We start from the raw sequence: 70679 nt of genomic DNA, 5'->3' as shown, positions 1-70679 counted from the left end.
AACAGCTGTTTTCAGTACTTGAATTTTTTTTCTAAGTCTGGAATTCATCGCCGTTGACATTGGCATCTCACGTTTTCGTGATTTTGTTAAGCAACATGATCGGGTCCCAAAATAAAAGTTGGAGTGTACAAGATGGAGAAGAGCATGAAAAAAGATGGCACTCGTTTGACTTCGTTTGGACCATCAATTTGGATTTTTGTTTGTCGCTGTCAATACGTTGACACTATCACTTTGGAGCTTAATTACCTACTAATCCATGGCTCTAATGGTATTTATCCCTTAATACAAGTCGAAGAGCATTTAGAGTAGAGCAACTTTGGTAAAGGCACCCAGGTTTGAATCCAACTGGAATATGCCAATAACAGGACCTGAAGTCGGGCTCATTCTCGCACGCTGTGTGTTCGGCAGAATGTCTTCATGGCGATCATGCACCGAGCGCGCCCCCACCATGGCCGATGCGCATCCCACCTTTGTGCCACGTGCCGCCTCGCGCCCTACTCCTCCAAAACTGAGCGCCCGAGCGTCTCCACGCCTTCCTCCCTCGCTTTCACCCTCCCTGGCGCTCTCCCTCTATGCACGCGCACGCCAGAGCGCAGCCGCCATGGTCGCCCTGAGCTGCTACGCTGCTCCTCCTCCATAGTGCACCTCCTCTAGCTCCTCCAACCTCTCCCTCTCCCAATCATGTGGTGGCCACACTGCTCTTACGCCGTCGTCTCTTCTCCAACCGAACTCGCCACCATGCTTGCCGTCGCCAAAGCTACCGCTGCCGGTAGTGCCGTCCTGGCGCTGCTTAGCTGCTACGCTGCTGCTGCCTATAGCTTGGCCGGCCAGGGCTAGGTGCGGCCATGGCTAGCCATGGCCAAGCCCTAGCGCGGTCCCTCCTTGCCGCCGCTGGCCGCTTCCCCGCTGGCCCGAGCTGGCTCTGTTGCATTCCCGTGGTGTATAGAAGACGAACGACTTCGCGCTGAAATAAGGAAAAAGGAAGGGGTTGAAGTGAAGAATCCATGGCTCAGATGAATAGTGCCATAAAGGATATGTTTGTTCGATTTTAATTTCTAGAAACTGCAGGGTCCCCGATGCAAGATTTATATTCCTTTTCTTTGATTTATGCAGATTTGAATGATCAACTTTGAAAATTCATAGTAATTAATAGAAAAATCGTAAAATAGTAAATGAGGACTTTTTGGAATCTTTGTGAAACTATATATTTAGTAGATCTATAATATGGCATGTTTTAGTCTAAATATTTTGCTATAAAAATAGATTTATGCAGTTAGGTTTTTAATACTAGTTATGTCTTGTCTTTTCCATAACTGTAGTTTTTGCTCAAATAAATGTGAACTTTTTATGGTAGGCTACTGATGCCATGGGTATGCTGTGGTAAAAATTTCAGGAGTTTAGTCTTGATATTTTAAGATCTATAAAAATAACAAATGCCCTGTGTTGCTTTTCTCCTATTCTGAATAGGCCTGCATGTTTGAATTAATTGGCTCAGTTAAGTTATGAATCATAACTTTATGACAATACATGGGTTGTAGTACTTTTCTTAAGCTTTTTAAAAATATAAATAGCATAATTTTTGGTTAAGTAGATTTTTAGTTATTGTTGCTCAAATTTCTATGGTTGTTTCTGCCCAAACCCAGACAGGGTGGTCTTGTTGGTACTGTGGGGCCTTTTTAGTGGCATAATTAGCTCTATATGTTTATAACAAAGTTGTTTAGAATTTGCTAAGATTTCTAAAAAGTCTAGAAGCACATTTATTGTACATGTATAACTCTAGTTATAGCTGTTTAAAGTGGCATGTCATATTCTATCCATATTTTGGATAGAGAGGCATTCATGGGATTAATTGACCTTGTTAACTATAGAATCATCTTAGGATGATAATAATAAAGTTGTAGGTAACTTTATAATATTTTTAAAAAGTTATGATTCATGTTTGTTGGAGGTCTAGAACTCTAGTTATGCTTCTCTGAAATTCCTATCAGTTTTCTGTACCACTTCTGTGTGGGCTGCATGTGCAGTTTTGCTTATGCAATTATTTTGGTGGTATAACTGATGTTTGCTGTGATTGTAGTGAATACCAAAGTTGTAGCTAATTTCATATTCTAGCTTGTGATAAATTTTCATGACCATAGGCCTAATAATTTAGGAGCTATAGATTTTACAATTTAATTATCAGGTTTTCATGCTCTCTGTATAGATCTGAATGATTGTGTTGTTTGACCCAACTAAACTTTGAATCATGTCTTGGAGATAATAGAAGAAGTATAGTTCTTTTCATGAGCTTTCTAAATTGTTAAAGATCACTCCTTTTAGTGGTCTAAATCTCCAGTTGTAAGCTTAAGAAGTTGCATGGCAGAATCTATCCAAGTCTGGACAGAGGTGCTCAATTGTGCTTGATTGACCTTGTTAATTGAGAAATCACCTTGTGATGATAATAAACATGTTTTATATAATTTAATAAGATTTCTATAAAGTTAAGGTTCATGCTTGTTTGATGTCCATAACTCCAGTTATGCATTGTTGAAATTACTACTACTTTTCTGTCCTAGTTCTTTGTAGATTTGAAACATTGGCATGTTGGACCTTGTTATCTTTGGAATAAGCTTTTGGTGATAATAACAATGTTGTAGGCAATTTCATTAGCTTTCTAGAAAGTCTAGGGTCACCCTTTTTAGATGATTATGTCTCTAGTTATGGTTAAAACAAGTGACTGCTGTGCTGCTATCCAAATTTCTATACATTTGCTAGGTGATTGCTTTAGCTTGCTCTTGTTTTGACTAAACATGTTGGTTAGCACATGATCAATGCATGGGTGCCATATCTGAACTTAAGTTCACTTGTGTGCCATGCCTAGTATGCTTGCTATCCCTCTATAATAGGTTGTGTGATGTTTAGTTAAATAACTCTAGGTACCTATGTCTTGCATGATCTTATATTTGTCTTGAATGCTATTATGTGATGCATCTCATATTACCATTCTTTATATTCATGCACTTGCATCTTGCATCTCATCTAGGTATGCTAGATGCACCACATGAAGGACATGATGTTGGAGCCGAACCTAAAGACGGTGTATGGTGGACCTATCCCGAAGGTGGAAGGACTGGACAAGTACTAGGATGGAAGATGCTCGCCAAGCGAGTGTCGTCTAACAAACACTAACCTAGTGTTGGATCCTAGACAATCCCCGGAGCATTCTAAGCCTCCTATATTTTTACAAATATCACTTGAGTTCTTTATGTTTGATGCATTAGGTTATAAGAGTTGATTGGAACCACTTCATGCATGGAACTACCTTATCCAGATACATATACCTTTAACCCTGTGTAGGTCCAGGATCGAATATATGCTTAGCCATGCTTAGACTGGTAGAAGTCATGTAATTTCTTGTCACCTATGAGATATAGGTAGATACCGAAGCACGGCTGGCTATATTTGCTATCGTGGAAAAGAACCATGGGGTAATGTAAATAGAGACCGGGCGGGATGTTGATAGAGAGACAATAAGACATGGAGGTCTTTGGTGTGGATCTATCCCCGTCTGTGTCGATTATGGACCATACCATTGTTGGAACTTTTGACGAGATTGAACGCATACCTATCACTTAGCTAGTCCGATAACTCATTCCGACCGCAAAGCCGAGTAGCTCAACTCAGGCTGGGCCCCGCTCTATAAGAGTGCGCACTCTAGATGGTAGTAAGGATGTGCGGAGAGCCAGACGTGAGCCCAAGGGTAGGGTAGTCCTGATCGTCCTGACAGCTGGTCGTCCCTGATTGTGCGGTGCTGGGCGAACCCACGAAGTGTGTACCTGAGTTGTACCAAAGGTGACCTATGACTACCTTGGCGCATGTTTGTCTAGATTTGTGTTAGGAATTAATTCCTACCTGGTTGAAATCGATTTTAATCACCGTCTCTCTCGGATAGTGAGAAGCTTGGCTAGCTCCAACATCGTAGTAATTGTATTATGGAATGTGATGGTTCGGATAAACATGAAATTACTACACCGGCTATGGTTACTATTGTACGCAATTAAATGATATACCACATGTTTGGCATAGGTTAGTTGCTAATCTAGAGATGAATAGCTATAATTAACTTGATGACCAAAGTATAATTATATAACTGAGTTAATTGCTTTTTATGCAAAATGTTGTCAAGCTAGCTCCACCTATAAAGTATTGCATACTCTTTGGTGTCACTTTATTTTTGTATTATGACGGGTAAGTCTAGCTGAGTATATTCGAGTACTCAGGGTTTATTCCACCATGTTGCAGGTGAAGTTCTTGGCCTGCTGAAGATGGTGGCTAACCGCCGGTGGGCTCGGTGACTCTATATTTATTTCTCATCTATATGCTTTTATCAAAGGATGTCACTTATGCTAGTAATGTATTTGGAACTCATATTAATGTAATCATTGAAAGCTATGTTGTTTTCACTAATTGGTTTTGAAACCCAAACTTGTAATATTATTTGTGAACTCAATTGTAATATTATTTCTGCTGCAACTCTGCGTATGTGATGTGTATTTGTTTAATCATACGATCTTGGTTGTGATGTTGATTTACCGAGGTCCTTTGTGACACTCGGCGGACTGCCGGGTTTATATAAGTGAAAGTATGCGCGTGTCAACGTGTTAGCGGGGACAGCCGTACTTGATCTTGTATAAATTGGGTGGTTCTGTCACACTGTTGCCCTGCCTCGCGCTGCCGCCATTGGTGCCACCACGGGCGCGCTACGCTGTTGTCGCCTCGCCATCGCATCTGCACCCCCCTGCGGCTTTGCACCGCTGTCCGCCCTGCCGATGGCCCTGGCGCTGCTACGTGCACGTGCTTGGCATATCCGCGGCATCAGCACATGGCCATACCTGCTATCGCCTCACCCAAAAAGGCGTAGCAGTCGCTCGTGCCATGTCGGTCGTAGATGCATGCACGCCTTGTCCATAGCGCCTGCGCATGTGCATCCAGATTGCGCCGCTCACGTCCTGCCAAGGCGAGGATGAGCTGAGCTCTAACCTACCCCCTCCCCTCTCTCTTCACTGCTGCCATGGTGGACTGAGCTACGCCATTAAAACAAGCAGGGAGAAGTCACCATCGCTGGCTCCGTCACCTAGCTGCCTAGCTACCCACCCCCACCCTGCCTTGAATGGCGCCTGGTCGAGCTTCAATTTTGGAGCTTTTCCCCACCACCGTGCCGATAAGGCTGAGTCCGCCCATCACCGAGGGCAGCTTCCATCTGACCACCTTGGGCCCAATTGGCTGCACTGCTAGACTCGTCTCGAACCCCTCCTCGCTAAGCGCACCTGACTCATACCCCTACCGCTGTTCCAACGCTGCTGACGCGGTTGTGTCCGCCGTGGTACGTCGCCGAGCTCGCCGCGCATACGCGGCCAGCCTTGCTCAGGGCGTCTCCGACCGAACCATCGCCTTGGGCTGACCTCGCGTGGGCCGCGGAAGCGGGCCGCTGCGTGCGCATGTGCCGTGTCGCGTGGGACGTGCGTGTGGGCCGTGCGGGAGATTGGTTTTTCTTTTTCTAGGAATATGTGAATGGTTTTCTAATTTAATTTTTGAACTGATCTTTGGTAATTAATATAAAATCATGTAAGTGTCCAAAAATTGTGAAACAAATTTTATTAAGTTTCTAAAATTGTGATCTATCTGTTAGTGTATTTAGTTCATATATATACATGTTGATACTAGGAGCTATTAAATCGTTTGAAAGTGCTTCATATTATTAAAGTGAATCATTGTTGGAATTTTCATGGTAAATTGGTGATAGCTTTAGTCCTGAAATTTTTATGGTAGCTTCATTGTATTATTATGTGCTCACTGTAATTTTTGTAGCTTTAGAATAGACTAAGCATTAGGGTAGTTAAATGCTCTTTGTTTCAATATACATTAAATCATTAGTAGAAATAAAGATATATCCTTCATTTGTAAAGCTAGGTGTTTGTTAGTTGAACCCAACACTTTGCTTGGTAAAGATGATAGTTAGCTTAGTACCTTAGTCATTAGAGCTAGCTTAGTAGCTTAGTATGTGTATTCTTAGTTTAAGAGTTGCTGTTGCCTAAATGCTAAGTGTTGCATCATCATCGCATGCATGTAGAGAACGAGTTGGCGGAGATCGTGACCACCGGTGATCATGAGTTTGAGGAGATCATCAAGGAGTACGAGGAGGAGATTCTCATGCAGGAGGAGGTCTCGGAGCCACCACTGGCTGACTCAGCTGACATCGCGTCTGCCCAAGGCAAGCCCCGGTGCATAACCTCTATTTTATAATTCACCGTATATATGTGTGTTGTGCATTTACGTTATAGAGATTTTATGAAAACCACATGCATAGATATACTTGTCCTAAGAGTCTTACTAGTGCAGGTTCAAGTAGATGCTATGCTTAGGTCATCGGTAGCGTGAGTAACCTGTCGTTGCTCACAACAGGGGATTATTATTACTCTCATAATAAAATGATGAAAGGAAAAATAGAGACAGGGCAGGGATATGGTATGGGTATTGGTGGGTATAACAGGTTGTGTCCCGTGGCCAACGGGGCTTAGCTTGGTTACACTGTTTTTCCTGTTTGTGTCGATTAAGGACCATCCATTGCTGTGGATGGTAGTCAGGTCACAGACTTATTATCCTAAGCACATACTTGCTTATGAGAGCGGGAAGGCTCGTTACGCTCTTGTCGTGGGTTCCAGCTCTTTCCGGGCCGATTGATTGGAGGTGGGGAAAGATGGAGGTCTAAGCACCATATTGAGACCGGGTCTCAAGTGTGGGGGCTTGGAGTCCAAGTTTGGACGGGGACCTAGACCCCGTGACAGGAGTGGAATGGGTCGGTCTTGTTTGTACCTGGGTACAAATGGGGCGTGTGTTTCGGGGTACCCAGCTGGGATACATTGGTTCACGAATCACCATTTCTATGAGACGGTACAACTTGGCTATGGTCTAGCACCGTAGTAAGAATAGAAAGATGAAAAATGGTGAAATAGTTCTGATTGTTTAACCCTTGCTTGAAAGTAAAACAGGTGCTTACCTAGAATGGTTAGCTAATGAAGTAATCATGACTGCTAATTAAACTTGATCTTAAGGACGTACTTCTAGTAATGCTTTTCACAAACAAAAAGAAAACAACAAACTCATATTGCCTATCATATCCTTGAGAGTCGGGAAACTATTCCCACTAGTTAGGTAAGTCTTACGAGTACATTGTATGCTCAGGGTTTATTTTACCTATGTTGCAGGTGCAACTTGAGGAGTAGCTCTTGTGTGGAGGATTATTCTGGTGGGCATAGATGGATCCTTGTATCGTTTCCGCTAGATGTTTATTTCCATTCCACAGTTTAATTATCGTGCTCTAAACTCTGGTATTGTAATAAATAATTTCTAAGAACTCTTGTTGTATGAAATAGATTAACTATTGTAAGCTTGTACTCATTATTAGATTCTGGATGTAAAAATGTGGATTTTCGAGTTCTCCCTTGGGGTGTGCTCGACGAAACTGCTGATGTAGCCTATTTTCGAGGTGCTTAGTGTCTAGTGGAAGATGAGCGCCTCCAAAAGCGTGTTATTTTGGGTGGTTCTGCCACACTAGAGGGCCACCACCTAGGGGCATGGCACTAGGTAGAGAGCTGGCGGCGACGTGGGTCTGGAGCCAGGCGGCGGCGCGGCACTGGGGCCAGGCACCGGCTACGGCGTGCAAGGAAGACACGTCCATCTCCTTTTACTACTTAAGGTGTGAAAGGATCAAGATGCCCAAGAGGGGGGTGAATTGGGCTAATTCTAAATTTCTTTGCAATAATTAAATCCTATGGTTAGCCCAATTAACCCCTTGTGCCTAGAAAGTGTTTCTAATTGTTCTACCGCACAAAAGACTTGCAACCTAAGTTCCAATCCTATTCTAGCATGGCAATTCTATGAATGTAAAGACAAGAATTGAATTGCTCAAAGTAAATGCTCAAAGTAAATAGAGAGGGAGGAACGCGGCGATGTTTTGCCGAGGTATTGGAGAGTCACCACTCCCCACTAGTCCTCGTTGGAGCACCCGGGCAAGGGTGTAGCTCCCCCTTGATCCGTGCAAGGATCAAGTGCTCTCTACGGGTTGATTCTTCGACACTCCGTCGCGGTGAATCACCCACAACCGCTCACAACTTGAGTTGGGTCATCCATGTGGTAGAACCGCCTAATTTAATGCCTCACAGGAGTGCTTGTCTTCCATTAGACACTAAGCACTCAGGGGAGAACACTAGATTACTTGGTTCCGTCGGACACACCCCAGGGGAGAACCCGAAAATCCACATTTTTGCCACCAGAATCACAAATGAGAGAATAAAGCTTACATCATTCGTAACCATTTCTTACATCACTTTTATTACAACATCAGAGTATAATATTTATTAATGTAACAGCGGAATGAAATCATGTTATCAGAGTTATAAATAATTTAATTGAACAGCGGAATAGAAACATGTGAACAGAGTTACAGCGGAAATAAACATCTATTAATGACATGGTGAAGTATTGATATATATAGACTACGGCAACAGATTATGAAACTTTCATTTATAAAAGTATTTGGTGAGAGTTATAAATAACAACTACGATCGCAGCGTAAAGGAAATCCTCTCTGAGCCCACCAGGAGGAATCCACACACAAAGGTCAGCTCTAGCATCCACCTGTCACCTGCAACAGGGGGAATAAAACCCTGAGTACTCAATTGTACTCAGCAAGACTTATCCGACAGGAGAAAAGAAAAGACTCTAAGGATATGCAAGGCTATCTGGTTTGTGGGTTGCATTTGCAGAAAGCATTACTAAGCGTGCATCCTTATCTTTGATTTTTAATAATAGCCGCATTGGTTCATTAACTAACCATTCTATGTAAGCACCTGTGCTACTTTCAAGCAAGTGGTAAGCAATCAGACTTCCTTTGTCCATTTTCCATCTTTCATCTTTCAGTTCTTACTATGATGCTAAACCATAGACAAGCCGTACCGGATAGACCGGCGATTCGCGAATCAATGCCCCCAGCTGGGTACCCCGAAAACACACGCCCCGTTTGTACCCCGGGCACAAGCAGGACCAACCCATCACTCTCCTATCCCGGGTGTCCAGGTCCCCGTCCAAACTGGGACTCCAAGCCCCCGCCCCTGAGTCCTAGACTCAGCGCGGTGCAAGGACCTCCTCCACCAAAAACAAACCCTAATAGTCGGTCCGGAAAGAGCCAGATCCGCGACAAGAGAGCAACAAGTCTTCCAAGCGCCCATACACAAGTATGTGCTCGGGATAATAAGTCTGTGACCTGCCTAGAGTCATATGCACGATCGGTCCTTAATCGACCAGACAGGGAGAAACGGTGTAACCAAGCTATGACCCGCCTCCGCGGCGACACAACTTCTTACACCCACCAATACCCAAACCATATCCCTGCCCGGTCACCATTTTCATATTTTCCAAGTGATAGTAATCCAATAATATATTTCCTATCTCTCGCGAGTGACAGGCAATCACTCGACTTCTACCGGAGTCCTGTAGCATAGCAATCTACACGATCCTGTCATACTAGTAAGACTCATAGGATAAAGATATATATGCGAGTGGGTTTCATTCAACTCCTTAAAACTTAATGCACATATATAATTTAAACTGCAGAAAAGTAGGGGTTATGCACCGGGGCTTGCCTGGGTAAATATAATCAGAAGTTAGCTTTCCATCATGGCGACATAATCTCCAAAAGCACCATTCCTCCAGCAATTCCCGACAACCCCGTGGTCCATCATCGTACCTATATGAGATGCAATGCGATGCAAATGCAAAGACATAATTAATCAACTGCAATCGTGACTTGTAAAATACGATTTATGCCTCTCGAGTTAACGGCTAGTTCTAACGACGACCGTACTTAGGCTACATATACACGTTGTCCGATAAGGCGTTATTGCCCAACAACTATTTTAGTTAGACAATCCCAAGTTGTTTCTTTATTTCATTCTATCAATTTAACCGTTATTCGAAATAGAGCATCATTATCTACCTAGCAACTAATTATTATATAGCTACAAACATTAGTAGTTTACTGTCAAGTTTTTAGAGTCAACACTATTACCGATTCATCCCGAAAATTCCTACAAGTTTATATTTTATAATATTAAGTACCTTAAATCAATTATATAGCCTCCAAGAATATTATCAAACTATGTGAACAAATTATACTAACAGGTAGAGCATGATTTTAGAAGACTAACAAAATTGGTTTGGCATTTTAATGATTTTTCTGCTATTTATTTTCAAATTTGGAAGAGCACTGACTTAACAAAAACTAACACAAAAAGAGTAAGGGCCCGAGCGGCCGGCTCGGCCCGCAGACAAAACGCGCGGCCTACTGGCCGGACATGGCTCAGCGGCGCAGCCAGGCCAGCAGCGCGGCAGCAGGCCGGCCAAGCAGGCGGCCCATAGGCGCGGTGGCCCAAGGCAGATGGCGCGCGACAGTGGCAAAGGCGCAGGCGACGCGGGCAGCGGCCCAGGTGGGCGATCGGCCCAAGCGGTCTGTCCACAGACCGGCCTGGCGATTTATGTGAAAACGACCCTGCTCTATTCGCTAATCAACCCGAGGTCCAAACCACTATTTATATGAGTCTCGTAATTTACACCTAGACCCTCGGACAATCTCGTATTTGCATTCCTAGGTCCTCACCTTCTCACCTTCACAAGAACAGAGCACTGCCGGAGATCCGGTCGGTGACCAAATCCGCCGTGAGACCATCGACGGCGATGAGGAGGAGGCATCACGGCATGGCCGCTGCCGGGCGTATCCACAGGCGGGCACAGCATGGCCGGAGGCAGAGCGTGGAGCTCCAGCCACGTGCGTCGGCGCCCGTGACCGGCGGTGCTGACTAAGGGCGTGCGCACGCGCGGGAAACCGGAAGAGAACGCCTCAGACTGCGGTGCAGGAGCAGGGAAAGGAGGCACGGCGCGGCGGTGGTGTGGCCTGCCCACGCAGAGGACGACAGGCGCGGTCGAGGAGCAGCGCTCGCAGCGCGACTGACGGCGATGGGCGCAGCAGCGGGACGGCGCGGGTCCCGGTGGGGCAGCAAGTGCCGCGGCAGCTCCACGGCACCGGCAGCGGAGCACGGGTGCGCAGTGGGGCAGCCTTGGCGGGAGCTTGCGCGAGGCAAGCAGAGGAGGGGACGCCGGTGCTAGCAACGGCCGGCCATGCGCACGGCGTGCAGAGACCGCGACCGTGGCGGCGGGGAAAACGCTTGGAGGCAGCGCCGTGGAGCAGCTGGTGTAGGGAGGGACTGTGGGGCTCACGCGCGTGAGGGAGAACCGGTACCGGTGGTGCGGGGCAACGCGGTCAACAGCAGGAGACCTAGCCGGGGAAGATGTCTAGCCAAGGCAGGGCGCCCACGCGAGGCAGCAGCAGCGAGAGGATTGGCGAGGCGGCCAGGTGACGCGGGTGGCCGGATGCGGCACGGCAGCTGCGGGACCGAGGGGCGCCCGGGGGGGTGAGCGGGCGAAGGCGGGTGGGGATGGCCTCGTGGGCGCGACAGCCGAGGAGCAGAGCGGCAGTTCCAGCGCGGGGAAAGCCGGCACCTGTGCGGAGAGCTCGGGCGTGGACGCTGTAGGGAGGAAGAAGGAGAGGCGCCGATGCCTCACGGGCCCAGGCGCGCAAGGAAAAGGTGCCGTGGTGCTGCGGTGACCGCGAGCGGGGAAAAGGAAGAGGAGCGTGGGAGAAACCGACGACGGCGGACTCGGCCAAAGCCGGTGCTGTGGGCACGCGCGTGCGCCTAGGCGGCGGAGAGCGAACCGGCGCACGGGGAGGAGGAGCAACGCCCAAGAGCAGCAGACATATTCACGAAGCCGAGGGAAAGAAATAAAAGCAGCAGCGTCGGTAGCAGCGCGAAAGAAAACAAGGGGCAAGGCCTGAGCGAGTGCAGACGAACACGTTGTCCCATCGGCGTGGAAAAACAATTGAAGACAGACAAGACAAGCGAAGCAGAGAGTGAGAGCAGCAACGTTGATTGCTTGACGTGCCAGGCAGCAGCAAGGATGGTCGGCATGCATAACGTGGCCGGAAACGCGCAGACGTGGAGGGACAGGAAAAATTTATATAATTGCTGAAGCTAGAGGTCTACGCTACCAGGACGTGGTGCATGAATTCAAATATCTGTACGCACATGGCTACCTCTGCCAAGCACATCTCGATTTTCTAAAACAATGGAAAGCTGCAAGGATAAAACAAATCTCGCAATTTGTTTGTTCCTGTCGACCGGCTTCTCAAAGTGCGAGGAGCCAAGGAGGATTAGAAAAATATAATACGTGCTGTTGCGTGAAATGTCTGGCCGCATATGCTTTTGATCCAAGCTCTCCGATACCACTCCAATAGCACGCACTATATATATATATATATATATATATATATATATATGTATATATATATATATATATATGTGTATATATATATATATATATATGTATATATATATATATATGTATATATATATATATATATGTATATATATATCGTTCTATTTATTAATAGATTTTATTTTATTTATAAAAATTGTTTTTCATGCTTAAGCTAACAGGGCAAATCGTCCGCTAGCATCGTCGTTCGACATTCCTAAATATTTTTACGCACTGAAATTTAACCTAGACGTTTATTTGAATCCGCAAAACTACGTCACACAGGATTCGCGTATCGCGTCGAATACGTTTTAAATCAAAAATCCGAGAAACTCGTTTCGAAAACTTTACTGAGGCCTAAATCACGGCGCTAAAAAGAATCGTAACACCGGGGTGTTACAATCCACAAGCTCTCCGGATGATCACCAAGCTCCCAATCACCACCAAGCCGTCTAGGTGATGGCGATCACCAAGAGTAACAAGCACGAACTCTCACTTGACCATGACAAGCCTAATGAGAAGGTGGATGCACACTTTGCTACTTTTGATCTTCACTAATGAGGGCTCCTTTGGGATTCTTAAATCTCAATCACCTCAGTAGGACCTTGCTCTTCTTGGCACTCTCTAAGGTGTTTTTCAGCTATTGGAATGAGCAAAAGTACCCCCACACACGAGCGGAGGTTGTATTTATAACACCGGCTGAAAAATAAATCATTATGTGCCTCTGCGGGGTGACCGGACGCTCCGGTCAAGTTGACCAGACGCACCGGTCCCCGAACTCCAGTGGTTAAGAGTTGACCGGACGTGTCCAATCACGTTTTCCCCTCACTAGAACCTTACTGATGTCGATCGGACTCTGGACCACCAGCGTCCGGTTACTTGCTGAGCAGCGTCCGGTCAGTAGCCGGAACCTGATTAGCGTCCGGTCAGCATTGACCGGACACGTCCGATCAGGTTTCTCCCTCTTTGGGACCTTACTGGAGTCGACCGAACGCTGGCCTACAGATCCGGTGACTTGACCTAGCAGCGTCCGGTCACTTCCAGACACTTTCACCTTGGTCAAATGAACTGACCGAACCCTGAGCCAACGTCCGGTCACACCGGAGCCAGCGTCCGGTCAGTATTTGACCCTCCATTCACTTCCAACTCTCGAACATGTGTGAATGAAGTTTGCTCTATTGGATCAAAGGGCTGTTGTGGAGCTACCTAGTGCTAGTTTTAACAAGTGTGCACCACACCTAACTCACTAGTCTCACCTAGGTCAAGCTACCCATTCATACCCCCCTTAATAGTACGACCAAAGGAACAACAAAGTCCTAAACTACTCTAAGTGTCTCTCAAACTCCAATCGACACTTAGAACTAGTCCATCCTTAACATTGTCATCCATCCTTTGAAAACCGAAACGATTTCCATCGTAGGGGCATGACAACCTTGATTGCCCAATCGATCTCCATTACCGTGACCTAACTCAATTGTTTCTGCAAAACACATGTTAGTCACAGTAATCACGTATTGTCATTAATCACCGAAACCCAACTAGGGGCCTAGATGCTTTCAAGGTGGTCTATAGTAGTGGAGTGTCCTCTCTCTTCTACTAATCAACAACTAGAAAGTCAAATCTATCCTAGTCAAATTAGAATGTAGGGAATTTAAAATATATTAAGCCCCCATTCACACACAACCCCCCCCCTCTAGATAGGTGTCTAAACGCTCCCATTCGCCCTCCTCCTCTGATCGGCTTCTCGATCCTTCAAAAATATATTAAGCCAAATCAAACAAAAAAATTCTTTTGGAGCTCAAGATTTGCTGCCCAGACCTGTCCAATAAGGGCTACAGCTCGATGTAAGCCTAAAATGCTCTAGTCTACTCACATGAGAATCTCCGAAATAGCCGTCAGATCCCAAGATTGATGAAGTTATCATAGTTGTCTTGCTGGTGACGGGTACATCGGCTGCCAATAAAAAAGAATAACATCGAACTCTAGCTCGGTTGGTCAGGTTACTTATCGTGGACCTTCTCGTCCGAGTTCAAGTCATTGACTTAACAATCTGTGGTGACTTTGTCAATTTCAACATTTATCGGTGCATGTGTGTAAACGTCTATGCTTATAATGGGGTTCAAAAAAATATCGTTAAATTCTAGAATAATTTCGAAAAAATAAGAGCACCCGTGTTGAATCTATGCACAACAAGTTGACTCGTGGTGATTGTTGTCCAACAAATAGAATGATCTCGAAAGAGAAAAAAAAATCCTTGCTAAGATAATTTTTTTATGATTATTGGAAAACAATGTTGTCCTAAATAAAGACAGCTTGATTAAGAGGAAATGGATTTTGGTAGTCCAAAGTATTACTCCTGTGATTTCCTGTTGCAAAAGTGGTGTGGTTAGTGGTTGATAATTTCCTATTGCAGAAGTGGTGTGGTTAGTGGTTGATAAGGGCAAGGCTATTGGAGTTACTGATATCCCAGTGAACCTTGCACAATGTTGGTCTTGGAGAAGAAAATGACTACCAAATGGTCAGAAAATGCCATATTTTTAAAATTGCTACAGATGTTGTGTTATTTGGAAAATCAAGAGCAAGGCATGCTTCGAAAACATAAGAACACAGCGAAAATTATTTGTATGCCTGCGCATTGATGAATACTGTACATTGTCTCTACTCTGTGGATAATTTGTACCCAAATACAGATAGTATAAGCATTAAAGTTATGATATATTTATGAATAAATATTTCTCTGCTTGTAACGGGAGAAACAATCTCTCATCAGAGTTATATTTTAATTTGACTATGTTTAATAAGACATTTTCATGTTATTGCCAACACTAAATTTCATCATGAACATTTGATAGCTTTTCTTTCGTTACACATACAAGCATGCTTGCTAGTATAAATAATCAAAATAGAGTTATTTTTGTTAAAAAATAAATTTTGCAACGTTTATATAGTAAAAAAAATGAAAAAAAAACATCGCATCCGACCAAATTCGGCGAAGCTGCACGTGTGAAAACAAAATCTGTGAAACCCTAGTTGCTGACCGAAACTCATCCCGTTCTCGTGCCCTTAAATCCGGCTTGATCCGCTTCTTTTTTCATCCTAAACAGTGTTTTCCTCTCACAAATTCTTTCAGATTCATCCAGATTCCTCTAAAATTCCTCAAAGCGAACGGCCTGACTCATGTGGGCCAAATTCTTTCTTGCCAAAGAAGCATAGTCCAGGCGGGCAGGGAAGTCCGAGAAGGCGCAGGAATCCCCCACTCCACACCAACCTCTTCCAAAGCCAAGCCGAGCGCGCCGTCCCGGAACCCACGATCCCTCTCCTCCGTGTCATCTTTTACCGCAACCTCATCCTATCCGTTTCACGCTCATCCCCTTCTTCTTCTTCTTATAACTCCATTCCCCGTTCCGCCGTTCGTCCCCTCCCCATCCCCATTCCCCAGCCCACGACCTCCGCCACCGGCCACCGCCTGCCTCAGATTCCCCGCCCCGCCCCGCCCGTCCGTTACCCCCCAGCGCGACTCGGCCGCGGCCATGACTCCCTCCTCCGCTCTCGCCCTCGCGCACCACGCCACGGCGTCCCCTGCTGCCGGCCTCCACGCCGCGGCCCTCTTCCAGGTCCAGCTCGCTGAGCCTGGTGGGCCCGGGGGCCGCCGGGCTCGGCCCGCGCCGGCTCGTCGCGGCGGCGCCCCCGCGGGCGTTCTTCTCCTCGTCCCCGTACCAGCCGCCGCCCCAGCAGCCGGAAGGGTTCTCGCCGCACCGGGAGTACGGCCTGGTCCCCATGGTCATCGAGACCACCTCCCGGGGGGAGCGCGCCTACGACATCTTCTCGCGCCTGCTCAAGGAGCGCATCGTCTGCATCCACGGGCCCATCGCCGACGACACGGCCTCGCTCGTCGTCGCGCAGCTGCTCTTCCTCGAGTCCGAGAACCCGCTCAAGCCCGTCCACCTCTACATCAACTCCCCCGGGGGCGTCGTCACCGCGGGGCTCGCCATCTACGACACCATGCAGTACATCCGCTGCCCCGTCACCACGCTCTGCATCGGCCAGGCCGCCTCCATGGGCTCGCTCCTCCTCGCGGCGGGGGCGCCCGGTGAGAGGCGCGCGCTGCCCAACGCCAGGGTCATGATCCACCAGCCCTCGGGCGGCGCGCAGGGCCAGGCCACCGACATCGCCATCCAGGCCAAGGAGATCCTCAAGATGCGCGACCGCCTCAACAAGATCTACCAGAAGCACACGCGCCAGCACATCGATAAGATCGAACAGTGCATGGAGAGGGACCTCTTCATGGACCCCGAGGAGGCGCGCGACTGGGGCCTCATCGACGAGGTCATCGAGAACCGACCTGCCTCGTTCATGCCCGACGGAATCGGTGGAGGCCTCGATGTGCCCAGCCTCGGTGGCCTTGGCGGCGGGCGAGGAAGGGACGTCGAGGAGCCTTCGGCGGTGTGAGGATTGGCCTCAAAGGTGAAATCCCTTTCGCATCTGGTGGCCGTGTTGTTTGTTGTTAGATCTAAAGGTTCAATCCTTACTATACAAGGTTAACCTTGTTATTATGGTTACGGAGGCATCCGGCTCCCCATTCTCCATGTTGCTTCAATTGCCTGAATTGAGCTATTGGCGATATAATTATTGCATCTCCAAGGAAATTCTGTTCTGTTTATACTGATAAATTGACAAAGTATTGTGTATGTTGTACTATATTAGTATCAATTCCATGCCAGGGCATTGAAACTTTTCTCTCTTTTGTTTCTTTCTCACAGTAATTGCTATTGCCTTTTTGTTTCTATCAGGGATTAGTTCTTAATATGTTTTTAGTTTCATGTCGGTGTTCTTCGAATAGCCTTGTTGCTGACCTAAGTATCATCTATATGTTAAATATGCAAGGACATTATTTTGATCCGCCATATAATGCATTTCAAGTTCATAGAGTTATCTGAGACACAGGCCTTAGAACAAGTGTACTTTTGCGCAATTGATTGCTTGCTTGGATTTTTATTTACAATTCTGTGGGTTGGTTAAATTCCAAGACATTGTTTAGCATTTCTGAAAGTTCTTTAAGCGCTCTAGTCCAGATTACCCAAAAGAGCATCTTGTAAGGTAGTTAAGTGTGAGATGCCATGTGTTCTAGCATAGGAATCGTTCATATCAAGAATTTATTGGAACCTCGTTAATTCGTTACTCAAACTTGATGCAAATTGTACTCAATATAGCAATGTTTTAAAAAACACTAGACGCTAGGCATGCGCTAGCCTAAAGTTTAGAGTTTTGGAAGTTTAAACGAGATTAAACGTTTTTGGTTTTTTTTATTTTTGTGATTCTGAGAGCAAAATCAGTACTAATAACACAACTTGAAGTAATAACAGTGATCACAGATTAGCCCCCACTCCTAGCCTATATCAGATGATTTCCTCTTTAGGTGGTTGGCAACATCGGCGGCTTCTGGAGCCGGTGCTGCAGTACCAGCAGCAGCTGCAGCTTCGGAAGTCGACATCCTAATCCCAATCCAAGAACAAAAGTAGCATAGTAAGGACCAATAGATCAACGCATCCTAAGGACTAAGGAGCAGTACACATTCAATCTTAACCCTAAAATAAATCCCCAATCCAATTCATCAGTTCAGTGATTGACATGCGTTTAATTGAGGTCAAAGTTTAATTGAGCGTTTACCCCCTAAACGCAACGCTGGGCCAAAGTTTAGCGTTTAAACGGGATTAAACGAAGTTTAATAACGTTTTTTAAAACATTGCAATATAGTCTATAGCTCAACAGAGTCTTAATAGCTTCAAACCTGTTTGATTTTGTGATGAAATTTGTGTCAAATTAGATTTGTGTGTCAGCTATTGTTGGTCACATGTTTCCGCTTCAAGCTTTACTAGTTCCGATCACGTTAATGATGGCAATATTACACTGTTGGAGTTCTCCACCTAATGAATTGTATGTAATCTAGCACTTTGTGCAACAGGGTGGATAAAAATGGTGTACTCCCTTCATCCCTAAAAAAGAGTTATTCTCGCTTCCCAAAAAGTCAACAATTTTTAACTTTGACCAAATATATTTAACAAAATATTAATATTTATGGTACTTAATTAATATCATTAGGTAGATCGTTGAATATACTTTCATAATAAACTTATTTGGAGATATAAATGTTGCACGCATTTTCTACAAATCTAGCGACTCTTTTTTAGGGACGGAGGGAGTATGCTATAATTTCAAGAAATATTTACCATCTGTTCTCAGAAGCTGCCACAGTTGCAGTTTAACATATTTCTTTAGATTTTCATAAAGCCTGCTTGGTACGTGCCAAAAAAAAAGTAGTTTATAAGTTGAACGGATAATGAATGAAGCAGGTTTAATAATTTGGGCAAGATTCTTGGTCCTGCCAGGCTGCATTCTGGACAATTGTGATAAAATCAATTTGTAGTAGCCTGTATTGCGGTTGGATGACACCAGTGTTCAGTAGAACTGTTGAATTTTGAATTTTTTTGTGGTCTATCTAGCAAACACCAGTTGGTCAATTTTTTTTTTTTTTTATACCAGCAACCAGCTTGAGTCTGGTATTGTTGGTTTTTTAGTTTATAATAAGGAGTTTTAAGTGAGAGGTGTGCTTGTCTCAGGTTTCAGTACTAAAATCATGAATGTACCACTATAGTTCTAGTTTAGGAAAGACTTGAAATCATATTTGGTTGTTTAATGCCATCTCCCATGCTTCAAATGAATTTGGCTTGTTGAGTTTTCCCCTAATAGTGGAATCTGTTGGTGTGAAGAATATATTTGAATTGTTTGTGTCAAGAATATAGTTGGTGTAGCTCTAAATTTGTGGCACCTTGTTAGTGCTGAAGTTTTTTTTTTGGGAAAGTTCACTTGTCTTGGTTGAAGTAGATGCTCCGGTGCTTGAGAATTAGGTTCAGTGTGTCATTAACCTAATACATCATTTGTTATTGACCAGACGAAATTAAGCTGTGGTGTTTTGACATAGTAGCTGTCTTGTTGAGCTGATTAGTCAAATTGTTGTATGATCAGATGAGTACATTCGACATTTTCTTTTGTTTTAATTTGAAGCAATTATAGTCTAGTAATCCGGTGGCAAGAAACACCAATGCATTAGATTGGAGTTCTACGCCTAGTGGAAACAGCATGTAATCTAGCACTGCAACACAGTTGCCATATTGTTGGACTTATAATTTGAAGAACTATTGACTTGTCTGATTCAAAGTAGTTGCACTTGTATGCGTTGCTGAAGCTATGCATGAAGTATAAACCATACCAGTTTGATGCTCGTAAATCTATGACACCTGGTTGAAGGTCTACTCTTTGTCAGGCATTGCACTAGAAGTTTCAGTTTGGGGAAAAGCCTTGAAATCATATTTATGCAGATGTTTAGATGTACTGTATGCACAATGTTTCAAATGAATCTAGCTTTGGACTGGGCCTCGTCGGGGCTGTTTCAAATGGATTGGTAGACACTCTTCCACCGCCGGCCATTCCTCTCGTCTAAGCATGCCGGCCATTCCTCTCGTCTTAGCATTTCACCAGCATCCTGCTTATCCCTTATTAAGGCTGTCTCCGTTAGGAGACCCATTTAGGGGACCCAAACAAAAAATGAGTCTCCAACAGAATACATATAGCCTACAACAGAGTACCTATATTAAAGATCTATTTTAGGTTTTAAGAGAGGTATAACCTAAATCTGAGTATCCTATCTTCTGGAGACCTATTTGCAGAAAGAATTCTCTTTTGGGTTTTATTGTTGGAGAGACTAAAAATGAGTATTGAATCTTTGGCCCTGTTCGCTTCTCTTATAATCTGTTTTTTTCAGCTTGTTTTCAGTCGGAACAATGTTTTTCTCTCACAACAAATCAGCCGAAACAGTGTTTCGGCTTGTTTTTTCAGCAAAGCGAACGGGGCATTTGCTTGTAGTGCTACCCAAACGTGGAATGGGTCTTGTATTTTGGGTAACGGTTGTTGGAGATAGTCTCAGGGCTTGTCCGGTTGTCTCTCCATTACTGTTCAAATGCGTTTTGCGGAAACACTGCCATGCCGTCTAGCTCAGCGTCAACAAACGTTAGGAACATCTCCATTACTGTTCAATTACGTTTTGCGGAGACATTTGCCTTGTTCGCTTAAACTGTTTATCAGTCATGGTATAGTGTTTTCTCTCACAACAAAATAGTATCAGTCGTAGAAATCATCAGCCGAAAAGGGGGACTGTCATGCTGCCTAGTTCAGTGTAAAAAAAAAAACACGGTAGGAACGTGAACATGGTACGAACACGAACAAAAAAAAAATTGACAAGCGGAAACTCGATTTCCTGCTCCCATGGATATCTTTGCGCGAGAGGTTTGCTGGTATTTTTTTAAAAAAAAATATTGTATAAACGTCAGCTACATCTTTCGGGGTGCGTTTATTTCAGATTAAAATCACATTATCGGTGAAAATAATCAATAATCTTACCGAACACTTTAGCGGCGGTTGAAGGAAACGGCTTTTACACTTTGATCGCATAACCTGGACCGTGAGCGTGCTCATGCGTTTCTTCCACCACAAGCCTCTTTTCCATGCGTTGCCCTCCACTCGGCCCAGGGTACTGTAGTCGGTGCTGCACAGTATCCACTCGCTCCATTCGCCTCCCGCGCAGCCACGCTCGCCTGTAGGTTGCCACAGCCGCCGGTGCCCCGATCAGCGATCACCAACATAGATGGTGTTTGGTTCGGCTGGTTATCGGCGTGATGGGATCACACTGTCAACAAATCGCGTTAGTCTCTGTTTGTTTATTGTGCCACCTAAACTGGTGCAGGGGCAACGGGTCCGCGCCTTCGGAATGGGGCGTGGCTAGCGCCAGACGTCTGGATAAGGCGCGTGTCTGGACGCTTGCACAGCCCGTCCCGGTCTACTTTTGCCCTGCCCTATGAGTGCGCTCCGTCCCGTCTCTACGCCCGCCGGTCCTTCTCCTGATCTCCTCCTCTCTCTCTCCGACTCTCCGCGCGGGTGACACACGGGAGCCGAGATGAGGGCTGAGGAGTGAGGACGAGCATGCCCCAGCACGCCCCGATCTGCAGCACCCCCGTCCACCGGCCCTCGGCTCGCCCCACCTAACAACATAAAACACTTGCAACATGAATGCAACATAAGACTGAAAACAGATTAAACATTTAGAACATGCTCCTGTAACATGTGTGTGAAACACATTAAACATCCAAAAATAAAACACTTACAACTTGCACACATGAATCCATTGTCTGCAACATAAGATTGAAACATCTGAAACATTTGAAACATATTGTTGCAACATATGCAACATCTAGATAAAAATAATTGTAACATACGTCTGGAATTTGAACAAACGCTTCCGGCTTATCAGCTAGAATCTACAGTATTTTCTCGAAAAAAAAAAAACAGTTTCAGCCCACTCTCCCACTGTATAGAAAATCATACAAAACTTCTAAAAAGTTAGCAAGCCGCCAAAGGGGCCCAACGTTGCCGAGTGCTCAAGTTGTGGGCCGCGCTGTATGGCCTAGGAAGACGAAGGATAGATGCGGCCCTAAACTTCCGGCTAAACCCCTCCTCCTCCCACGACGCTGATCCCCGTCGCCGCCGCCTCATTTCCTTTCCATGTCCGAATCCTTCTTCCGTCCTGCTCGGTCGTTCCGACTAGCGTTGCTCGCTTCTCGTCACTCCCGCCGGCCGCCGGCTGCTGCTCTTGGCCCGCGCCACGGTAGAATGGCTTCCCTCTTCAACAAGTTCCAAGAGGTACACGTCCCTGTCTGTTTCCCTTCACACCGCCCAACCACCAGCGGGATCTCGATCTGCCTGAGTCCTCCTCGTCGCGGGAGTCCAAGTCAATCATGGCGCTCGTCATGGATTTCTTGACACGAGGAAAATTCTGTCACGCTTTGCCCCGATAGAATTTGGCAGATGCTCGACACGCAGTGAGCATTTTGTGCCTTCAATATCTGGGGATTGATTCAGTGTTTCTCATCCTTCTTACCTTTGCTCTTAGCTTCGAAGCTGACTGCATCCTCGTTCAGATGACTATTTGCTTTCTCTGTAATTTATGTAGTGCAACTATTACATACAACACTAGCCCACGAAGATTGATTTGATTTTATGTAAGTATGTAATCGCAGTAAATCTTATCACCATTTTAATTGATTTTATTGCTGAATGTTCAGGCGATCAGAACAATTGCTAAGAGCCCCATGTTTGCTCGTGATCCAAGGCACCTTCAATTTGAAGCTGATGTAAATCGTTTGTTTCTCTATACAAGGTTGGCTAATATCCTAAGGAAAAGCTGCTCTGGTTTTCTCCTTTTTTTTCACTGTGTAATTTTCATTATGGGCAGAAACATATTTAGCACTTGCAATTTTGTGTACTTGGATTCTTTCAAGCTTTCGGCTGCCAATTTGTGTCTTTTATAGTTGTTATTTCATTCTGGTTGTTCATAAGTGAAAGTCATTTATGTGAATGTCTGGTTAGATGAGTTACAGTCTTCTCAGCTCTTCTGTTAGGCTGGTACCCCTAATCAAACTTCAGGGATTAATCCACTAAACGTGTAGTACTGGGATCTCTGTGTTCATGGAGATTTTGTTATACCTAGTTCTCTTGCAAACCCATTTGTGAAGATACTGCTTTCCTGAGTTTCTTCTGCTGTGCACTTAGCTATTCCCGGCTGGGGGAGAATGCTGAAGAGAAGGACGCAGAGGAGATTATTGACTTGGCTAGCAAAGCTTCTGTTGCTGATCAGCAGAAACAAGTGCAGGAAAATGTTCATTATCAACTTAAGCATATGTGCCAATCAATGGATAACATTTTATGTCCTGATACAACAAATGATCCGTCAAAGGAACCTTCAGAAGCACATAATCATTCTCGGCGTAGTGGATTGAGTTTTGCCAGTTGGTGGTGCTGCATCTTCAAACAAGCAAAGGTAGTTTGTTCTGACTAAGTACATCACATTGGTGCTTTCCTGTTCAAGGGTATTTCATCCTAAAATAGGCTAGTATGTCGATCACTTTCATGTGGATGATACTGTTGCATACTCGGAAAAAAAAGGATGATACTGTTGCATAACATGTACCACTGAAAAGTCAGTCTCTACATTTTTCTGTTACTTGTCTACTTAACTAAATGAAGATAAGTTCATAAGTATGGTAACTGAGGTAATTTACCTCCTTTTTTGTAACTGTTCCATTTCTGCAGCATTATTTTTTTAACTTCCTTTTATTTGTGTCTTGTATTAGCCATGCTAGCTTGACTTGCATATCACTGTTATGTCTTGTCAGCACAGTTTGTTTGAACTTCCATGCTAGATTACTTACAAATGCATTGTTCTGTTGATTATGACATTATATGCATCATTGAATAAATATGTTGCTGCATGAAGCGATGCTAAATCCTGAAGAGGTTACATGTGTTTACATCTGCACTTGTTTATGTCCAACAAATTCTAAGAAGCTAAGTGCTCATCATTTGCTCTGCAGTGCAGTTATCCCTGCTACACGACCTTTAACTCGAGCAGAATTGTCAAAGAAATTCAGGGATCATTTTGGGTACACCCTTGACATCGGACCATCTGGAATTCCTCACAAAGATGCAGGCCAAGGTCTGTTCTTATCTGGACAAGCAAATGTCGGTGCTGTCCTAGCCATCTATCCTGGTGTTATATATTCACCTGCTTACTATCGATATATACCTGGATACCCAAGAATTGATGTTTGCAACAACTACCTGATCACAAGATATGATGGAACAATAATTGACGCAAAACCATGGTGTTTTGGTGGTGACACAAGAGAATTATGGGATGGTTCAGATTTGGTGGATTACAATGCTATGCCACCTAAAGGCTCAGAGAACAACTCTGATCGAGTGTGGAGAATGCTTAGCAAGCCCCTAGAGAAAAGTGTAAGGGAAAATTTTGGTGAAGTGCTTGAACGCCGAAATCCCCTTGCTTTTGGTCATTTTGCAAATCATCCACCTAAAGGTTCAAGTCCTAATGTCATGATCTGCCCATACGATTTTCCTTTGACAGAGAAGAACATGAGAGTATACATCCCTAACATTACGTTTGGTGGTGAAGAGACCATTAAGATGAAGAGGTTTGGCTCCTTCTATTTCAAGTCTGGACGTTCTGATAATCAGGCTGGTGATTCTTTAGTGCTGAAGACGCTAGTGCTGGTGAGTACAAGGTCCATCTGTGATGAAGAGCTCTTCCTTAATTACCGTTACAGTAACTCAAAGCGGCGACCAGAGTGGTACAGCCCTGTCGATGAAGAAGAGGATAAGAGGAGATGGAGCTAGTTTAGCACTTCTGTACCATTCTGGTTGTGCATTTTTTTTTGGCTAACTTTCTTAGTTCTGTTTTTCTTTTTTCCGGAAATTGCAACTGAGCGCTGGTAAGCTCCTGAGATCAGATTGAGATGACAGTTTTGCCTTTTTTCTCATTTGCTATGACGATAGTTTGGTGTCGCATTTATCCTCATGATAAAAGTCGAGCTACTCATGTAAGCTCTACTCTCAGGTCCTTTGTGGTGGATCAAGGATTACATTTGTTACTCCTTTTATGTGTGCCTATCCCAATGGTCTATGGAAGATAAATAATTTATGCATCTATTGCCTGATGATGAAGGGCGGGCCTGGTGCAAGCGGTAGAGTCTTACCGCCTGTGACCGGAAGGTTCTGGGTTCGAGTCGCGGTCTCCTCGCATTGCATAGGCGAGGGTAAGGCTTGCCACTGACACCCTTCCCCAGACCCCACACAGAGCGGGAGCTCTCTGCACTGGGTACGCCCTTTATTACCTGATGATGAAATTATGTTGGAGATTCCCATGCAATTGTCCTTATAAGCATGCTTTCCAGTTTGTTACCCATCTGCCATCTAAATTATGCACTAGGAGTCTACAAAATACTGAGATAGGAAATCCAATTAAACTGGTTTCAGAAGTTTGTGCTCGCATCACTTGATAGGGCATACTTGTGCAAAAGGAAAAATAAAAGGGGAACTTAGTATTTCTTCCTTCTTACTGATACTTTTTGTCTACATCTAAATAACTCAAGGGTAGCAAAAACAGCTTATAGTATCCATTTCCTCGTTGACCAGATTTTCAAACAGAATTTTGGTGTAGGGTTGCTTCTTTTTAATCAACCCTGTATTGGATATGCTCATGTGGCATAGTGGCCTTCCTTCTTGCCGCATTATCTGTTCTTCCTTGCAAACCCAGCTTCACTGAAAGTCATGCAGTGTTGTTGACTATATTCCATCTCTTGAACCGTGCCGTATGTGGTATGTTTGCTCTTCCTTGTGATGTGCATGCATGGTGTCATCATGGCAATTTTGCTAGTAGCACCGAAAGAGTGCGTTGTTCGGTAAAATCACAAGAAATATATTTCGGTCAAATAGCTCCTCTGCCTATGTTGTCTCAACATAGTAGGTCCCAAGCCCTGGTAAAGGAGGAGGATTGTGATAGGCGTGGCGAGCCAACGTTAAATCTAGCCATTCTAATGGAGATGAAACCCGAAAGAAAACCGTTGGGGCGTAACCCTCTTAGCGACGCGCCATATCGGAACCCGAGTATGGTGTTAAATGGGCAAGGGCCGGGTCGGCACCCCCTTGGTGACGCGTCGTGTCGCGATCTGGGCATGGTGTCAAGTGAGCAAGGATCGGGTCGTCGCTTCCTTAGTGGCGCGCTACATCGATGCCCGGGTGTAGTGAAAAATGAGTAAGGGTCTTCACATCTGAGTCGACGAGTGCGAAGGGTAAAGAAGCTAGTCGAACCAACTAGGATCCGTTTAGGTAGGTGGAATATAGGGTCGTTTATAGGTAAGTTAAGAGAATTAGTTGATACCGCGACTAGGAGGCGTGTAAATATATTATGCGTTCAAGAGACTAAATGGAAGGGTCAGAAGGCGAAGGAGGTGGACAATATAGGTTTTCAAGCTTTGGTACATATGGACAGTCGCGAATAGAAATAGAGTAGGAGTTTTGATTGATAAGAGCCTCAAGAATGGTGTGGTGGGAGTGAGAATGCAAGGAGATAGGATTATCTTAGTCAAGCTTATCTTTGGTGATATGGTCTTGAACGTAATTAGTGCGTATGCCCCCCAAGTAGGCCTCGACGAGAGTGCTAAGAGACAGTTCTAGGAAGACTTAGATGGCCTGATTAGAGCTGTACCTAGTAGTGAGAAGCTTTTTATAGGAGGAGATCTTAATGGGCATGTAGGTACTACAAGCGCAGGTTTCGAGGCAATTCATGGAGGTTTTTGGGTATGGTAGTAGGAATCAGGAGGGGGGGAAGTTCTGGACTTCGCGGTAGCTTTTGACCTGATGATAGCCAACACTTTCTTTAGAAAGAGATAATCTCATCTAGTGACCTTCAGTAGCGGACAACACTCTAGCCAGATTGACTTTGTCCTCGCAAGAAGAAAGGACAAACGAGCATGCTTGGGTTGCAAGGTGATACCAGGGGAGTGTGTTGTTTCTCAACATAAGCTTTTGGTGGCAGACTTTCATTTTTAGGTGCGTGCTCGTAGGGATAAACAAGCTAGGATTGAAAGAACAAAGTGGTGGAAACTGAAAGGGAAGACGTCAGAGGTATTTAGGGAAATGGTTATCAAAGAGGGCTCTTGAAAGGAAGAAGATGACATAAACAACATGCGGGAGAAGATGGCAACCAACATTCTGAAGGTGGTCTCAGAGGTGTGTGGAGTAACCAAAGGAAGTGGAGGCGAGGCTAAAGATACTTGGTGGTGGAACGAGGAAGTCCAAAGGGCTATTAAGGAGAAGAAAGAATGCTATAAATGCTTGTACCATGGCAGGAGTGTGGACAACATAGAGAAGTACAAGGTGGCAAAAAAGACTGCAAAGCGAGCTGTAAGTGTGGCAAAGGGTAGAGCGTATGAGGATCTTTACCAACATTTAACTATGAAGGAATGAGAGAAGGACATTTATAGGATGGCTAGGGTTCATGAGAGAAAGACAAGGGACTTCAACTTAGTTAAATGCATTAAGGATGAAAGTGAGCATCTCTTGGTGAAGGAGGATGAGATCCGACATCGATTACAAGAGTATTTTGACAAATTGTTCAATGGTGAGAATACAGACACAACTTTTCAGTTGGATGACTCTTTTGATGACACCAATAGGCGCTTTGTGCGGAGAATCCAAGAATTTGAGGTCAGAGAGGCGTTGAAAAGGATGAAAGGAGGTAAGGCCATGGGACCGGATGGTATCTCAATCGAGGTGTGGAGATGCCTCGGGGACATAGCTATAGTATGGCTAACCAAGCTGTTCAACCATATTTTTCGATCGAACAAGATGCCTGACGAGTGGAGGAGAAGTATATTGGTACCGATCTACAAGAATAAAAGGGATATTCAAAGTTGTACTAATTACCGGGGAATTAAGTTGATGAGTCATACTATGAATCTATGGGAGAGAGTTATCGAGCATCGCTTGAGAGCAATAACGTGGGTCTCTATGAACCAATTTGGTTTCATGCCCGGAAGGTCAACCATGGAAGGCATTTTCTTAATAAGACAAGTTATGAAGCGGTATATGGAGAAGAAGAAGGACCTACACATGGTTTTTATTGATTTAGAGAAGGCTTATGATAAAATACCAAGGAATGTTATGTGGTGGGCTTTGGACAAACATAAAGTCCCAATGAAGTACGTCGGGCTCATTAAGGACATGTACAACAATGTTGTGACTAGTGTTCGAACAAGTGATGGAGACACGGATGACTTCCCGATTAGGATAGGACTACATCAAGGGTCAGCTTTGAGCCCTTATCTGTTTGCCTTAGTAATGGATGAGGTCATAAGGGACATACAAGGGAATATCCCTTGGTGTATGCTTTTCGTGGACGATGTAGTGCTAGTTGATAAAAGCTGGATAGGAGTGAATCAGAAACTGGAGTTATGGCGGAAGACTTTAGAGTCCAAAGGTTTTAGACTCACTAGAACTAAAACTGAGTATATGAGATGTGACTTCGGCACTACTACTCGGGAGGAGGAAGATATTAGTTTGGAAGGTCAAGTAGTGCCTAGAAAGGATACCTTTCGATATTTAGGATCAATGCTACAGAGAGATGGGGATATTGATGAAGATGTTAGACATAGAATCAAAGCAGGGTGGATGGAGTGTTGCCAAGTGATGCCACATTAAAAAGAACAAACAAAAAAAGAACAAACCAAGTGATGCCACATTAATGCATAATTGCAGGCACAAGAGACCATCGTGTTAGCTTGAGATACAGTGTTTTTTCTCATAATAAAACAGCATCAGCCGGCTTATAAGCCACAGAAACAATCAGCCGGCTTATGAGAAGGAAGAAATCCTAAAATACAAAAGTTAACTAACCTGTCAAGCCATACAATCCAAGCAAAATTATTGGAGCAAAGGATTGAATAGTTGCACTGTAAGAGATAGTTTGTTGCTATAGAGTTAACTCTCTTCTCCGGATCCTTTGCTGGAAGACCCAGGATTGAATAGTTGCACTGTAAGAGATAGTTTGTTGCTATAGAAACTGTTACTAGTTTCTGCATTGAGTCCTAATCAACAAAACCAACGAAATCAGTGTACGTTTCTCTTGATTAATGAGGTTGCTTCTGGAACCTTACCCTTCTGCATAGATAGTTGTGAGAATTTCTTTGTCAGACGTTAATTCCGTGAATATGATGTTTTAGTGCTAAAATACAACCTCCTCGTTTATTGGGATACAGAATAAATGCATTCTGAAGACCAGATTGGAATTTGGTTTCTGTCCCATGCACAGACGTATGTTTCTAGTGAAGATAAGTTCTCGAGTCTATTTTAGCCTTCTAAGGATGGCACATTTCTCAATGGCAATTTTTTCTCTTTTGTTACCCCTGATCGGTAAAATCTCTAATCGTAATCCATATATTACCCATGAGCCGATAAACCATCGGCATCAAAGTCTTGAATACACATTGACAATTTTTAGCAATTCGTTTTTTGGTTATGACAACAATATACTCTCTTCGGTCCAGTTTATAAGACGTTACATAACACGATCTCCTAAATTATATATTGGTTATTTATTTATTTTATTTTGTTATTATAAGAGATAAGTTTGCAGTTATTGGATATAGTTTATTTGGTTATGAATTTAACATTATCAAGTTTGTGTATCAAAAAATTATTGGCTAAATTATATTTATCAAAAACTATAAAATTTGACTCTTGACTTACGTGAAATGCCTTATAAACTGAAATGGAGGGAGAGCTGTTGGGGATCAAATCTTATCGGTTGTCATTATATAAACTTACATCACCCATTCATGTCGGCCATGTGCCGGTCCGATACAATCATGCACTAGCTGGATTTTTTTATATAAAAAAGGCAGCAAAAGCTTTGCCGATTTTTTACAGAGTTCTATGTGGAAAAAGGAAAACTCCCAACTACCAAAACTAGAGGACCAGCAAGCTAGTATGGCGCACAGGCCGGCAAACGTACCCAGAACAACTTAAGCAAGAAAACAAAAGAGAGCGCTAACTCCCTAAGAACCGAAAACAATCCGGAAGAAAGACTGCTCCCCGCTAACGATGGGTCTTGTTGCCGACTGGAACTGTTGAATATCATCTTTGCAGAGTAGGGCGACTTGTCTTGGTTGTAAAGATTTTTGTTGGAATGTTCTTCTATTCCGTTCCTTCCAAACGTTCCACCAGAAGTAGATCATAATTCCACCTATCCTTTTCCTTTGCCTTCTTTCAAATTTTGCGCGACATTTACGCCAGTAGCTATGCAGCGATCCATTCATTCCCACTGAATCAGGTACTGCCAGATCGAGCCATTGTTTTAGATAGGACCGTACTTTCTTCAAGAAGGTGCAGTCTTTGCACAGGTGAGTCGGTGTTTCTGGGTCCACCCCGTATAGTTTGCAAATGGGATCGTGTGTCCAGTTGCGTTTCGCTAAATTGTTAGCAGTAAATATCTTCTTATATGGAGTAGTGTCCAAGCAAAAAAACATCATCTAGGTTCTGCTCCTGCCCTCCGAATCGGCATTAGTCTTAATTTGCTGAACGAGCCTTCAAATTGGATTTGATATGCACTCTTCATTGTTTGTCCAACGCCATCCTATGGAGTGTTCCATGTTTTCCTGCAGACTGACGCCGTGTAAAAACAACGTATTCATGTATCTCTTGTGCCGTCTGAAGGGGCAATATGTGTGAGATCCACCGATTGTCACGTATAGCCTTTTGGACCGAGATCTTTTTCCTCTTTGCCTTTTGGAATAATGTTGGCGTAAGATTCTTTGCTGTAGTTCCCTCGATCCAGGATGATGTCCAAAACTGTGCGGTTTTCCCATCTCCTAATGTCACTACCGTTGAAGCAACAAAAAGTTCGCGGTCTCGACTATCGCACGACAGCTCTAGTTTGTTCCAAGCGCGCTCCTTGTGTTTTCATTGAAACCAAAGCCATCGTAATCTTAGCGTCCTTGCAAAACATTCAAGTTTCAGGATTCCCAGTCCACTTTTTCCTTCAGGCCGACAAGTCGTTGTCCAATTCACCAAAGAGTGCCCGCCATAAACCTTATATGGGGTTTCTCCTCTCCATAGGAAACCCCATCTCAAGCGACCGGTTCTTTGGATTAGCCATTTGTGTTCAGGGAAGGCAGTCATGTGATAAATGGGTTGAGCTGACAAAACCGTCCTAACTAAAGTTTCCCTGCCCGACGTGGATAGAAGTCTCCCTTTCCAACCCGGTAGTCTTGTCCCTATCTTGTCAATCAAGGGTTGAACTTCGATTTTTCGCAGCTTACGAATGTGAAGGGGAAGTCCTAGATACTTTCTAGGGAAATTACATATCTTCCCTAGGAAATTGCGAAACAGGTGACCGACCGCGTTGTTGTCCAAGCGGATGGGGAAGATTTTTATTTTTGAGATGTTTATTTTGAGCCCCGAACATTCTCCGAAGAAGGATAGAATTCTGTGTAGGGGATCTAACTCCAAGGCCAATGGGTCTGCAAAAATGGCCGCATCGTCGGCGTATAGAGAGCAGCGCAAATTTGCCGCCTTTGGGAGGATTGGCTTGAGAATTCCTTTCTGGGCTGCAGTCTCAATGATACGTTGCAGCGGGTCTATAGCCAATATGAACAACAGTGGGGAGAGAGGATCTCCTTGTCTTAATCCCCGAGCATGTCTAATCCCTTGAGTTGGCTGACCGTTAACTAGGATTTTTGAAGATGCAGTTCCTAGTAAAGATGCTATCCAATCTCTCCATTTTTGGCTGAAGCCCAACGCCTCCCATGACTTCAAGCAGGAAGTTCCATCCTATGGAGTCAAAAGCCTTTGAGATATCTAGCTTGATGAACAATGCTGGTTTCTTTCTTTTGTGAAGCAATTGTATTACTCTTTGTGCATAAATGAAATTGTCATGTATGCATCTTTTCTTTATGAAGGTGTTCTGCGCATTGGACACTAGAGCGTTCATGTGAGGGGCAAGACGGTTCGCTAGTATTTTTGTGATAATTTTGACAACACTATTGATTAGGCTAATCAGCCTAAAGTCCGACACTTGTGAGGCCACTTGTGTCTTTGGCAATAATACGATATTTGCCTATTGATGAGATTGAGCTTTGCTGTTCGGTGACAATAGAAACTCAAGATGGCCTGGACGATATCTTCTTTTACCACCGCCCAGCACTTCTTGTAGAACAGACCAATAAACCCATCCGGTCCCCGTGCTTTCTCCATTGGCATTTCTTTTATCACTGACGCTATTTCCTCTTCTGTGAAAGGAGCGTCCAGTTCGCCGAGGTCATGACGTACATATCCTAGCTCATTCCAGTTAATGGCCTTTGTTCTTGAGTTCGGTGATCCCAAGATTTGGGAGAAGTGGCCATGTACCAACTTTGATTTTTCATTTTGTGAGAAAACTATCCCCGTGTGACTACTTAGGGAGGCTATGAAGGTCTTTTTTCTTCTCGCATTTGCATGGAGTTTGAAAAAACGCGTATTTGTATCCCCTTTCTGAATCCAAGTAAGTCCTGAGTGTTGTCGAGCCCTGGCCTTTTGCACTGCTGCAATTCCAAGGGCCTTGACTTTTAGATATTTCTTGAACTCTAACTCTTCAATTCTGTTGTTAGGATTCGGGTCTCCTGTGCTTTTTCTAAATTTGACAGGACGATATTAATAATAGCCCAGCTTATTTTTCCAATCACTGAATTGCTTGCGCCTCCAATTTTTTAGTGCCTTTGCAGTACGTAGTGCCTTTTTCTAAATTTGGCAGGAACGCTGCATTTTGAGCCATGTCAGTCCCAACTGCATCCAGAAGGAGGGAAGACGTCCAGGTTGTGATTTTAGTTTCCTGGAGGCATACCACGGTGGCACCAGAAGAGGAGATTTGATTTCTGACACTAGCTCTCTTAGCTCCATCATTTAGTCCACGGACATTCCAACAAAGGATATTGCAGTCTTTCAGTGACATTGATCAAAGATTACAACTACAAGATCTTGGCTGCACTTGCCATTGTGAGCGTCCCAACGGGCGACTCGGGGGTGCTCACCGGCGCCGCTCCAGGACCGCCCCTTCCTCCTCTCCGGCTGCCACCGCCGCCCTCCGGCGTGCAGCGGCAGCGGCCCACGACGGCCCGAAAAAAGGTCACCGTCGCAGCCTCCCTTCTCCCCCCCACACCCCGCTCCACCCCTCCACCAACCCACCTTTCCACGAGCTTCTTCGGCGAGCCGGCCGACAGGCGGGCCAGATCCGGGGCGTCCGGGACCGGATCTATCTTCCCCCTGGCCGGATCTGTGTCGGGCATGGCGGTGCTCGGCCGCAGTCCACGAGCTTCTCCGGCTAGCTGGCCAGCCGTCGGGCCAGATCCGGGACATCCAGGGCCGGATCTCTCCTCCCCCTTGTTGGATCTGTGCCGGGCATGGCAGTGCCCGGGAGCAGCGTGCGTCGGGGGCGGACCTTTTCCTTGGCGGCGGATCCTGCGCTCGGCGGGGCTGCAGCCTTAGGGGTCGCGCCCCTCCTCGCCGGATCTTCTGGCCGGAGCAGCCCGGGCGTCGGTGGCGGTTCCTCTGGCCTGGGGCTGCAGCGTGTCGGATGCCTACGGGCTCTGGCCAGTCCGTGGCTTCGGGAGCCACCTCCTAGGCTTCGTCAGTGGCAGTCTGGGGCCGGCGCCTACTCGGGCCTGGCCGCGCGGGGTTGCCGACGGCTGTTGGTGCAGCTGCAGCAGGTGCAGCAGGTGCAGCAGGAGGCCTGGTCTTGTCGACGTCCAATATCTGAGTGAAAACTCTGCATGGTTACTCCGGGCCGGCGGCGGTGGCGCAGCCGCGTCATATGCCTTCTTGAAGGTGTCGTCGAAGTTCTTGTTCGTCCGAGCAGGTTGGGGGCGGAAGATCTACTCTTGTGCTTCAAATGAAGTTGGCGTCCGCGGATGTCATCACCTTCTTGAATGTTTCGTTGATGCACTTCGCTTGATCCCACTGCGCCGTTCGCCGGAGTCAGCCCCGGCCTGGTGTTGCCCCTTGCTATGCTAAGCCTGATTGTGCTCCATGCTAGTCTTCACCTCGGTTGGTCCAGTAGTTGCCTAGTGTTGCTGTAGTCGTTTGCTTCTCTGTAGCAGATGCTTTGCCGTTGTCGCTATTCTTCGACGGATGCTTTGCAGTCATGTTGCTCGGGCGGTTGCCGTGCTGCTTTGGCCTCCCCTCTCAAGCAGATGCTTTGCTGCTGTGAGCGTGATGGCCCCCCATCCACGGATGCTTTGCCACGTTGATGGTCATCGTTTCGGGCGGATGCTTTACCGCCGTGCTGCAGTTCTGGCGGATGCTTTGCCGCCTGGGTTTCTTCTCTAGCGGATGCTTTGTCGCTGCTATCATGCTGGTGCCCTTGGCGGATGCTTTGACGCCAATGTTGATGCTGCCTTGTCGCCTTTGCGGTCTTCACTAAATTACTGGCCACCGATGTGTCGTCTTCCTGTATTAGGCTTAGTCGGTTGGGGATTTTAGGTGGAGGGTTCCACCCTTCGTGTTTTCTTGCTTTGGTTTGTGCCTGTGGGATTTCGTTGGTAATCCTAGGATTACTTGCGAGTCCTATGTATCTCTGTACCGACTCTAACCTCTCTTGATGAAACACCTGCCAAACACGCTTTTAGAAAAAAAAAAGATTACAACTACCAACTGGAAGGATGCAGACATGCATCGGCCACCTAACTGAGGTAAAGACCGAAGGCAACAGACCCAGCGACCAATGCGAATCTCCCTAAAGTTCCAAGTTTGGGAATTACAATCCATACGCCGAAGGCTCACAGGCCAGCAGGCGCCAATCCAACCGAGGGTGGCCGAAGGCAACAGAGCCAGCAGACCAACACAATTGTCCCCCAAAGTCATCCACCCAACGCAGAAGGTTACAAGGCCAGCATGCGATAACACAACTATCGTGGGACCCACCCTCCAACCTTATATCCCTTCCCTTCCCTTCCCTTCCCTGTGAGCCGCACCCGTCGCGCCCTCCTCATCGCCGGCCCTGCACGTCGTCGGCTACTAGCCCCGCGTGTCCCGCGCCACGCCTACTGGGGCCGCGTGCCCGCCATGGTCGGGGCCGCGAGCTTCGAGGCTGGCAGCGAACTGGGGAGAACTGTCGGCGGCGAAGGGCTGGTGGCGGACTGGGGATGGCGGGGTGGCTAGCCATAGACGAGATCCGACGCCAAACAACCGGGCTCCGCTGATCATCCGACGACCACAGATTCAGTTGATACATGGAGCTAAAACAACCGATGGTTGTTTAACATTCCTCATGAATAAACATTAGGATAAGCGAACTGAGCGTAGCTCAGCTGGTTGGGTTCCTTGTAGTGGAACATGTCCACCCGAGTTCAAGTGCGTGACTTGACACGAGTGCTCGTATTTTCTTGGATTTATTCTAGAATTTAATGGCTCTATTCTTTCAGTGGTAGGCAATGTGCCCGTCGACAGCAAGACGCCTATGGTGACTTCGTCAATCTCGAGATTTGTCGCCCCAACCTAGTTCTTTGAAGGTGCTCATAGGGGTAGGGTGTGTGTGCACGCGTTCATAGCGGTGAGGGTGTGCTCGTGTATGCAAGCGTCTGCGTCTGTAATTGGGTCTCGCAAAAAACATTAATACAATGCTTTTTCCATTTTATATAATTTGCACTTATAATGGTATATTTTAGGCCTAGTAGCTTACTAAAGATCTCAAAATATTAGCTCTTTGTACATGTTTACACTAATAAGAACAATACTACACTTAATTTTATATAAATATAATAAGATAGGCATGCATACTATACACAAGAAATGATTCAATGACTTAGATATACTATATCTTATATCATGCAAAGTATAATATCAAAACAATAACACATAACCAGAGAGGTCTCTCTAGATAACATTATCTCCAACCCCCCTCCCCCCGCCCCTCCGGACCTAAATGCCAAGTTTGTTTCCTCTTCCTTGCCTCATCACCCTCGGTCCACTCTCACTCTCTTCGTCTTTCTCCACCCACCCTACCCCACCGTCAGTCTCTATTTGGCTAGTGTTGCCTTCAACCGCAGATAGGGTTATCCTACTCCTCCCATCCTCTCATGTCTAGACCTAGCTGCCTCCTCCCAAACTTGCAAGCGGTCTCCTCCATCGCCACGACAAGTAGCACCACCTGCGCCTAGTTATCTCACAGACTAGTAACCTCCTTCTCCTTGGCCATGCATTTCTCTAGCCTTGGTACTATGGCAAACACAAACTTCACCATAATCCTATAATTTGAAACCATAAACCCTAGCTCTAACTTAAAGGCCTAGCTACCTTTGAGCACCGCGGTCACAAACATTTAATTACAATTAAGATCATTCACCTCTCTCTCTAATAAGCTATAATTTTGAACGTTCCTCTCATAAATCCACCCTCAACAGCATATGACATCGCCAACTAACTATGTTGAAATCTAATATGAAGGAGGGAACAGTGTTCACTAGTGACAAGAAAAACATTAATCGATTTCTCATGGCCGAAGAAGATGAGGAGAGGGAGGAGGGGAGGTAGATAGAGTACTCCTCGTGTCCAAAAAGACCATAATTGTAGAGTTTGAATTTTATCACACAAAAAATATACATATAGGTACTATCACTATTAGATTAGGTGGGTCCCAATTATTTAAAAAACATCATACGGCCGAAAAAGAAACAACCGTTCACACATAAATCTCTCTAGCCTCTGGGAGTTTCGGACTCTATACAAATCGCGTCACTAGTCAAAAATAAAATAAAAAAATCTGCCATACCTGCATGCGTGGATTAAGGGAGTACTCTACAAGGGCATTTTTGTAAATTCTCATCTATCATTGATTTTGTGCATGGTACTAGAAATGCAGTATTTGTGGCATAGAGGGAGTAGTTTTTCCCTTTTCCGCTCTATTCGCTTGGCTGATAAAGTATGGCTGAAAGTACTGTTGGCTGTTTTGTTGTGAGAGAAAAATATTATTTGTTGGCTGAAAAAAATACAGCCTATAAGCCAAGTGAACAGGGCGTTCATGCAACTCTAACTCAGCTATGGTCGTCTCCAAGATCATTGTGGTCGTCTTGAGCATTTCTTGTTTGACGAAGAAAATTTTATTGATCTTGAACGATTACTAATGCGATACTCTTTTGTCCCAAGATAAATGAATGGCTAGAATCAAGTCAAACTACCGTAGGTTTGACTAACTTTATATAAAAAGATAACAATATCTACACATCAAATAAGTATGTTATAAAAAATATTTCATGATTTATCTAGTGATACTAATTTTATGACAAAAGTATTGATGCTCTTTTCTACGAATTTGGTCAAATTTGAATAGCTTGACTCAGGTTTCTTATGTAAGAAACTATTACTCATCTTCTTTTTGAAAGGGTACAACTGGACGCACACAACCTACACACTCCACACTCATACCACACATCTGTACAAAGGTAAAGAAAGAGATTGGAAAGCTCATCTTTCTTCTTTAATTGGTGGAGTGCCACATCATTTTGGGAATTTGGTGTTTCTACCCTTATTCCATAGTGCAATGGTAATTCTACCCCTATTTTTTTAACTTTGTGATTTTACCCTCCTTATATTCAAACGAAGCTCCCGTCTACCCGTCCTTTGTAACACCGTCTAAAATTGTTGGATTAATTGGTTAAAAAAGAAAAATGAAAAGGCACCTACACAAAAAGACCATGGTACCCCTCACTCACTATCTCCTTTGTCACAGTCTCTCGAATCGTCCCCGAAGGGAGTCACGACTCGTGGCTCGACGCTCGGACTCGCGCTAGGGTTTCGCTACTTGGCTACGCGGCAAGCGGCGGCGCCGCTCCTCCACCCGGCACGCTTCCCCCTCGGCTCGTCTCCTCCTCCCTCGGCTCGTCTCGTCCTCCCTCGATGGCGCGGCTACCGGCTGGGTGCGCCGTGCGGGCTCCGCCCAGCTCACTACCCCCGGCTCACGCCCTCGGTGGTGTGGCTGGGGGTCTCGCTTAGCCCCGCCCCGTAGGCTGGAGCCCGCAACAACAGCATCTTGACCGACATCTCCAGTCAGGCACCATGGAAGAGTCCGGCCACCATGGAAGAGCCCAGGTATATTCAGCAATTTTCTGAGATGTGTGCTTCAATGCAGTAGAAAAATAGTCACGATTAGTAGATGTGTTAACTCGTTTCTTCCCATATGTGATTTGTAGGCTAAATCATAGTAAATTGAACTTGTTAGAGTGCGCTCGTTTTTCAGCTTGCCAGATAGTGGTCCAAAAACATGGTGGCAAGGTAGAACTTTGCCAACCAAAGTTGTTGACACAAATAGCTTTGGGCTGCTGCAGCTAGTTGATTTCATTGCTGAGCATTGCTTGTGGGGTTCTGAATAGTACATTACCTTAGTGGCGTGATTTAGAGAATGATTCTATAGAAATTAAATCTGATAAAAATTGTTAGAGTGGTTTCTAATCAATGTAGAGAATGAATTAGTATGTATCAATGCTCAGATAAATGATTTTAAGGGGGCCACTGTAATTTTCTCCAACAAAGAGAAGGTTTCACCCTACTGTGAGGGCTAGTGTGCTCCTAATTGAGGAAGGCACCAGTGAGAGAGCCACAAATGAGAGAGCCACAAATAAAATAGCAACAAATGTGGTGTCCTTAGCACAGATGCTAGAAAGAGAATAGGAATTGGCTGTGGCAGATGTGTATCCTGGAGTAGAGTACAGAGAATGTATAAGGCACTTGTGGAAGAACATGAAGAAAAGTTACAGTGGTGATCTTTATGGCAAGAATATGTGGTGTGCTGCCAAGAGCTTCACAATTTCGAAGTTCAACTACTTCATTGGAAAATAGAGGAGAAGGATCCTAAAGCCATTGAATGGTTGGATGAAAACCATCCATATGTGTGGAGTAGAAGCAAATTCAGTGAAGACTGCAAGGTAGATTACATCAATAACAACCTCTCCGAGTCTTTTAATAGTTGGGTGTCAAAAACTAAGAACTCCAGATTGTAGAAATGCTTGACCATATTAGACAAATGATCATTGAGAAGTTTGTTTTGAGGTCCAAGAGTCGGTAGTAATATGTCAGGTATTATAATCCTAGCTATTATCAATGATTTGAATGCTAAAACGAAGACTATCAAAGACCATGAGGTTCTAATATGTGGGTCCTGGGAAAGCTAAAGTAACTATGAATAGATTCAGGCATGCAGTCAACTTGGAGGAAAAGACTTGTAGCTGTCGGGCTTGGCAAGTGGACTGGAAAACCATGCAGCCATGCTTTGACTTTCATTGCAAAGATCAGTAGGGAGGTACAAATAGGATGAATTTGTCCATGAATACTTCTCTGTTGATAGGTATAGAAAGACGTATACAAGTAAATTTAATCCAATGACATCCAAAGATCAATGGTCCCATGTTGACTTAGGCTACAAAATCAACAAGCCCAAATTGAGGAGGAAACCTGGGAGGACCAAGAAAATCTAGGATCAAGCCATTTGATGAAGTTGGCACTAGCAAGAAAAGAAAGGTGTGTTTCGGAATGCAATGAACTAGGCCATACAGCCCAGACTTGCCAAGAAGATCCTACAGCTAGTCAAAATAGGAGGCAGTCAACACCACAAGATGGATCAGGACAAGGAAGCAATGACCCAATGTGAGTCATACATGCATTGCTGTCCAATTCCATTTATTTAGCACAATTATTCATATTTACTTGTACTAACAATTCTTCGAACATTTAGTGCAAGTACAAGTGCTAGTGCAAGTGGTACTGTAAAATGGAAGGGGAAGGGGAAGGGGAAGGGAAGGAAGAGGAAGGGGTTCAGCAGAGGACAACAATGAGACAATGTATGTGATTCATGGCTGCTGTTCGTTACTATTTTTCTAGCAAATTTCAGCGTTGCCACCTATATTAACTTGTTTTTACTCTATTCTTGTTAAGTGCAAGTGGTACAAGAAGCGAAAGGGGAAGAGGAAGGGGGAGGGGAAGGGGAAGGGGAAGGGGAAGAGGGTCATTTGAGGCCAACAATGAGACAAAGCTAAGACATAGCACATTTGCTTCTCTTTACTACATATTTTAGTAATTTTACTAACATAATTATGCTCCTTTTTCATAAAAAGTGCAAGTGCTTCACGAAGGGGAAAAGGAAGAAGCGGGACATGAGCAACTTCTGGGAGGCTTGCTACTTTGTTGGGTTTCAATATTTGATATGTATCTCATTGCTAGTTGCCTAGGAAACTCACTACTAGTTCCTACTTTTGTTTCACATGTCATTTGGTGTTTTACATGTTATTTGGACCTCTATGTTGGTGTTTGACATATTATTTAGACCTCTATGTTGGCATCTAATATGGTACTATGATGGCATGTTATATGGATCTGGTTTATTGCCGTTAATACAATATGTGTGAAATTAATTTGTTGTGTGATATTAAATTCTGTTTATATAGATTATCAGCAGAAATGCTGTCGATTTTTCTAAAAAATATGTATACAAAATGTCAACTTGCTGATCTAAAACAAGGGTAAAAACATAAATAGCATAATAAAACAGGGGTAAAAACGCATGGGTAAAGTTGTCCTTTTGTCCAAAAGTTAACACCGTTATCAGGGGCTCTCCCTTCGTTTTGAAAAAGCAGGAGTAAAATCACAAAGTAAAAAAAACGAGGGATAAAATTACTATTTCGCTTAAAAACAAACGTAGAAACGCTTAAGCCCCCGTCATGTTTTTGTTTAATTGCCACTCTACTTAATGATAGAAACCATATGTCGGGAGCGCCCTATATGTCAAACTGGTAATTGGTCTGACCACAGTAACACCACATAGCATAGATGCATGGCTGGCCCATAGTTGTTTGAGTCACTGACGCAATCACGGCCGTCGGCCGCAGCCGAATCGGAGGTTTTTATGGAGGCCTCGGCCAAGGCCCTCCACCGGTCAGCGGGGCCTGTGTTATATAATGCCACCCGGGGCGATGTGACGACACACCAGCAGCGAGGAGCTGAGCAGCGGCAGCGGCGCACCACGCATCCTAGCTCACGATGGGGCCCGCCTTCTCCTTGCTCGCGCTTGCCCTCTCGCTCTGCTCCGTCGTCGTCGCGGCCGCCGCGGCGCAGCAGGTGGACGCCGTGGCCGCGGCGCAGCAGGCGGCCGACCGCGTGGCGGGGCTCCCGGGCCAGCCACCCGTGGCGTTCGCGCAGTACGCCGGGTACGTGACCGTGAACGAGACGCACGGCCGCGCGCTCTTCTACTGGTTCTTCGAGGCCACCGCGTCGCCCGACAAGAAGCCGCTGGTGCTCTGGCTCAACGGCGGTACGTATGCTAGCTCCTCCGATCCCTGCTCTGCGGCAGCGGCAGCGTACCTTGTCCTACACCTACCTGCACCATTCACTCCGCTGTCTGCTCGTACTTGACTCGCCATTGATTCCCTCGCGCTGCTTCTCGTTGCTGCGCTTCTGCTCCATGATTGTCTTGGATAGAAGCTTCTACTGCTGCATGTTTCTTGTGCTCGGCGGCCCATATGTCTGCAACATGCATGTACATTATGTGCCTGATGCCGAATTCTGCAGAGAAAGCGGTTAGGAATCGATCGAGAGATGCAGATAAGGTGACGTACGATGGCTCTGATAAGAGACAATTAGTTGAGACGTTCACTCTACCTTCCAAGTCGATATTGACTAAGAAACGGAGTGGTTAGGATAAGTCGCTGACAGCTGAGGGAGCGATGCATGACGTCTCTGCTTCTGAATTGTGATATGGCGTGCTGGACTGCTGGTAGCCTGGTACTAGGAGCTAGCTAGCAGTTAGCCAGGTGCTGATGCATGTTTCAGTAACATACTCAGCTGGAGTAGACTAGTCGCAGACTCGCAGTACAGTATTAGTCCCAACCGATTAAGCAACAGTTAGGCCCCGTTCGGTATGGTTTTGGAGAAATTTGGATGGTTTGGAGGAATTCTAGAGGAATTTGTGAGAGAAAAATACTATTCCGAATGAAAAAAGAAACGGATCAAGCTGGGTTGGCACGAGAACGGGCCTTAGAGGGGAGGAGAGGACAGAGGAGCTAGCGCTATGCTATCACATCAAATAATCACGCTCACCATTAATTAGACGTTACCCTGTTGGAGGTTGATGCTGTAACCTAATAAACCTTCTGAGTAGCTAGTCACTGTTTCCAACAGGACTTTTTACTGTATTTGCCATGAGCAATGCAATGCTATGGTAACATTAAATAATCACGCTCATCATATGAAATTTACGCAAAGTTCCTATGAGATTTTTGCACTCTAGACATTCTATCAAGTTGAAGCCTCCTAATCTTTGTTTAAGCATCATGCATCTCTATATATAAAAAAAGGAATAATAGAACGGAAGGGGATAAAATTTGCACTGGGATGCCCATCTCCTTCCCAATCCGAAATTGACCAGCGCTATGTATGTATGGTCAAGCAGAAAACGACATAGGGCCCAGCTGTCAGCCTCACCAAGCGCGTGGCTCGATCAGTGCGTCAGCTGGAGTGTCGCTGGTCAGAAGAGATCGATGGAAGAGCATGATTGATAGATGCATAGCATATGCAACACATTCTGGATTTGTGGTCCATTACTAGTGGTACTGGTACCCACTCGACGTAGAGTGCACCCTTCGAGAAGGATTCGGCGCTACGCAGTACGGCTGTGTATATAGTATAACTACAGTGTCACACAGTGTTGTGCTGAAGCTCCATATTTGCTGACTCTGACTGCAATGGAGAGTATATATGCTGGATTGCTGGCTTTGCTTGCATGGCATGGTCAGCTAGCACTCTGCAAGTCAGCAGTCAACACACGCTCCCGGAACGAAGGGTGTCGCTGTATATGTTTCTTCGGAGGAGCTATGAATGAGTGAGGAAACCTTGTGGCCTAATTCACGTAGTCCCGTCCTCGTGGGGATCTCTGCAGAGGCGTTGCCAACATCCCAAGCAAAGTGTCAGACAGTCAGAGAGGTCTAGCAGTGTATGCTAGTTTTCCTGTTTTGCTTGCACCGGCTGAGCTGTTCGTCGGACCCCTGAGGTAATATATGTTAGTTGGAAACGTGTGAGCCGTCTAGGGAGGACTGATTGAGCTATATATGTTATATTACTTGCGAGCTTGGAAATGTCCTCCGATCCTGCTAGATATATCCTGTAGTCTACTGACTGATAAGACCCTGGTTTCAAATCATGGTTCTAAAATAAGGATGGTAAGATAGTTTGTTCTAAGTTAATACTCCGTACCTCTTTGTGGAAGTGGAGTAGTAAAATTCAGATGATGAAGCCATAGGTACCGATTAGTTAGACTGGCCATTCTCGTTTCAGCTTTCGTGGAACCGTCCAATCAGGTGTAGTGCTAGTACATCAGGTAGTTAGGACACAACAACACTGCTCGTACCTCCCCAGTCCAATCAGTCCCTGCAGGTAGGCAGTTAGCCAGGACACATGTGACGATTTCATTTACAGTTTTGTGATGAACTGATGATATACAGACCAAATCCGGGCATCCGCTCTATAGAAAAACGCTGTCCCACATGCATGACTTTGATTATCCTATTAAGCTCCAGGGAATATATGTAGTAGTTAGTTTAGGGCATTCGACGACAATTTTCTTTCCAGTTTTCCGGACGGAGAAAAGATCGAGCTATTAATATATTAGCTTAGCTAGGCTAGTAGGCTACCAAATCCGAGCATCCACTGTTCCATCCACACTATACAAAAGGCGGCCTGAATCTTAGCTGTTCGTTGTTGATCCCCTCATGAATGATTTCCTCTCGAATACAAGTATATATGATCATTAGACGCCGATGATGTACAGTCGCCCACCACACAGCACGATCCCATTTGTGAATTGTGATTTGTCAGTCGCTGGTCAGGCACGTACCGATCGATCTCTCTCCCTCTTTTTCCAACGCATGCATTCGTGAAGAGGCAATATTCTTTGGAGAATGAGGTCGGTTTCTGGACTAGTACTCTGGCTCTCGCTGTCTTGCCCGTGGCCAACTTCTCTTTCAGCTAGCGCACGCCCGTGGCTACTGCGCCGGTCGGCCTCGGGCCTCGGCCGGGAGCACCGAGCTGCGAGGTGGATAGCTCTATGCATTGCATGCATAAAGGCGAGCTCTATCAGAATGACACAAGCGATTCCTGCCAAGAAAATTTGAAGTGTGTGTGCTGTGTGCAGAAGCAAAGCATCCATGCATAAACCCCACCATCTCTGCTGGGAAAGGATAAAGGATATATACCTAGAAAGTTGCTCGTCCCTTTGCATTTGTACGCAACCACGGACGACAGTGCTGCACGGTGTACGTACGTACACAAGCATACCCATGGCCACGGGCATGAACCCACACCATCATGAGCCATGGCCGCGCGCGCCTGCCATATGCACCTCGAATGCGCGCAAAACGGCAAGAGGGAGCAGGTTGGCATGGCACGAAACGTATGTACGTACGTCGTCAGTACGTGCGCCACCAGCTAGCTAGCTAGCGATCCGGCCGGCCAGACGACGACGGGCCGGGGACCAGGCCCGCAGGCCGGAGAAGAAAAGATCTGAACAAATGGTAGGTGGTGCGCTAGTAGCTGCGCTGCGCTCGTCCCACCTCCCCAGTGCAAGAAGCGTAGTAGCGAGTGGCTGCGCCGCGCCGGTGTGGCAAAACGGTCCGGCTTGCATGCATGGACCGCGTGCTGCCTCCGGCCCACCACAGCATGGCACTGTGCAGTGTGCACCTCCACTAATGCGCAGCCGTACTCATCATTGCAGTCGCCGTTCATCAGCCGATCGATCCCGTGACAAGTCACGGACGGGATGGAGCGGCAGAAGCTAGCGCGTCGATCAGCGAACCGATTGCATGCCAAGGATGGATCTCATCTTACCGGCGGTTGGTCCATAACCGCTGTAGCCTCTGCCTCTGCCTCTGCTGTAGCTGTAGGTTTCCATCTCGTTGAAACTGCGACAACGATTCTTCCTTCTGACCGTCGCTGCTGCGCTGCTCTGCTTCCACTCTCCGCGGTCCTCCACTGACCGGTCCACGGGCGGCCTAGGCTATGATTGAGCGACAACTCGCGTCGTGTCGCAACGTGAACCTTTGGGGGGCGGGGGTGTGGTTCATGTCCCTGCCGGCTGTCGCTGGCGGCGAGTCTCCGTTCCCACTCGCCTGCTCTTCTCGTAATCATGAGCTAATAGCACGACGTGTTTGGGTTTCCTTCGGCTCGAATTTGGATACCTGCTTTCATTTTAATTCAGAGATTATATAGTATCTAATAATGCTTCTTGGTGGTTAGGGTTTTCCTTTTTTCAGACTGAAAACTGAAAAGTGTTGTCGTCGTCGTTGCAGGGCCTGGGTGCTCGTCGATTGGGTACGGGGAAGCGGAGGAGCTGGGGCCCTTCTTGGTGCAGAAGGGCAAACCGGAGCTCAGATGGAACAACTACTCCTGGAACACAGGCACGTAATTAATGTACTACTGATATAAAAAGACAGGACACAATTGTAGTATTAGTACTATGTCGATGCCTACGGTTTCAGTTTGCTAAAAAGCAAAACAAACGAACTGCATGCAGAGGCCAATCTTATGTTCCTCGAGTCCCCAGTGGGCGTCGGGTTCTCCTACACAAACACAAGCTCCGACCTGCTGCAACTTGGTGACAAGATCACCGGTATGTAATACAGTAGATCATGATCAACCTCTGTAATGATCTCTTCCAAGACAAACATTTCCTTGCTTTTGGATGATTCCCGGTCTCCAACCATATCTGAACTTACTCACTGACTGTCATGTTTCTGATAATGCAGCTGACGACGCTTACAAATTCCTTCTCAACTGGTTCAAGAGGTTCCCGCAGTACAAGTACCACGACTTCTACATCGCCGGCGAGAGCTACGCCGGTGAGCACTGTAGTAAACGATCAATGGAGCACAGCAGTGCACGTCTCAACATCTGAAGCACCATATTTCGCAGTTATTAGTTCAGTCAGAGCACGGGACTGAGAGACTGAAATGACGACGACACGAGTTGATTTTGCATCCCCCCCTCTGCGGCCGTGCAGGGCACTACGTTCCGCAGCTGTCGGAGAAGATCTTCGACGGCAACAGGGCGGGGCCCAAGGAGAGCTACATCAACTTCAAGGGCCTGATGGTCGGGAACGCACTCATGGACGACGAGACGGACCAGACGGGCATGATCGACTACGCCTGGGACCACGCCGTCATCTCCGACCGGGTGTACGGCGACGTCAAGGCCAAGTGCGACTTCAGCAAGGTGAACGTCACCGACGCCTGCGACGCCGCGCTCCAGGAGTACTTCGCCGTGTACCGCCTCATCGACATGTACAGCCTCTACACCCCCGTCTGCACCGACCCGGGCTCGTCGGCGTCCTCGTCCCACCGGAAGGTCGCCGTCCATGGCGCCGCACCCAGGATCTTCTCCAAATACGTGCGTGCGTTTGAGCATCCATTTCGTTTCAGGGATAGTAGTACGGCGATTTTTTTTTTTTTTGCGAGCAACATGATGATGATCTCGTCTTTTTTTTCTTCGTGCAGCGAGGATGGATCATGAAGCCGGCGGGCTACGACCCCTGCACGGCGGAGTACGCGGAGGTCTACTTCAACCGGCCCGACGTCCAGGCGGCGCTGCACGCGAACGTGACCAGGATCGGCTACAACTGGACACGCTGCAGGTGCGTCGTCGTGTCTCGTTACTCTGAAAAAAATTCTTCAGGTTTCGGAGCACCAAAACTGAAACGTGCTGTTTGCGCAGCGATGTGATCGGCACTTGGAACGACGCCGCCTTCTCCACCCTCCCCATCATCCGCAAGCTCGTCGCCGGCGGCCTCAGGGTGTGGGTCTTCAGCGGCGACACCGACGGGAGGATCCCCGTGACGGCGACGAGGCTCACGCTCAACAAGCTCGGGCTCAAGATCGTCCAGGAGTGGACGCCGTGGTACGACCATCTGCAGGTGACTAGACGAAGCGACGGATTTTTTTTTTCAGTAGCAGCTGGTTTTCGAGCATCGAGCTAACGTGTTTTCGAAAACCAAAATCAGGTTGGTGGATGGACGATCGTGTACGAGGGCCTGACGTTCGTCACGATCCGCGGCGCCGGGCACGAGGTGCCTCTGCACGCGCCGCGGCAGGCCCTGACGCTCTTCAGCAACTTCCTGGCCGGCACCAAGATGCCCCCCACGGCGTTCCCCTAGCTGCCGCCCCTTGTCCGGCAAAGCCGGCTGATCTAGGGTTTTCGTTTTCGCCTTCTACCAAAGACTGCAATTGTAATTCGATTGGAAAGAAAGGATTCCGGAATAAAAGTCATAGTGCTGATCACAATGCTCATAATCACAAAGTATTGTGCTGCTGCCTCTTGAATGTGTGCCCCAAGAATGTCGCAGTAGCTGACAGCATATGAAACACAAGAGACCTTCGGAGTGTTGCAGCAGAAAACTGACTGAAACACTGAGCACTAAAATAGATCAGTAGTAGCAACTGTTGAATTTCAGGATTTATTACATCACAGACCAAACATCGAGAATCAAGGTTTCTACCTTTTACCCCAGAATACACACATATGAATGGTTAGGATTTAGGAAACAAGAACCACAAAGTTCACAGACAGCACAAGGCAGACCTGACAACATGTAGCGATGCCTGGACTGACATATGCTCTTGGCTTGGCACATGTTACAGCTAACCTTTCTTTGGCATGGCCGCCAGCCTTGTATACATGCGGGCCATTGATTGATAGCCTCTGATATCACCCGACCGCAGTAGATTGCCTATCATTGAGCAAAAAGATAGCCAGAAAGTAAAGACAGATTCAGAATATCAAATAGGTTTGTCTTGGCAGCCCATGATTAACCAGAAAGGGATCTTGCAAAATGCAGAAGCTACATGTCTTGTCCATCAGGTGTTCTAATAGTAAACCGGTCCATGTTCATTAGTCATTATGTTCAATCTTCCAGTTGGTCCATGTTTTGGTTCACAATGAAGAACCATGTTATATGGTTTATAACTGCACATTTAGAGGATCCTAACTCATGCTAGCAACTAGTCAATTGATGGGATCATATTAAGAGAGAGAAAATACCTACATAAGTTTACAAAGTCAGTGAGATGAAGGTGGCATCTTTGCTTTAAGGCCAAAAAATCACACAATAATCCATAAAGGTAACAAACAAATCAATTGATTGGAAAATGAGAAGGACCAGCATCGCTTATTTTGGTGGAGCCATAATGTAATGGTGTAGAGTAATTAGGTCTAGAAGTTACAACAGCTAGTGTTTTTTTTTTTTTTTTTTGAAAGAACAACAGCGGGGAAGGCCCCACTGTTAGGAATTTATTAAACCAAAAAGAACCAACTTTACAAAAGAGACAGAACAAAAAACAGCAGCAAAGAAGGAAACAGGTAGCCTAAGGCAGGCTGGGCCAAACTATGTACACAATTCTATCCAAGAAAGGAAGGGAGCACGCTTGTTTTCAGAGATCCTGTGAGCTTGTAGGGGAGCTTCATCAATGAAACCTGTTTTCCAAGCAAGGAAGGATGGTTGGCCTCTACTTAAAATGTTGTTTCTTTGCTTCCAAATTTGCCAAGCACTGATGACAAAAACTTCCATGAAAAAAAGGGTTTGAGAACTCCTTCGCTTGCAACAGCATATGAAAGAAATCCATCGAAAGGTTCCTTCCACTGAACACCAAGGTGCTGGTGTCTCGATAAAGAGACAGATCTGATACTCCACGCCCCCCCCCCCCGCCACTGACGCCCGCGTCGCTCCCCCACGCGGAGCGACTCGGGCGGCCCCTGCCGCGCCGCCTCCCTCTCACCCCTCTCCTCCTCGCCAGCCGCGCCGCCGCCGGAGCTGGCTGCCGGCATGGCCGCCCGGCCGGCTGTGATGGTGGCGGCGGGGCTCTCCCTCCTCGTGTTGGCGGCGCACCTGCAGCAGGCCAGCGGTCCGGCCCCGCGTGACCGGCGTGGAGGTTGACGAGGTGGTTGCCGCGGCTGCTGCAGCGCCGGCTGGTGTCCGTGCAGGCGCAGGGGACGGCGGCGAGGTCTTCTTCTCCGCGCGTTCCCCTTCTCCTCTCTTGATGGCGGTGGCGGCACTGGCTGAGGCCGCAGGTCCGGGGCCCAGTCGACCAGATCCGGTGCCCGGGGGCCAGATCCGGACCCCAGGCTGCCGGATCTGTCTTGGCGACCGCGCGGCGGTGGCCGGGGCCCATGCATGCGCTGGGGGGCGGTGCTTTCTTCTTTGCCGTCCCTCCCCTCATGGCCTTGGCTGCTGTGGCTCAGGGGCTGGTTGTGCCCGGGGCAGCGACTTCTGCCGGCCAGCCGGTCTGGCAGCCAAGGCGAACGGTGTCTGCAGCTATGGTAAGACGGAGGCGTCGGCGACGGCAGGGGGCACCGGATTCGGGGCCTGGCGTCCGGATTCGGCGGCCCCAGGACATGGGGCGGAGCCCGACATGGTGGGGCACACTGGCGGTGATGACGACAGCGACATCGGCAGGTGCCAGAGCCAACGACGTTGGTCAAATGCGGCCTCGGTGTGCGGCGGTGTGACGCGAGCGGCAGAATCAGGTCCGGCTCTGCGTGGCCCGATCGGCGGGGGTGGCGGCCGACGTAGCTGTGCGGCTGCTACGTGCAGCCGGCGCGTCGATGCCCCTCTTAAGGGGCTTCCGTGGGGCGTCGGGACAATGGCGATGGCGGTGAAGGCTGGCACGGGTCCGACTTCGCGACCCGGCGAGTGTGCTAGAGGGTTCTTGGGCGAAAGCCTTGGTGACGCCGACGTCATTGGGCGCCGCTTCCCTATTGGGGGCGTCATATTTCCCCACTAGCATGTCTTCCAAGGGTGAAAACTCAGTTCACTTTGGACGTGCGACGGTGACGCCATTGGCGTCACTCCCTTCCTGAAGGCGTCGCATTTGGATTATTGTCGCGGTTTCGATGCGGGACGATGGTTTGCGTTTGGAAGTCAGAGCTGCTCTTCGGTGTTTGAGCTTCGCAACGATGACCAGTGACGGCCATTAGCTTCAGACCCGTCGGAGGGTGACTAGTGGGTGGCCTGCCATGGGAAGTCGGAGCTGCTGGCAGCTTGGCTTCCATGCTCGGCAACGATGACCCATGGCAGTGTATCGTGTTTGTGCTCAGCTGCGTCGCGTGGGGTGGTTAGCCCTTCGGGTGCCTTTCTGGCATCTCGTCCGGCTAACCTTCTTGTACATAATATTCTTTCGGCTTAATTGAGCGGCAGAGCTCCTGCCTTTTGTTTCAAAAAAAAAAACCAAGGTGCTGCCAACAAGCCTGACTAAAAGGGCATGTGTTGTATTACAAAGTTGTAATGCAACTGCTCCTTAAAATCTAGCTGTGCCATTGCATAGCAGTTCTGCTAACATTTGATAACTCAGAATGACTTTTTTTTTTCCTTTTGGCCACCACCTTATATTAGAGTTGAGAATGGTTTCCCTGCTGTGATGTCACTCATGAGTCCTGATACTTGATATGTATTCTCATCTAGAGGTTCAGGCCTCCATTACAGCAATAGCTTAATATTTCTTATATGCCCTAAAGTACCATATGTTGACGTTTACAACATTTAGATTAATATTGTATCATTTCAGTCTAATTCAGAAAGATAGCGAAGCAGTAGAATGTCGTTGTTTTTCGTGTAGTGTAGTTTGATATAGAGTGAGAACATGAACATGGTACATAAAAAATCATGAGTAGGAAGATAGAGGTACCTGAATCACAGTTAAGTGGGCTGTCTGGTTCAGGATGGGCCATCAGAGCAATTATCGCTCTACAAACAGACTGAAGGGTCCATGCAGGGCTCCATGCATTCTTCAATATATCAAGACAAATTTCACCTGTCTAAAAACAGAAAAAAGGAAAACAAATGTAACTAAACAGAAATTTCCCCTTATCTTGAAGATTCAGATTTAATAAATGATAAAACAGGGCATCAGTCTTCTATAACCTTGAAATGCACATTCGGGTGGAAAATTTTGGTCAAAAATCGAACTTGAGGAGGCAGCAGAGGATACTGCTCTGGAATTGCAAACGCAAGTTGAAACACACCACCTTCATAAGGTGTTTCAGAAGGGCCCTAACCACATAAATTATAGATAATCAGAAGAGGCAATAGTAAACGGATGATCTTGCTTGTTACTGCAATAAAAAGTTACCTTGATAAGAGCAGTCCACTTGAATATGTTAGAATCATCACATATTAATTGGATATCAGGGTCAGCTGACTTCTCTCGCTGTACCTCCTTGTACTCCTTGAAAAGCCTTGCCCTAGATGCCTAGAGATAAAAGATGTTGCCAAAAAGGTTTAGGTTTCATGTTAAGAACTCTTGTGGCACAAATTACCCGATTGGGTGGTGCAGGATTTGATGTGGCATGTAGAATTTTCCTGGTTGAATATAACACCATACTGTAAGTAATTATCAGTTTCATTTCATTCACCAGTTAGTTAAGTTCATACTTACAACAGACTTGAACCAATACACAATAAACTAGTGGTAACAGGAAAAAGATCACATTGCAAATTGCTAGCAATAAGATCTTTGCATAGTGGCATAACTGATGCATCAAGTAGCATAAGGAAACATGATCATTCAAATTTTATGGGATGACTAGCATATTGCACTGGCTGCAAACAATGTGCTAATGAAGCAATTGCGAACTCACCTGCATCTTCTCCTTTCTCTACTAAAGAGTTATGACCAGCAAGGCTGATATAGGCAAAATAAGAAATAAGACTAAGTTAGAAAGATTCAGTGAAACTCTATAGTGAAAATGGACTATAGTGAGCTTGTCACGAACAACAAAATACCAAACAAAGGTTAAACATCATGGAGATTCAGAAAGCTAGCAATAATACACAAAAGTCAGGAACTAAGCCACTCAGCAACAAGTTCTCATCAAATGGGAAAGAAAGACTGGAACAACGCACAACAAAAAATTGGGCCTGACTACATAGATAAATACATAGAATGTTTATTGATCATAAATATTTTTTCTTCAACCATCATATACGAGTGAAGGTAAAATTAAATGTGTTCCTCTAACTACCGTCCAGGATGCCAGTATCGTACAAATCATCTGCTGCAATATATGAATCGCACTTTAAAGATATTAAATCATGCCAAGGTCAAGCATCCACAACGGTGTGTACTAATCAAGAATCCGAGCCAATCTACCCCAGCTCCTCTTCAACTCTTAAGGGCTTATTTGCTTCATGCCCTGCCAGGCAGCAAGGAGCCCAGACAGCAATCTGCACCCTAGGCTTACAAAATCCTACGCCTGGGAATGCATAGGGTGCCAGGCAAAGCTGCCTGGGTTCAAAGCAAACCTAAACGCCGGTGCCACCGATCTGGGTATTTACCTGCCTCGCTCATCAGATCGAACATCGCCCGGCGGGCAGCGCCGGACTCAGGATGCCAGGCCGATCACAACAAATCGCGCACCGGAAACCGGTCAGGAACTTCAATTCCCCTGACCCGACGACATGAGCCGCTTATATACCTCAACGCCCTTAAATCTTCTCTCAACCTCAACCGTATACGTATCGAAGGAAAGATACGTGTTATTCGGAAAGAAATAGAGCGTACCAATCGAATCTTGGGCTTATGGCACCGGGGGCTCGACTCCGGTGTGGGGAAAGTCACCGGAGAGCAGGGAGGAGCTGCTGCAGCGACGGTGGGCAGTGGCCGTCTTGAATAGGTAATCGGGGGGAAGGAACCGGCCAACCGGGGAATGTGGAAGTGGAATTGGAGAAGAGGAGGCGGTGGGCCCGGCTCAGCCCAGCTGCAAACTCTATTTCGTCACCAACTCAGAACCGGCCCAAATCCAACTTGGACTCCAGCCCAAAGGTTTCTTCTTGCGAAACACTCCACTCTCCTTTTCCTCCTGCGATTCCATCTCGTCGTCCTCTTCCCCTTCTTTTCCTCAGCCGCCTCGCTCCCTCGCTAGCAGCAAAGCCTTGCCACGAATCGCCGACGCTCCAGCCCGGAAGAGCCAACGAGGTGACTGAGCGCCTCGGCAATGGGTGACAGCCAGTACTCCTTCTCCCTCACCACCTTCAGGTTCGTGCTCCTCTCTCTACATCTCTCGCTTGCTCGTCCCCTCCATCGAGATCGGGTGAGATTTTGTGTCGTTACGGTGGTTTGATTTGACCTTTTCCGGTTGATTTCGCTGCAGCCCGTCGGGAAAGCTTGTGCAGATCGAGCACGCGCTCACGGCTGTCGGATCCGGGCAGACCTCGCTCGGGGTCAAAGGTTCGATTCGCGCAGCAATCCCCTCTCACCCCTCTGATTTCTTATGTTGGTATTTTGCTGTTGCTAGGTAGCGAGAGGTTCGTGACCAATTTGAAACGGCATTATGACGTCTTATCTCGTGCACAACATTAGAGCATTGCGGAGGGTTAGTCCTCTTGGTGAAGTGTATTATTTTGGGTTTGTGTTCGTGTATTTGTGTCTTAGCTTTGATCAGGGCTTTTATCCTTTTTGTGTGTTTGTGTCGTTGCTTTGACTAGGGCTTTCATCCTTTCTCGTTAGCATCGCAGTGTTAATTGAGGATACCTAGATGTAATTTCAACTGTGTATATAGTTGTGATTTTCTTATCTCCTAGATACCTACACGCAACTTCAGCTGTTTTCAAGTTGTATGGACTGATTGCTTCGGGCATTGCATGATTCTGATTCATAAGTTCAGGTTGGGAGGTGCGCACACACACAAAACACTGACTACTCAAAGATTATTATACCAATTTTAGTCATTATTAAGATATCTTTCTAATCTAATGTTGTATTATTAAGTCATTTGAGGTTGGGTTTGTAAATTCCTTGATGCCTATTGGTGCTAATACATTTGACAAACTTTTCCTAATTTTCCTGCATGTGCATGCTTAGATCTGCCCAAATTTTCTTTCTTCGTATTGCTTATCGTGCTGTAGAAGTTGATGCAGATCTATTGTTGTTTGGATGCTTTGATGTTGAATGGGGACTGTTGAAAATTGCGAGTTTGTTTGCCCACTTCATATCCAGAGCACTGACTAACACACTTGCACAGAAATCAACTAATGGTGCCACTCAGCCAAAGATGGGCTGTGGAAGTTAAAAAGTTATTTCAAACCTCATGACCATTGTTATTTGAACTTCCTAATTAACATGATATCTGACGTTCATTATGAAGTGATGAAGTCACTATTGATAGGTTTAGTAGCTGTAGTGTAATGATTCACCATACTGTTTTTTTTTTCAAATCAATTGAATTGTTGTGTTCTATGTAGTATACATGGTCTCTGTTTAGGCAGTACAACCATTTTATTTTACTTGTGCCTCTTAGTTAACTCTGAAATATGTCATGTTTGCAGCTGCCAATGGTGTAGTCATCGCCACCGAGAAGAAACTGCCTTCTATTTTAGTGGATGAAACATCTGTATGTGTACCTAAGTTTTTGAATTTTCTCTTTTGCCACATTCTTGTTCTTTTTCTATCCCAAGTGCTAAACAGATACCTGCTTGAAATACTTTCTAGGTGCAAAAGATTCAGGCACTAACACCAAATATTGGAGTTGTCTATAGGTACACACTGTCTTGGTTGATCTTCTATTCATTTTTTTTCTATTTCGGAACTAGAATACATTACAATTGTGTTGAAGTTTAATGTGATTGTGGAAGTTATGGACCTTTAGTGCATCTTCTCAATTGCCAAGTCTTTCTCTATTATGTTTTATTCATGCACTTTTCTTGCACTGTTTTCAGTGGAATGGGTCCAGATTTCCGTGTTCTGGTGAGAAAAAGTCGAAAGCAGGCACAACAGTATTATCGGTTGTACAAGGTAATACCTTTTGGCAACTTGTTTGGTTTAGATGTTTGGAAAATATTTCTATATCTGGTAAGAGACTTCTTACAGTCATTAGAGGTACGAAGAGGTACCTTAATTGTATGATCGTATATAGGTAGGTAGGGGTGGCCTAGGCTAAATTGGGTACCTTAGGTACTAAGTTCGTGTTTTCATTTTGGTACCTCCTTGTATCTTTTCAAGGATAGTTAAAAAAAAATTCTCATATATTAAATACATCATTTGAAATGAATTTGTAATTTTAAAAACATTCTCTTCTGCAAGCTTGCTGTCAAGTAGATAAATCTGTTTTTAATAATTGTTTCATGGTCAAATGCAGGAGCATATACCTGTAACACAGCTTGTACGAGAGGCTGCTGCTGTCATGCAGGAGTTCACACAGTCAGGGTATGTAACTAGACTTAGTTACTTCCATTTGCCCATTGGTGCATACAATAATAATGGAATGCACTGCCTAATTTAGTATTATTCATAGAAAAATAAGCTGTTCATATTTACGGGACTATCTGCATGCTCATATAATATAATCTGTATTTAAATTTTTTATATTAAAAGTATACACTTGGCATAGCATTGAATTGTTTTAGCTGTTTTTAGTCCCTTATTAATACATTACCTAAATGTATTGTGATCACTTCTAAAGATCTTATAGTATCCCTGTGTGCCATCCAGTTATTGATTTTCAATTAATTGGTGATTTTAAGTGGTTGAGGCCTTGAGGGTTAATATCATTTAGTTGTCAAGCATCATACTTAAAATGTGCACTATATATATAGCATTTAGTAGCTATTTCCATTTATTGATGCACTTGATGTCGTTGTGATGACTTGAACAAAATGTTAAACTAATAGAGATTACTGGGATATACACCATCTGGTCAAAACACGTACTAGCCTCTATTGTTTGGTGTTAAGGTGATTAGTGAAAGACTGAGATAGGTATATGCTAATGTGTTCTATTTTTTATCCTTGTTTGTTTCAGTGGTGTAAGACCATTTGGAGTATCATTGCTGATTGCTGGGTATGATGACAATGGTCCGCAGTTGTATCAGGTATACTGAAGAAGCTACAAGATAGAAACCTGTTAATTTTTACTCCCATCATTCTAATGCCTACTTTAACACAAAATGTCAACCTCACAAATTTATATATTGTTCCCACATGTCATTTAGTCATAACTTACAAGAGATCATCACAAGTAGTACTTATAAAGTGGAAAATGTGTACTTTGTGCTAACAATCACCATGATACCATAGGATGTATACCTTCATAATTTCAGGACAACTGACATTGTTGGCTATTTCTTCAGGTTGATCCCTCAGGATCATACTTCTCCTGGAAAGCATCAGCCATGGGAAAAAATGTGTCCAATGCAAAGACGTTTCTTGAAAAGAGGTACAGTCTCAATGTAGTAATGTTGTGCACTTGCTCTAGACACTGGTGATTTGTGACATAGTACTGCTGATAATTTTCTTCCATCCTATTGTAAATAAATTCCAGTTGATTTTTTATGTGCCTCGTCATTGATTAATATAAGCAGCACGTATGCCATAACGGATCATCCTTTCCCTCTTTGATTTCACATGTTATATTTATGGTTTCATTGTAGATACACAGAAGATATGGAGCTTGATGATGCCATCCACACTGCAATTTTGACTCTGAAAGAAGGGTATCACATCCCACTTGTATTTGCTTAGTTTAGAAACATCCTAAGTAGTTACTAATTGGTTCTGGATCTTGGACTTGCAGATATGAGGGGCAAATTTCCTCCAACAATATTGAAATCGGAATTATTCGAGCTGACCGTGAGTTCAAGTAAGTTGCACAGATTCAATCTTACTGCCACTTTTATGTGATTCATGTTCCTCTTGCCGCATCAAATGATTAAATTATTGCATCATTCATTTGCTCTCTGATTTTACGGAGATTCTGTAACTTGTGCCCCTCTAGATGGAGGGGAAATGTTTGTGTTTACTCTGTTTTTTGTTTTTGTTGCAAATCTAAAGCTATTCCATGATATTACATACTCCTTAGCTACAATCAAATGGTTTGCTGAGAACTAACAGTTTCCATATACACAATACAGAGTTCTAAGCCCAGCAGAGATCAAGGATTTCTTGGAAGAGGTGGAGTAAGTTGCCAGTTGACGATTTACTATTTCGAACAACAATAGCAGCATCACTTATGAGCAGCCAGCCTGAAGCTTGTCTTAGTTTTATCACTCTCTGTAAACTGATTTGCTCCAGCGACATGTGGTGCTTTGCATCTGAACCCTCCTGCATACTGTAGACAAGTGAGATAGCGTAAGATGGATGTTGTATTTGACATACTCTGCAGCTTGTTTATGTGATGCACGTTCTTGTGGACCGTATCGATACCCAGGTGTTTATTGTGGCCTAGTATTTGGGAATTTTGGTACTCGCCTTAGCATTGTAGATTTGCTAGAGTGATTGGATGTCGTGGCTGCAAAATATCGAGTTCGTTATCTTAATGACACTTTTGGCGTGTGATAAGTTGTCTCAACCTGCGCCCGTGCAAGAGATGCTAATCTTAATAACGGTAAAAGGTTAATGTGCATACTCGCTGCAGGGACGGGCTACGACTGTATCTTTTGAACGCAATGTCACTGTAGATTGAACTATAGCAACTGCCGCCACAACAGCTAGCTGAACTGAACAAGCCCAATATTCTCTAGCAGCGTTGCGGGGCGATCAAGCCGAAGCCGATGCAGCCAAGTCAGCGTTTCCTCTGCAGGAAACGGGCAGAGATTGAGGAAGGCCCCGATGCAAATTGTTTGCTCCTTGATCAGCGATGACATGCAGCCGCTGGTCGCTGCTTTGTGCAGACACATGCTATGCCGCTCGCCAGCCCAATTTTGCGGCACCTGTTTATTCTTACTGAGCAAGTAAAATTGTGCAAACCACTTATACTAGATAGAAACATGAAAATCAATTTAAAACATATACTTCAGTCGCTTAAAAACCTAAAATTTAGCACATTCGTCATAGTGCATACAAATATGTCGCATGCAAAAATTAAGATGCAAACTCACCTTTGAAATGAAAATAGTAAATTTCATATGCATGTCAAACCCAAAACCTGAACTCAACCCGAAACCGCCCCAAACATCGTTTTGGGTGATAATCCAAACCTGAAACCAAACCCGGTGAATCCCGAAAACCTTAGGTTGCTCGAAAACTGAAACCAACTACTATATGGTAATACAAGAAAACAACACATAATTTCATGACTCAACTTAGAACAAACCTAGTAGCTTAGATATACAATTTATTAATAAAACACATGAGCTTTTATTCAAAATGATCTATTTCGAACCTCCATTAGATATCCATGGGTAGAAACCGAAACCCAAAATCGAACCCGATAAATTTAGCATTCCTGAACTAAAAAACCGTCAGGGAAAATCAAATCTGCCTTTGCTGTTTAATCTGGTGGGTGATACTTTATCAATGATGTTAGAGAGAGCTAAAAAACAGTGGGGTCATTAGAGGCTTGGTACCAGATTTGATAGAAGGGGGTTTGACACATCTACAATATGCAGATGATACAATTCTATTCCTGAACCTAGATGAGGAGTCTATATGCAATACAAAATTCCTGCTGTACTGCTTTGAAGCAATGTCAGGCTTGAGGATTAATTATCAGAAGAGTGAGATTTTTGTTTTGGAGGTTACAATTGAGAAACAAAGAGAGATGGCTAATTTGTTCAATTGTAATATTGGAAGCTTTCCAATGAAATACTTGGGAGTAATGCTGGACAGATACTATATGAGCTCTGTGGATTTTGCTTATGTTTATCAGAAGGTAGAAAAGAGGGTACCAACATGGCAAAGTTGCTTGCTATCATATGGAGGCAAAATGATACTCACAGATACTCACAGAGTCATGTCTTAGCTCTGTTCCAAATTATGTAATGGGAGTTTTTCACCTAAAAGGGGAGGCACACCACAAGATGGAGACTGCCAGGTCAAATTTCTTTTGGCATGGTCCGGGGCAGAAGAAGTATCATATGATGAGATGGGAGGTCCTAGCCACCCCAAAACAAGTAGGGGGTTTGGGTTTCACTGATACTAGAGTGATAAATCAATGTCTCTTGTCAAAATGGATCTATAAGCTTGAAAAAGGAGATAATAATCCATTCTGCAAAATGCTGAGAGCTAAATACCTAGGGGAGAAAGGTTTTTACAGCTCAAGTAATAGAGGAGTTTCTCAGTTCTGGGTAGGACTGCATGAAGTTAAGCATTGTTGTGCTCGGGGTCTGATTTATAGTCAGGAATGGCAAGAAAGCTAGATTCTGGCTAGATGTTTGGCTGGGGCAGTGTCCTCTCAGTATTGTGTACAGCAAAATTTTTGATATCTGTAATGAGCAGGGCAGCACAGTCCATGAGGTGTTTCAGAACAATGAATTAAACCTTACCTTCAGAAGATCATTTGGTGCAGAAGAGATAGAGGAGTGGCAGCAATTACTCACTCAAACTAGAGATGTGCAACTTCAGGAGGAACCAGATACTGTCACTTGGGGGCTAGACAAGAAAGGGAGATTCACAACTGCTTCTTTGTATAGAGAGCTGACCTTCCCTGGAATGGTTAACAATGAGGTTATGAGTATATGGAGAGCCAAAATACCAATGAAAATCAAGTTTTTTCTCTGGTCTATCTACTCTGATTGTCTCCCTTCGGCAGAACAGCTTGTCAGGAGAAATTGGCCTGGAGATGAACACTGTAAAATGTGTGGACAAATAGAGACTTCACAGCATATCTTTTTTGAATGTTACTTGGCGAACTTCTGCTGGTGGACATTTCGCGATGCTTTGAGCTGGACGCAAACACCCACAAATCTGAATCAATTTTTAAACCTTAGTTGTGGTAGAAGGGCAGGTCTGGTGCAGTGGTGAGAGCTGTCTCACCGAGTCACCAGGTCACGGGTTCGAAACAGCCTTTCCGTAGATTTTGCGGGGAATGCTTGCCTCGGTTTTTTCCTTCCCTAGACTCCGCTCATGTGGGAGTGTCCGGCACTGGGTCTGCCCTTTTTTAGTTGTGGTAGAGGAGATGTTCCCAAACCAATGATGATTTTTCTTTTGGCTTGTATCTGTTGGAGTCTTTGGTTAATACGTAATGACTATGTCTTTAACAGCAAAGTCGTAGCGGGGCCTAATGTGGTGATTCATCGATCAATAATTTTTATGCAGAAATGGAGCATTCTACTCAGGGAGAAGGAAAAAGACTGGGCTATGAAGACAGTGGAAAAGCTATCAAGACATTTGGAGCAAAGCGACCCAGGCTAGTGGTGTAGTAGTTCTATGGGTTCCGTTTATCAAGGATGTATCTCTGTTAGTGTTTGTTGACCTTTCAATACTCGCTTTTGCAATTCTGAGTTGTGACAGGGACTGTATGTGCCATGGGCACGTTTAAAAGAACCAGCAACGATATATGAACCGGCGAACCGAAGGTCTAAAAAAAAATCTGAACCCGCGGAGCCCCGATCCAAAACTGCACTGCTGCCGTCTCTCCGCGCGCCTGTGCTGGCCGCTGGGTGGTCGACTGGTCGCGTCGTCGGACTGTGATGTACTGATGTTGCACCTTGCACGGGAGGCGAAATGTGGTAACCCCGCAGAGAATTTTCCCCACAATTCCACAAAACGGCCACTCCCGCTGCTGACGCTGACGGATGGGGTGGTGCTCCCCGTCGACTTACCGGCAGCTCGTCTCCACGGTCTCCCTCTTCGCCCTCGGCGCGGGCCTCCTCGCCTTCGGCATCCACCTCTCCTACGTCCACATCGAGCCCCAGCGCGCTCGCACGCTCGCTCGGGACCAGTTCGTCCGCGACTACCTCCGCAAGAAGCACGACAAGTAGCCCGCCGTCCGCGGCCCCCTCTCCCAGACCCCCAGGCGATTGCTTGGTAGTCGGAGACGATGGCCCTGGCCCCATCGAGGTCCGGTAGCGAGCCCGTGATCCCGGAGGTGGAGATGAATGCTGGCGCCGACCAGGCCGCCTCAACGGTGCGGGTCACCGTCGTTCAGGCGTCGTCCGTGTTCTACGACACCCCTGCGACTCTCGGTGCGTGTAATTTTGCTCTCTCAACACGTTGTTCTTGCAGTTGTTGTTCGATTCGTTGTCTCGCCTGTGTGGCTGTTTTGATCGGTGCTGCGCGCGAGGTGTTTGCTTGTTTGTCTCGCCAAAACTAGCTTACCGAATTGTGTACAGTGATGACTCGTACTCGTAAAAGTTGTTAAGGAAATCTTTTAATTGAATAGTGACAGTGTCATTATATGTACAGTATCAGTTGATTGACATGATGGCATCTACTTTGAAGGAGACATCTTTCTCTATTACTTGTGATGATGATCCTAGACATATGGAGCGATTGGTTTTCTCAGGGTGAATCAACCAGATAGGAAAAGGAATGTTATAGTGGTGTGTGTTGCGTGGACAGTTTTTCTCAGGATGAGGTATTTGAGGTGCGACGCACAGGCATTTGAGGAAATAAAATCTTTATGGGCTTTCTACTAATACTATGTGACACCTCAGTTCCTACCCAGTACTAGGGTCACATCTTTTTTTACAATAATCCTTTTATCAGCTTTAAGTCTTGTAGCATTAGAGACGTGACATTTTGTAAAGTTCTTTGCTGCATTGTGTTTCAGATAAAGCGGAGAAATTGATAGCAGAGGCAGCTGGGTATGGTTCACAGTTGGTTTTATTTCCGGAAGTCTTTGTTGGTGGCTACCCTCATGGATCTACCTTTGGACTGGTTGTTGGCAATCGCACTGCCAAGGGAAAGGAAGACTTTCAGAAGTATCACGCATCTGCTATAGATGTGCCTGGTATTCTAAATGATGTTAATGTATCCATGTTCTACATTATTTTTCACGAGCATTACCATGCTTTGTTCTTTGGGGTAGAAACTTTATCCTTTTGTAATTATATATGCTCACAATAATCTTGTAGTGTGAACTGTGGTCTTAAGAATGATGCACAAACAAGGAATTGTAAGCACAGAACTTACTTTTCTGCCCCGTTAAAATATAAAAATGGAGGGGACAACCTCTAATTTGTGGTCCACAAGGCAAGATGATATATTGCACCTGATGCTGGTTGTATATTACCGAACGGAAGCACTTAAAACAGGCATTTACTTTCTAGTTTTAGGTCTTAGGATACTAGTATAGGAAGTGAGCATAGCTGAAGTGGTTGGAGTGGGAGCCTGGGAGGTGTGGTTGTGCATCTCAACCACCCAAATTCGTGTCCTCTTCGACTTGAATTCCGTTGCCTATTTTCTTCTTAATGGAAAACCACCTAGTTCCTCCAAGGTTGGGAAATGGGGTGGATTATCCCTTGGAAGTAGAGTTATGTGGTTGACAAAATCTTGAAAAAACTGCATATTTTCTCCTATGAGCATATGCATCCGTTTTCTCATCTCTTGGCAAATTTTCTGACAATGAATGCACAAAACACATTAATGCTTGGTAGTGCAATTTTACTAAGTACCATTCCCAAATAGCTTCCTATGTATGGTAGGGCAGTGCTATTTCTAGAATTTGCACTGAGCATGTTTCTACCTTTGCTGGTTTACATTAGATGATTCTCATTGGGGTTCATCTGTTATTTCTATAGAGCACTTTACAAGCATTTTATGAATGCAGGCCCAGAAGTGTCCCGTTTATCTGCATTAGCTGGAAAATATAAGGTGTTTCTGGTGATAGGGGTGGTTGAGAGGGCAGGATATGCCCTTTACAACACGGTGCTCTCTTTTTTTTTTTTTTTTTTTTTTTGTGACTCACGGTGCTCTTCTTTGATCCGCTGGGAAAATACCTAGGGAAGCACCGCAAGGTCATGCCTACTGCACTAGAACGAGTATTCTGGGGGTTTGGAGATGGATCTACAATTCCTGTCTATGATACTCCGCGTGGAAAAATTGGTTCTCTCATTTGCTGGGAAATCAGAATGCCACTTCTCAGGACGGCCATGTATGCCAAAGGTATTATTCCTATTTCTTGGAATTGTATTTTAAGTAAAGAGGGCTGGGATATACTACTTTGGAACCATAAGGTGTAATGCTAAATTGCACAATGTCTCATGTACTTGAGTTTATCTTTCACGCTGAATCCTCCTATGTCTGTGCAGGTATTGAAATATATTGTGCTCCCACAGTTGATTGCATGCCAAGTTGGCAGTCTTCTATGACACATATTGCCCTTGAAGGGGGATGCTTTGTGCTGTCAGCGAGCCAGTTCTGTCACAGAAAGAACTACCCTCCCCCTCCCGAGTATGCATTTGGTGGCCTAGAGGAAGAGCCATCCCCGGAATCTGTTGTTTGTTCCGGAGGGAGTGTCATCATTTCACCATCCGGAACAGTGTTGGCAGGTCCCAACTACGAAAGCGATGCCCTTCTCACTGCTGACCTGGGTAAGAAACCGGGGAATTCACATACTAAATTCTACTCAAAATATCCCACTTATGTTCATATCCTCATATGCCCTAGGACATGGTATGCTAGCTATATGCTTTGAATGATTTATCCCACACAACTCTCACTAGAAACTGCCTGATGTGGTTCTGCAGACCTTGGAGAGATTGCTCGAGCCAAGTTTGATTTCGACGTGGTGGGCCACTACTCGTGACCCGAGGTGCTGAGTTTGGTGGTGAAAGCCGATCCAAAGCCTGCCGTCTCCTTCACTTCCGCATCAGAGGACTAACGCTGGAAAGGGCAAATGACATCTTGAAGACCTAATGATCACACATCTTATATATCAATTGCAGGTTGCCATTGCATGAAAGTAATCGCAGACTTTTGTTCAGAATAAACTAGACCGACTCCTTATTAATGGGCCCTAATTTTCGACACTTTTCTTTACGGACTTAATAAGCCATCTTGGAAATCTCACGTGACCTTGAGCCAAAAGAAAGAAAATGGGAGAGAAGCATATAAGCATCGCGATATGGGCAATGCTAGCGCTCGGACATTCGACGGACATCCGTGCCCGGATGCCCACGCTGCACTCCTGTTTTCTGCGCTCGGGCCAGCACGGTCCCGCGCGAGCCTGCATTTCGCGCACCCATGCGGGGCCTGCACCGCCCGGACGACGCTCCCCTTGTCAGACCACGGGCAGGGACCACTCGCGCCCCCTTTGCTTCTCATGCGCATTGCAACATGTGCAACACCTGATTTATTTTTACAACATCCAGATGAAACACTTGTAACATACGTTCGAAATAGCTGAAACACTTGCAACATACGTCTGAAATACTTGCAACATACATCCGAAACACTTGCAAAACACCAGAAAAAACTTGAAAACACATGGGTAGCCATTGCAAACATCAAGATGAAACACTTGCATGTATATGCAACATCTGATCTAGTTTTGCAACATCTAAATGAAACACTTGAAACATACGTTTGAAATAGTTGAAACATTTGGAATATACATGTTGTTCTAGGCCGTGGCCTTAGAATCCCGGATTGCCGCTCAAGCGAATAATGAACCACACAGACTGGCGAAGTCACTTACAATGACCTGTTATTGAACTAACCATTGAAAACCAAGTTCCTCCTTTACAACCTCCATGGGGGTGCTATTTATATGCTTTCGTAGCATTTACATGGACACAACAACCCCTTCAACTACTCTGATTCGGGAGAATATTCCTTTTCGCCGAGGGCACGGCGGTCATTTCATTTTCCACCTCCCTCGGGGCCAACCGCCCTTGCCGCGCGCTGGTGGTCCCGTCGGCTGGCCGCGGCCACCCGGCCCACGTGCAGCCTCCTCCTCGGTGATGATGGGGCGAAAGGTTCCTGCAACACCAGAGAAAACGACCCAATGAATGCATTCTGCTGCCCTTACATTTTCGCCCGATGGCTAAGATTTCACCCAACGAGGCGAAAACCTTGTCCCATCGGTGCGCCTTACGCCCGGCGCGAAAAGCACCCGAAACCACCGAGCGCTCCTTTTCGCCCTCAACGGGACGCGAAAGGAGCCGATTGCTAACCATCTTTCCCTTTCGCCAGCAGGGGGTGCGAAAGCTGGGGGCGTAGCCCAACAGTAGCTCCTCACCGCCGCCGTATGGCTTTGGCAATGACGGCGATGGCAGACGCCGATCCCCCTGCGCCGTCCCCTTGAGGTGCGAAAGGGAGAGTGAACATTTTCCAGAGTTTGCTGTCCTTTTCGCGACTCTGCTCATTGGTGGCAGTATCCGCTGGTGTTTATATGTTTTTCAAGTTACACACATTTTTTCAGGCGAACTGAACCGTCGTATTTCCCGCGGTCGTTGGCCTAGTTTCAAAAATCGCGCCGTTTGGGGATTCGCGCCCGCGACGATTGGGAGTGCTTGGGGGCACCTATAAGTACCCCACTCACCATTTGAAGGAGCTGTGCTTCCCTCTACCTCCTTCTTAAAGCTCTAGGCCTTCTGACCCTTTCGCTTTGACGAGAAATCACGCGCCGTCCCCGAGCTAGTTCGCCACCTTCATCCTGCTCCTTCGCTTCAGGTATCTTTTTTATTTTTCCAGTTTATGTTTTCGCCGTTTGTGTTTGGCTTGCGCGCAGCTTTTCTTTCTTTTCGTTTTCTCCTTTGTTAATTTTGCCACCACTTTAGATAGGCACCATCGGTAAAGAGAGCTCTTCGTCTACGTCTTCGCCATCTGAGTCAACAAGCGGAAGCGATAGTTCCTCTTCTGAATCTAGGGTCGAGCGACTGGGCCGAAGTCCTCTTGCCTGGGATGCCGAGAACCGTTCTTTGGAGCTGGATGATTATGAAAAGGAGGATAGTACTGGCTCGACTGGTCAAAAGGGTGAGGAATGGGGAGAACTGTCACGCCCTTTCATTTCTGGTTAGTCGGAGGATGTGTCAATAGCTTATTCTAAAGGACTCCCCTGATGGTGTTGCCTACAAACTGTTCGTTCTACCTTGGTCGGTCCAAGGTGACTCATCAGCTGATTCAGGAGTATGTCAACAAGAACCATCTGAGGCCCTTAACTGCCAGCTCGTTTCGCCCTCTCGGCGATGAGGTTATACCGCGGCCAAAACCTTATGAGGCTGTGGTCTTTCGCAATTACTTCGTCGCGGGTTTGGATTTCCCACTGGAGGATTTTGTCAGTGAAGTGCTGCGACGATTTGAGATCCAACTGCATCAGTTGACTCCCAATGCTTTTGCTCGCCTTAGTGTTTTCGCTATGGCCATGAAGATGCTGGGTCACAAGCCGAATGCTGATACGTTTATTCGTTTTTATGAGACTCAGCGAAAACGTGGCGAAGTCTAGGATCCCATTGTTGGGAAAAAGCTGCCGCTTGAGTTCGGGGCCTTCAACTTTGTGCCGCAGAAGACCCGCGACACTATCACTATCATGCCTACATATCGCAACAAGTGGCCCCAATGGACCAAATACTGGTTTTATCACCGGGTTTGTACTGACGAGGACGTGCAGAATGCGGAGGCGAATAGGTGGGAGCATGCCTCTCCGCTTGTTTCGACCCTTGCTGAATGGGAAGGCAACCGTTTGCCTATCTTTTCGAAAAGTACAGAGGAAGAGGCCCAAAGCGGGGATGCCTTCGCACTGACCTCTCGGTTTCAGATAAGCCAAGATCTGATCGAGGAATGGGTTGCTTTGGAGCAAAAGCCTCTACAGACTTATACCCGTTTTCGGGATGTCGTTTGTCATGGTGATTATTGCGGGCCGACCATTGACATAGAGCGGCCGGACCGCTTCCCCAACGACATGAATTTTGTTGAGTTTGTCGAAAGGGAGGCCGTTAAAATTTGCAGCCCGTACTTAGAGAAGGAGGAGGAGGAGGCTAAGATCACTAGCCTAGGTTCTCGGAAGCGCATCAATCGAGTGTTCGATTTGATGGGCGTTGCATATGAGGATCGCCCTGTTTTGGCCGAGCAAAAGGACAAGGCCGCCGAGAAAGCGAAAGGTAAGAAGTCTGCTCTGGTGAAGGGCAAAAAGCCTGTTAAGGCGAAAGGGCAAAGGCCTGTTGCGCGGAAGCGAAAGGCTTCCGAGCCTGGTGATGTGCGGCTGGGCCGTGAGTTAGCGAAGCCGTTTAAGAAAAGCCTAAAGTTTACGCTTGGCGGCTTAGACCGCGGTAGTGGTTTGGCCGAAGAGGAACGGGTACGTGAGGATTTTTGATGCGTTTTGATTTTGCGTTGCGGACTTTTTGTTTTTCATCTATATAAAGTTTTCGATTACGATCTGTCGTGTTTTATTTTTCCCTTATCGTGTTTTCTTCTTGGCTTTTGGCTTTTTCAGGGCACCTCGACGTCTGGCAGGATGGCACCGAAAAGACCAGCCGTTGTGACTTCGTCCATCTTTGACGAGGACGATGCCTCACTGCTGGAGATGCTGGCTTTTCTGAAGGCGGTGCCTAAGAAGTCCGCTCCCCAGGACGACAGCTCGAAGAGACGCAAACTTGCGTCTTCACAGGCGGAGAAGGCGAAAGGGTCTAGCTATGAGGGGAGCGAAAAGGAGGCCATGCTAGCGAAACCCTCTGACAGTCAAGGGCCCAAACCTAGGTAAGAGCTTCTTTTCACTATAAGGCAGCTCGGCTGAAAGCTCTAATTTAGTTTTGATGACCTTAATAAAATCCTAAGTGCTAACCTAAGTTTATCATAATGATCATGAGATAGGTAGCACTATTCCAAGTGGTGGAACTATGTTGAAGATCATGATGATGGTGTGGTGACCATGGTGATCAAGTGCTCGGCTTGGAAAAGAAGAAAGAGAAAAAACAAAAAGCTCAAGGCAAAGGTGAAGCTTGATATGAGCTTTTTGATTTAGTGATCGAGACACTTAGCGAGTGTGATCACATTTAGGATCAATAGCCGTACTATTAAGAGGGGCGAAGCTCATATCGGAATACGGTTATCAAAGTGCCACTCGATGCTCTAACTCATTGCATATGCATTTATGATGTAGTGGAGTGCTAACACCCTCGAAAATGTTTGTGAAAATATGCTAACACACATGCACAAGGTGATACACTTGGTGGTTGGCACATTTGAGCAAGGGTGAAGAAGTTAGTGAAGTGAGGGAGGTGATTGTCACTGAAAAACAGTGATCAGACGCTGAACTCGTGTTGACCGGGCGCTGGGTGGTGAGTCCGGTCAATTATAAAACTTGGTGGCGCGCTCGGGCTCTGACTGGAGAACTGACCGGACGCTGGTTAACTTGTGATCTAACGTGACTGTCCTGCGTCCGGTCAGGCTAACGTATGGTGATGTGGTGGCACATTGTGAAGAGAACATGGACCTAACGCTAGGGTGCGTCCGGTCGAGGCTCACCTGACGCGTTCGATCGGCATTTGGGCGCTCTGGATGCTCTCTGGAAGTGACCTGACACGCGGGCTGCTGTGGTGATCGGTGTGTCCGGTTGTTTGTTGGAGGCGCACATGGCAGCGTTGATCTGACGCGACGTGGGAGCATTAGGTGTTGGCTCACCGCGCTTGGTCATCACTTAACCAAGCGCGCTGAGTCACTTGACCGTTGGAGATTGGGCGATCGTGGTTTAAAAGGGGACACGTGGATGATGATCCACGGCCGGACACTGGGGTGCCGCGCGTCCGATCATCTTGATCGGCGCGTCCGATCACCCCGAGGACAGTGAGCTGCAGGGGGCCAAAGGCTCTATTTCTTGGGAGCCTCTATTTAAGCCCCTTGGCCAGCTCAAGCTCACTCTCTTGGCCATTTGCATTGACATAACAACCTTGTGAGCTTTGTCAAAGCCCTTTCACTCATCTCCATCATTGATTCTTCATCTTTGTGAGATTGGAAGTGAAAACCAAGTGCATTGCTTGAGTGATTGCATCTAGAGGTTTGGTGCAGCGAGGATCGTCGAGCGGAGGAAGGTGGTTGTCTTCGGCTTCGATCGTGGTGATTGTGAGAGGTTCTTGACCTTTTCCTGGTAGAGAGCCAAAAGGTACTCTAGTGGATTGCTCGTGGCTTGTGTGATCCTCATCTTATGTTGGTTGTGCGGAACCCGGTTGCGGGTTTGGCGTGTGATGTCAATTAGCCCGTGAACCTCCAAGTGAGTGAATCGCCACAACGAGGACTAGCTTGCCAGCAAGCAAGTGAACCTCAGTAAAAAATCTTGTGTCACCTTGTCCGAGGATTTCATTGGTTATCTTGTGCTTGATTGATTGGCTCAATCTTGTGATTGGCTCAATTCCTCAACACGGCGGTATAATCATCACGTCCCCTCTCTTGTATTTATATTTCTAGTGTTGCTACGCTCTTTAGTGTAATTAGTTTTGAGAGCTAGCTTGTGTCAGGTCTAGTGGTTAGTGGAGCTCTTTAGTTAGCTTTTGAGAGCACACTAACTTAGTGTAGTGACATAGCCTTCGTGTGGATAGAGACTATAGATACTAGAATTGTGATAGGTGGCTTGCATTTTTAGTAGGCTAGCGCAATACTCGCTTTGCCTTTTAATTGTCTAACATCTTTACTAAGTGTTGTTGTAGAAATTTTCAATAGGCTATTCACCCCCCTCTAGCCATTAGGACCTTTCAAGTGGTATCGGAGCCATGGTTACCGTGATTTGAGGCTTAACAACCTTCGGTGTCAAAATGACTCAAATCAACAACACCAAGAAACCACCTCAATTTGATGGCTCAAATTATCCTTATTGGAAGGATAAGATGGCCACCTACATCAAGTCAATCAATAGAAATGTGTGGAAGGTGGGGGAGACCAAGATTGAGATTGCCAATGAAGAGGCTCCCACTGCCGCCAAAGAAGTGCTACTCCAAAACAATGACATTGCTCTTAGTGCCATTTATGATGCTTTGGATAAGAGAACGTTTGAGCAAATCAAGAACATTGAGAGGCCTCACGAGACATGGAAGAAGTTAGAGGAATCATTTGAGGGCACTCAAGCCATGAAGGGTGCAAAGGCATACATTCTCAAGGAGAAGTTTGCAAGTTTCAAGATGAAGGAAGATGAGAGTGTGTCGGAGATGTTCCATAGGCTTCAAGTGCTTGCCAATGATCTCAAAGCACTTAGAGAAGAAGTGAAGGACAAGGACTTCTCCCACAAGTTCGTGAGATGCTTACCTTTGAGATTTGGCACATTGGTCACTATTCTAGTGAGGAGTGGTTTGGACATCATGACACCAAACCAAGTGTTGGGAGATGTGATGACCGATGACACCTATAGAGATGATGATGAGAAGGAAAAAAAGAAGGAGAAGAAAGATGAGAAGAAAGATGAGAAGAAGAGTGTGGCATTCAAAGCCACATCATCCAAGGGCAAGGCAAAGCAAGAATCATCAAGTGAAGATAAAGACTTGAGCTTTGATGAGATGGATGATGAGAAGATGGCTCTCTTTTTGAAGAGATTTGGCAAGTTCATGGTGAAGAAGGGCTATCATGCTAGAAGAAAGAAGTCTTCATCCAAGAATAAGGAAGAGGCAAGAAGGTGCTTTAAGTATGGAAGCAAGGATCATCTTATTGCTCAATGCCCATACAATAGTAATAATGATGATGATGACAAGAAAAGCAAGAAGAAGGACAAGAAAGAGAAGAATAAGAAGAAAGATAAGATGACCATCAAGAAGAAGAAGAAGAAGGGTGGTTCATATGTGGTCACTTGGGATAGTGATGCTTCCTCAAGTGATGATGATGATAGTGATGATGACAAGACCACCAAGAAGAAGGCTCTTGCAAGCATTGCCATAAATGAGAAGCCTTCTCTCTTCTACACTCCATCATGCTTCATGGCTAAGGCCACTAAGGTACAAACTTGTGATGATGGATGTGATGAGGAACATGATAATGAAAATGATAGTGATAGTGATGATGATGAACCAACTAAGGATGAACTACTTGACATGTTAGATGATGCTAAAGAACATTTTCAAATTAAGAGAAGGGAATGCAAAAGCTTGCGTAAGGAACTAAAAGCTCTTAAGCAAGTCCTTTGATGAGCTCA

The 70679-nt window shown here is 45.7% G+C and overlaps 4 protein-coding genes and 2 pseudogenes across 4 annotated transcripts; 5 read left to right on the top strand and 1 right to left on the bottom strand.

Moving 5' to 3' along the window:
• Positions 1-15712: 15712 nt before the first annotated feature.
• Positions 15713-17149, top strand: LOC136474446 (uncharacterized; annotated as a pseudogene).
• Positions 17150-21960: 4811 nt separating this feature from the next.
• On the top strand, positions 21961-24991 carry LOC136474445 (uncharacterized; annotated as a pseudogene).
• Positions 24992-40831: 15840 nt separating this feature from the next.
• On the top strand, positions 40832-47168 carry LOC136477832 (serine carboxypeptidase-like 34). Its single transcript, XM_066476093.1, has 8 exons — positions 40832-41194; positions 45222-45329; positions 45446-45541; positions 45678-45770; positions 45932-46317; positions 46425-46561; positions 46642-46840; positions 46928-47168. The coding sequence occupies exons 1-8, from the start codon at positions 40924-40926 to the stop codon at positions 47078-47080; spliced, it is 1443 nt and encodes a 480-aa protein (XP_066332190.1). The 5' UTR covers positions 40832-40923; the 3' UTR covers positions 47081-47168.
• A 131-nt stretch (positions 47169-47299) lies between these two features.
• LOC136477835 (protein PEROXIN-4) lies at positions 47300-51612 on the bottom strand. The gene is made up of 5 exons (XM_066476096.1): positions 51556-51612; positions 51048-51167; positions 50840-50968; positions 50604-50733; positions 47300-47653 (listed from the first exon to the last, which is right to left on the bottom strand). Exons 1-5 carry the CDS (start codon positions 51559-51561, stop codon positions 47565-47567), a joined length of 474 nt encoding a protein of 157 aa, XP_066332193.1. The 5' UTR covers positions 51562-51612; the 3' UTR covers positions 47300-47564.
• A 1151-nt stretch (positions 51613-52763) lies between these two features.
• Positions 52764-57107, top strand: LOC136477834 (proteasome subunit alpha type-2-like). Its single transcript, XM_066476095.1, has 11 exons — positions 52764-52952; positions 53068-53144; positions 54242-54306; positions 54405-54451; positions 54632-54707; positions 55051-55118; positions 55713-55782; positions 56041-56126; positions 56341-56403; positions 56484-56549; positions 56821-57107. Exons 1-11 carry the CDS (start codon positions 52912-52914, stop codon positions 56867-56869), a joined length of 708 nt encoding a protein of 235 aa, XP_066332192.1. The 5' UTR covers positions 52764-52911; the 3' UTR covers positions 56870-57107.
• A 3205-nt stretch (positions 57108-60312) lies between these two features.
• On the top strand, positions 60313-63581 carry LOC136477833 (bifunctional nitrilase/nitrile hydratase NIT4-like). The gene is made up of 6 exons (XM_066476094.1): positions 60313-60813; positions 61401-61580; positions 62400-62504; positions 62546-62734; positions 62881-63162; positions 63319-63581. Exons 1-6 carry the CDS (start codon positions 60669-60671, stop codon positions 63375-63377), a joined length of 960 nt encoding a protein of 319 aa, XP_066332191.1. The 5' UTR covers positions 60313-60668; the 3' UTR covers positions 63378-63581.
• The last annotated feature ends 7098 nt before the right edge of the window (positions 63582-70679 follow it).

Source organism: Miscanthus floridulus, chromosome 8, assembly GCF_019320115.1.
Source record: "Miscanthus floridulus cultivar M001 chromosome 8, ASM1932011v1, whole genome shotgun sequence".
NCBI lineage: Eukaryota > Viridiplantae > Streptophyta > Magnoliopsida > Poales > Poaceae > Miscanthus > Miscanthus floridulus.
The sequence above is the reverse complement of the archived record's forward strand: the minus strand, read 5'-3'. Positions and strand labels throughout refer to the sequence as shown.

Coding starts and splice junctions, on each gene's coding strand:
- LOC136477832 (XM_066476093.1), top strand. CDS start 40,924: ATGGGGCCCGCCTTCTCCTTGCTCGCGCTTGCCCTCTCGCTCTGCTCC. Junction 41,195..45,221: donor GGTGCTCTGGCTCAACGGCG/GTACGTATGCTA, acceptor TCGTCGTTGCAG/GGCCTGGGTGCTCGTCGATT. Junction 45,771..45,931: donor CGCCGGCGAGAGCTACGCCG/GTGAGCACTGTA, acceptor GCGGCCGTGCAG/GGCACTACGTTCCGCAGCTG.
- LOC136477833 (XM_066476094.1), top strand. CDS start 60,669: ATGGCCCTGGCCCCATCGAGGTCCGGTAGCGAGCCCGTGATCCCGGAG. Junction 62,505..62,545: donor CCTTTACAACACGGTGCTCT/CTTTTTTTTTTT, acceptor TCACGGTGCTCT/TCTTTGATCCGCTGGGAAAA. Junction 62,735..62,880: donor GACGGCCATGTATGCCAAAG/GTATTATTCCTA, acceptor ATGTCTGTGCAG/GTATTGAAATATATTGTGCT.
- LOC136477834 (XM_066476095.1), top strand. CDS start 52,912: ATGGGTGACAGCCAGTACTCCTTCTCCCTCACCACCTTCAG. Junction 54,307..54,404: donor TTTTAGTGGATGAAACATCT/GTATGTGTACCT, acceptor AATACTTTCTAG/GTGCAAAAGATTCAGGCACT. Junction 56,404..56,483: donor ATTTTGACTCTGAAAGAAGG/GTATCACATCCC, acceptor TTGGACTTGCAG/ATATGAGGGGCAAATTTCCT.
- LOC136477835 (XM_066476096.1), bottom strand. Junction 50,969..51,047: donor AGTGGACTGCTCTTATCAAG/GTAACTTTTTAT, acceptor TTATGTGGTTAG/GGCCCTTCTGAAACACCTTA. Junction 50,734..50,839: donor ACCCGAATGTGCATTTCAAG/GTTATAGAAGAC, acceptor TTCTGTTTTTAG/ACAGGTGAAATTTGTCTTGA.